Source organism: Lactuca serriola, chromosome 6 (assembly GCF_051521515.1).
Source record: "Lactuca serriola cultivar US96UC23 chromosome 6, Lser_US96UC23_V15, whole genome shotgun sequence".
Taxonomy (NCBI): Eukaryota; Viridiplantae; Streptophyta; class Magnoliopsida; order Asterales; family Asteraceae; genus Lactuca; species Lactuca serriola.
In genome coordinates this window covers 24,037,858-24,098,805 of record NC_136413.1, presented here as the reverse complement: position 1 = coordinate 24,098,805, position 60,948 = coordinate 24,037,858, and the positions used below count along the sequence as shown (strand labels likewise).

Sequence of the window (60,948 nt, the reverse complement as noted above, 5' to 3'; positions counted from 1 at the left end):
GGGTACATATATATATATATATATATATATATATATATATATATATATATATATATAATGTATTATTAATATATCTCTAAAATGTGGACAAAGCCACTTCCACAAGTTTACAATTGTAATGCCCGTAGATCCGGACTAGTCAATTTAGAGGCAATAAGGATCGAAAACGACTTTTCGATAAAAGATTATTTAGAATAAATAATTTGAAACAAGTTGTAGTATATGTCACAAGGTTTCCATACATATAAAGAACGCCGAAATCCGAGTTATAACGAAGAAGTTATGACCCGTTGAAGTTTCGCGACGGAACCGGCACGACACCGGGAAGCGTAAATAGTGAATTTACGATAGAGCGAGTTTAAGCCTTAGCGATATAAACGAAAGTCGTAGAGTATGTTAAACTAAGAACATCGATAAGAACGCCCAAATCTGACTTCGTATGAAGAAGTTATGATTTTTCGAAGTTTCGGATTAGCAGTGTACAACCCGAAATTTGAATATTAGATCGAGTGATTTTTAGCTGACACGACCTAAACGAGAATCGAAGATCTCGTTAAGAGTAGCTTAACGAGAAAAAGATGGGCGAAAACGGACGTCGGATGAAGAAGTTATGAGGATTTAACGGACCAATCCTATCCCGGCCTGTTAATAATATAAAATTTAAAATTGAGTCAAAATTAGCCGACGAAGTCTAAACAAAAGTTGTAGAGTACGTCCCCACCTTCACGTGGATATAAAGAACGTCGAAAACGGAGCTCGTATGCGAAAGTTACGATTTTTAGAAGTTGAGGGTGAGATTTGCGAAACTGATGCATGGATTGATGATGTGGCCTAGCTCCCAGCCGTCCGATGAACCCGCTTCGGATGAGTGACACGCCACCCTCGCATTACTCCCAACGTCCGAGCTTGGGTGCGCGCCGCGTACAGCTGCCCTCTGCGGTTTCGAGACGTCCACGATGACCCAGCCCCTTCGCAACATGTGTTGTACGACCGAGGTTACGCCCCGCGTCCGAGGACCTGTACGCCCAGCGTACGTCCAAGGACCAACCTATAAAAGGGCTGCCATATTTTCTCACAAATTCACTCCAACTTTCTCACTCTACTTTCTCTCACTACCCCCTAACCCCCTCCTAAGCCTAGGTAAACCCCCTAGCACCCTAAGGAAGCCCCGAGGCTCCCGGAGTCCCGAGAAAAAGTGTCTTTCGGTTTCGAAACGCTGCTCCAAATAAAGTTCCGGTTTTCGATAAAATTCGTTGTAAGTGAGTTACGCTTACGCAATTTTTAATATAGCTTCCAAATAATTATAGTAATGTTATTAGGTCCTTAAAATAATTATTTGGGCTATTATTATGAGTTATATTGAGTGTTATTTAACGCTTATATAATAATAATAATAATAATAATAATAATAATAATAGTCAGACTATTAATTTGTCGCGGTTATCGTTAGACTAAACCCTAGTGGTATTGATACTAGGTTTTATCGAAGGAAATTGTTTTTAGAGTATCAAAGCTCTGTCCGAGTGCTGAGTCACCACCTTTCAGGTGAGTGCATGGTTCCCTTCAACTTACACATAGATATGAAGTATTTACTACGTGCTATGTGTGCATATTGTCTGTTTACTTGCTGTCTATGCTCGGTGAAAGATTTCATACATGTTTTAAATGATTTAAACTATATATGTATTTTATATCTACGAAAATGTTGGGGTAAAACATGGGTAGATATAATAGATGAAGTATGAGTTAGACGATGAGTTGAGGGGTGATATAGACTATGAGGTATGGGTGAGAGGTGTACGATGTGAGAAGCCTTTTTCCCAAACGATGTCCCCGTCATTCAGCAGAGTATGGATGGCAAACACGGACTATTCTAGACAGTCCAGTGGAACACTAGCAGGCTCGCAACCTGTAGGTGTTGTGAACGATGTGTTCACTCGGTGTACTCTAAACCTTGGTGATCATGCAGACTTGATGCCTAGACCCTGGTGATCATGCAGACTTGGTGCCAAAACCCTGGCGACTATGCAGACTTAGTGCCAAAAAAAGGACTCTGATTTTTATTATTTCAAATGCAGACCTCACATAATAGCCATTGGACTTATTGAGGCACATTCTTACCCTTATCTCACATGATTGTGACATATGCTCATAATTTACTTACATGATTGATGATGTTGTGAGCCGCAATCATAATTAGGATAGCAGGAATTAGAAGGTCAAAAAAGTCAAGTGCATACTCTAAGACCAATGAATATAATTCCCAGCACAAATTCAGAATGGTGTTAAAAGAAACAATGTTACTTGCACTTGGTACCAACTTTTATCAAAAGTACAAACAGCTGCAGATGAATTTAATGACAAAATTAATATTTTTTCTTCTAATTTTCTCAAAAGCATTTCCATACTAATTAAAACCTGCTTTTCAAAATATAAGTTTCATAGAGCATTCTAGTGGTAATTCTTGATGGGTGTGATGTTGATGACCATGCACATTGTACCTGTATATGTGGTATCAGATTGGTCAGCTTGAAAAACCCCAGGAACTTTGTTCTTACAATAAATTAGAAAGGTAAAAACAATATCTATTTTTATTCCATTATATGTTAATTTAGAAATCATGATAGATACTTGTACATAATTACCTCATTTAGCATGTAGTTTTTGTTGACATTTGAGGAGAATTGAATTTACTTTCACCCACTCCCGAAAGAAATTAAACGTAATTAATTATTGCATTACTAGGAGAAAAGAATAAAAAAACTCTCACCAAAAATGAAACACCACTAATAAACTAACCTGGATTGAGTTTGTAGGTATACAAATCATCCAAGGCATAAGACACAAAGCTAAAATAGCAAAATGACCTATTGATATTCTAATAACAGAAGAATCAGACTAATCGAATTACAAGTAGCAATGATGAAGCACCCAAGGTTTTAGGTGTAAATCACAATGAAAATTGCATCCATGATCACCCTCGTCTTGATAACATCTTAGTCATTATCAATCACCTATATCAACCAAACAAAGGATATATGAGATTTTATCATCCAGATTGAACATTTTAAGAGAGAATATTAACAAATCTACATACAAACAGTTTTTATCATCCAAGGTTTCTTTTCTGTAAAAAGATTCAAGACAAAGAAATTTAAATCAATCATAAGTTGAAACAATTTCATTAGACATTTCATCAAATGGTTCATATGCAAGTAAAATAAACATGGGAAAGAAGCCATAACTGATAAATCAAACCAAAATCAGCAGCATTTCATCAAAATCAACAATATCTCATCAAAATCAAACCATATTTCAAACCAAATAAATAATTTCAGCAACATAACCATGAATTCAACAATTTTTAGAACCAACTACAACCATTTCAACAAGTTTTAATTATAGTATCTAAATAAATATTAATACATATAATTCCTTACAATAATCTGACAATGCTAGACTATGATCTACACTCACACCATCAATCATACCCATAAAGGTGGTACAACTATATTTTATAAGAATAAATAATCTACTATAGAAAAGGCTAAATGTGATTGTTTTTTATAAATGATTTCATAAATTTTTGTTTATTCTTATGAAGTATAATTTTTTTCTACTTTTTGTTTAGAAAAAAAAAAACAATTATCTATCAAATATAATAAACATAAAAACAAACAATAATTCAAAGGTGACATAGGAAAGTTTGGGTTTGAGTAGTTGAAAGTTAGGGTTTGAGTTGTTGCACATAGTCACATTATTTTTCATATATAATTAGAAAAAAATGACGCGACTTTATTTTATATGGATGATTATAGGGGTTTGATGGTAATTTTACCTAATTGTAGGTCAACAAACAAGAAAATTTCTCAACTGAAAAACCACTAGGATTTGTGGTTTAACACCTTCCATTTTCAACCTTAAAATCATCACCCCTATTTCTATTTTTTCTTTGAAATTAACCATAATCAAATAAATCCTTTTCAGCCTTTTATTCTTTTATTATCATCTGCATGATACATAACAAATAGCATGCCCAAATATAAAAACAGATACATCAATCACACATTTAGCAGTTGCTAATAATGGTTAGATCAGTATGTGTTGAATAATTAAGAATTTTCCATACTTCAGAGTTAAGACATATATATGAGTAGTAATATTAAACATGTAATGTCCATTTAAGTGGGAAATTGGTTATTTAATATAAAAATGTTTGAAGGAATAAGTGATTGACTATTCAGTGATTCACTAAAAAAAAAGGTAAACACTATTTCTTGACGCTTGTCCACAAACCGGTTCTACGATCAAACATCTTGAAGGTAAATTTCAATTTTACCCCTTATGTCTTTGTAATTATTTCCTTAAGAGAAAAAAAAAAAAGAATATGATGCACAGTTTTAACTTTTAATAGAGAGGACTGTTTTATTAGTTATATCGCATTCTTATCTTAACATCACCACAAGAGTACATCGACTTCCAATGATTCAATAAGACAACGAAACAATGTTTTAGATTCTCTCACTGAATTGATGTTATAATCTGTTATTTCCTTTTCATTCGTCTCCTTATCCTTAAATTGACCATTTGCTTAAAAAATTTAACGAAAATGACGCCATTAGAACAAAAAGAGTACTATTACTAAATTATTTAAGTGAATTAAACATATAAAAATAAATTAAATGAAAAGGAATAGAACCCCAACCCAGTGGTTCACCCACCTTAGAACATCTCTATCAAAAACTAGTCATAATCAGAAAGAAAAAAAGACTCGCACTTTGGTCCAAAGATTCTTCCATTTCTCTAAATCCCAAGTCCCATCTTCCTTGTATATCTTTCTTATCTATTTTTGTTTTTTAAGATATTTCACACACACACATACATATATATAAATAAATATTAAAGAGTATTATGCTCAATATAAATAGTTTGATTTTTGGTGTTAATACACAAATTGTACTAAATCAAAACACTTTAGAAATCGTACTACAACTAACCAAAACATGTTCCAGTTTTTCAGTTATAACTCCTTAACCTCCATCTTCTTCCTCTGTCTCATGCCTTCTCTCTTTCCCGCCAGAACCCTTCCCGGCACTCTGTTCCCCGCTGACCTCTCTCCGAACGCTACCTGGAACAACTTCGTTAACTTCATCGACGCCGGCAAGGGTGCCAACTTCTCCGGCATGTCTGAGCTCAAGAAGTACTTCCATCGATTTGGATACCTCCAAATCCCAGACAACGTCGTAGATAACTTCACAGACATATTCGATGATAGTTTCGAATCCGCCGTCGTTAACTACCAGAGGAACCTCGGATTGATGGTGACTGGAAAGCTCGACGCCGGGACTGTGACACAGATCATGTCGCCGCGCTGCGGCGTAAGTGATGTAAGGAAAGGGTCGACGGACAAAATCCACGTCACTAAACACTATGCGTATTTTTACGGTGAGCCGCGGTGGGGGAGATCAGCTCAGGTGTCGCTAACATACGCTTTTTCCCGTAATCATATGATCGATTACCTTAGTTCCTCCGACGTGCAAGATGCTTTTCGGCGTTCGTTCTCACGGTGGTCGTCTGTGATACCGGTGAACTTTACGGAAGCGGACGATTACTCGTCGGCAGACATAAAAATCGGATTTTACAAAGGTGATCATGGCGACGGAGAGCCGTTCGACGGTGTTTTAGGAGTGTTGGCTCACGCTTTTTCGCCGGAAAACGGTCGGCTCCATTTAGATGAAGCTGAGACATGGGCCGTTGATTTTAAATCAACTAAATCAAAGGTGGCCGTTGATTTAGAATCAGTTGCAACGCATGAAATTGGGCACATACTCGGATTGGCCCACACTTCGGTCAAAGACGCTATCATGTACCCGAGCTTGAGTCCGAGAACTAAGAAGGTGGACCTTAAGATTGATGACGTGGAAGGGGTCCAGGCGCTATACGGGTCAAACCCGAATTTTAGATATAGTTCATTGATGGAATCCGATCTTTCTTCGGGTTGGGTGATTACAAGCTCAATTAAATGGTCGACTTACTTGATGGTACTTGTAGGGTGTTTATGGTGACACATTTGTCTTATTTTTTATTTTTTGTAATTTAGTATAATTTTTTAAATATTTTATCAATTTTTCTAGAACGGGCTTTCTCAAGTCCTCATACTTTTGATTGTTTTTTATTTTTAATGTAAAAAGTTACAGATTTTGAATTGCTTTTGATAATACGTTTTCGTCTCATAAAATTAAAATGTTTTTTTTGTCAATTTTTATGTTAACACTATATGAATGTTTGTTTTATAAAAATAACATAAAGGTAAATATTATCTTTAGCCGTCCATATCTAACATGGGAGAAACAAGTTATAATATTTGCGGAAAAAACATAATGTTAATGCTTAAAACAAGAAACATCACTAATGAATTACAAAACCTAAAAATAATGATGATATTAATGTTGTTTACAATAGGTTCGTATTTTATTTTATCGAATACTATTTAATAAAACGTGATAAATATTTATGCACGTCATCAAACAAATAAAGTAATGTTTATCTTGTCTCCTCAAAGTTGCAATTTTTATTTTAGATAACTAAATTTAAAATGATGTATATACAAAATCTATAGATTACACATAGATCACACAATTAACTATTATTATGTGTATATCATTATATCTGATGTATGACAAACCAACTCAACTAAGTAATTCATTCAAACATTCTCATTGATCATATATATGTGTTTTCAAGTGAGTTTATGTAACGCCCGTATATTCGGGTTTGTCCATTTATAGATAATAAGCATACAAATGACTTTTGATAGAAGATTATTTAGGATAAATTACCTCAACCAAAGTTATAATGTATGTGACAAGGATTTTATATATATAAAGAACGTTCAAATCCGACTTCATATGAAGATGTTATGCTTCTTCGAAGTTTCGCGATTAAACCAGCACGACTTTGTGTATCGTAAAAAGTGAATTTTTGATAAATTGTTTTTTAGCCTAAGAGGCCGAGAGTGTGCATGTAAAGAACACCTAAATCTGACTTCGAAAGAAGAAATTGTGATTTTTCTAAGTTTCAGCGCAGTAGTATATGAGGCATAAACCGAAATAGAGATCGGTTGATTGTTAGGAAAAAACAATCTAAACGATAGTTGAAGATCTCATTCATATGGTTCCATCGATATAAAGACAGTTGAAAACAAATATCATATGAGAAAGTTATAAAATTTTAACAGACTTTAACAGTCTAAGTCTGAAAAAAAATATATCTTTAAAAGTAAATTCAAAATTAGGCGATGAGTCTAAATAAAAGTTGTAGATCTCATCGTTAGCTATGCATTGATATAAAAAAAACGTCGAAAATGGAGTTCGTATGAAGAAGATATCAATTTTTGAAAAATCAAAAATCCACACACGTACACACGAGGGGCACGACGCGCAGTAGGCTGCTGAAATAAGGAAGCGGACAAATTTGGACCTAATACGTGTCGCAAAACGAGAGGATTGGCATGGCTAGAGTGTGTGACACACATATGGGCTATATATATATATATATATATATATATATATATATATAATATATATATATATATATATATATATATATATATATATATATATTTGTTGCATTCTCTTTCACACTACCCACACTTTCTCTCTCGATTTCCTTCGATTTTTAGGCTTCGACGAAGCCCTGCGATCTATGAAGTAGTAGTAACTATCAAGCAGAAGCCCTGCAGTGTCAGATAGCCGGTGAATAAAAGCTCCTGGATTAAAATTCTGCTCGCATAATTACCAACTTTTCGCTAAATCATCTGTAAGTTAAGCTACATTATATCGTTTTCAGTGTAACATATATTTATGATCATAAATTGTTATTATGAACCTATAAATAAGATATATCAATAATTCCATGTCGTTATACTGATTGATATACTTTTGAGAGTGATGTCTAGGTTGGATTTAGTGAGGTATTTAAAGTGAGATTTCCAAACAATATACTTTAATACCAAACGGACCCTGCCTCCGATATAATCTTACATGGTTATTCATTATTTAGATCTTGAAGTAGACTTTGGGATTGTTAAGAAATCCAAATCCGTAAAATAATAGCTCCATGAAGTATTAAATTAGACTAAGACTTAGCGCTATGTACATCTAAGTCTGTTGGAAAGATATATAAGGCGAAGCTCTACCCAATTCACCAATCGCTAAACACTTTGTCAAGTGAGTGTATAGTCCCTTTCATGAATATGATTTAATGAGTATTAATTAAAATATTAAATATCTTCTAGAAGTCGTATGTTAATTATGTACTTATTGTCTAGATTATATGTTAGGATATATACTGTGCTATGTGCGAACGAGATATGGTTCTATTTAATGTTAGGATTAAATAGATAACATCATATAATAGTATTAAAAGTTACATTGCTAAGAAGATAAAAGAATAATTATACATAATGCTCTGTATGGATTATAAACACACTAGAATTAGGTTAGTGTCACCCAAGAATAGAGATGATATTAAGGTTGGTTACAAACACTATAATCTAGTCTAGGGATAAACTTAGACTTATGGAAGATACCTAGCTCAATTGAGTTTGATATTAGGTAGTCTCATTATGAGAATGTGCACCTAGGAATGGGGAGTAAAGTTCTGTTCCATGAAACTATCAGGTGTCGATGTATGGTAGCTTCGTATGGGATGATTAGAAATGGTGGGTCCCGATCAGGCAACTATTAACGGTGTGTCTAGTCACCCCACAAAGTAGGTGACAACACTTGATCATTCTAGACGGCCTTGTGAATTACGTTGCTAGTGTGAGATCATTACTCACAGACGCAGATGAATTGCAAAACCATAATCATCAAATACTCTGACGGCCCATAAGCCTTTACAACTTACATCGGTAAAGGAAGCTGTCACACCCCGAAACCGAAGGCGGAAACGTTCCGGGGCGGAGGACGTCATGTAGTATCGCAACCAATGTACATAGTAAGCGTAGTAAACACAACCATTACATTACATAGAAATATTTACATTGTCTAAAAACAAAGTGTTACAAGTGTTATATATATATATATATATATATATATATATATATATATATATATATCATATGAAAAAAAGCTAAGACGTGTCTTCTACACGCTCCATCTTCTCCAAAAGATCGCGGAGTACCTGTCTAATGTGAACCTGAGAATACAAGTAGTTTGAAAATCAGCATAAAGCTGGTGAGTTCATAAGCGGTTTATTTTCGTAAAAGAACAAGTTTCCTTTGGTTTTTCTGAAAAATTCGTTATCCAAGAAAATCCCATATTTTCTTATAAGTAAAGTTTAGTTACCCATTTGTTACACAATTTGGTTAAGAGCAGTTATGTTATCCCATGAAAAACCCTTGTTTTCCTAAAAGTCGTGGTTAGTTCTTGGTTCGGAATGCAATGTACTAGTATCTACCATACTTGTAGTATTAGTTAGGTATTCTGATAGCCTGGTTATCCTACACTTGAATGTCGAATATCTACTTTACTTACCCGTAATTTTGAATCTTTGGAGACACTCAAAGACGTACATTAGCTGTATATTCGATGTTCTGGTGACTTCCAAAGGCGTACTTTAGACGTATTTCCGAAGCTCTGTCGACATCCAAAGGTGTATATATTCGAAACTCTGTCGATATCCAAAGTCGTACTTTCGAATTATTTCCGAAACTCTAGTGGCACTCAAAGACGTACACTAGCTGTAATTTCGAAGTTATGTGCCATCCAAAAGCGTGCACTGGCTGTACTTTCGTGGTTCTGTTACTATCCGAGGGCGTATCTTATTAGTAATAATCCTAATTTATGATTAGCATGAATCCTTCGTAAAATATAAAATATAACATAAATCATAACATTTTATAAAGAGATTTACAATTAATCTGAAAGCTAACTCTACAATTCGAACTATTGGTTAATACGGTTTTCGATATTAAAAACATACAGAATATGAACATTTGAACTGAAATAATAAGTTTGAGTACAAGATTTCCTTGTACTTTTGCTTGTATCCCCCCCCCCCCTGAAAAAATTTGAAAAACACGGAAAAAGGAGTAGGGGTATGAACTCACCAATCGAGGAATGTGTCGCTTTGGATGCTAAACGTCAGTTCGGGGCTTGAAAACGCGCGAGGTTCCTATGTAATATGAAGAGATACACATTTGTATCTAATTATACGTTGAACCACTAATCAAATATGAATAAACACTTCGAGACGCGAAAACACTTCAATTCAAGTGTTTGGAGTGACCCGAGTGGCATCTTTGAATGTGTATGGCCTAGATATGGAGTTTGCTCTTCAAGAGTAAACTCCTAAGGGAGTTTACGGCCCTAATGACCATATCCCCATGAGTTTACGGCCATAAACTCATGGGTGGTGTTCTTGGGTGCTTAATGGCCTTATAGCTCTTGAGGGATGGTGCTAGGTTTAGTTCTAAGGCTATGGAAGGGGACTAGATCAACTTATGGACCATTTGAGGAGTTTACGGCAATAAACTAGGGGTTTACGGCTGTAAACTCTCATGTACCCATTCTTATTGTGTTTTGGTGGTTCTAGGTTAATCACATGTGATTCTAACTCATTTTACAAGTCATAGGATGAAGTTAAGGCACCATTTGACCAAGTTATAGGATTTTACGGCCCAGGAACCTTTCCTTGGGGGGGTTTACGGCCGTGAACTCCTAAGGGAGTGTTTTTCTTGATGATTAAGGCCCCTAACACAATGGTGGTTTGTTCTAGACTTTATTCTAAGGCTTAGGAGGTGTTTAAGGGGCATCTTAACACCTTAAAAGGAGTTTATGGTCTATGAATGAGGGTTTACGGTCCAAGCATGTTCTTGTACATGCAAGTCCTTAAGCCATATCTACGCACTAGAAGGGGGTTGGAAGGGTTTTGGGGATTCAAAACCCCTTTAAGGGAGTTTACGGTTTTGGAGATGTTCCTAAACCGTAAACACAAGTTTTTGATGGTTTTGGGTAGTTTAAACATAGATTTGCATGCTAAACAAGCTTAGAGACATGCTAGGATAGATTACTTACCAATTTGGAGCTTGAAATGGATGATTTTGGCTCAAACTCGAGTTTTAGAGAGAGAGAGAGAGTAGAGAGAGAAAGTTGTGAGGTGGTGGTAAAAAGCTAAATTGAAGTTCACTCATCCTTTATATAATGCTTGAGTTTGTGGCCCGGTGGAAATCTACCCGATACTAACGTTAAACGAGGCTTTTGGTCGTACCCGATTTAATTGTTTGTAACCCGGCGAAATAAAACTAAAATTTTTCCAAATAATAATTTGGGGCGTTTTCACGTTTTTCTAACGGGTTTGGATACTCACGAGGTCATAATAAAAGTCTTAAATTAAATGACCTAATCCAAAATGTTAACGGAAAAATTGCAAGACAAACAGTTTTATTGACGAGAACGGGATACCGTGACGGAAAATTTTTCGGATTATCACAGAAGCCCCTAGCTAGCTGTGTAGTCAATTTTTAACGGTTCATCAGGCGAGATATATAAACTAGTGCATGTTATAGCAAATAAGGTATTTAACATAAATTATGATATATATATATATATATATATATATATATATATATATATATATATATATATATCAGAATTTATGTTAAATACCTTATTTGCTATAACATGCACTAGTTTATTTTAGGATTAGATGCCTAATTCGCTTTTATGTGTCAAATGAATATTAATATACCATGCCTTAGATTGCCTTCTAGGTTGCTATTATTAGATTTAAGGTCTGTCGCCAACCTAATATTAGGAAATTTTATGTGTTCAGATTTCTAAACGTACGTTTAATTACGGTATTAGAGCTGACATATAACTTTTTGGAGTAATAAGGAGGATTTTGCGTCTAAATCTTTCTTATCTATATTCTCGTCTCGGTACATTGAACGTCTGATTGGGTATATAGAATAGAATGCGTTAACCATCACAAGGAGTGGTGTAGTTTTCAAAATTGAACGAGGTCCAACATGTCAGAACGTTGGAATGGGAGTTGCTCAAATCCCGATGACTGAAACCCGCACCATGATGAAAACAAAGAATAACCGGAATGCTCATGGGTAGACGTGACCAAAAAAACCGGTTCACAAACCGAACCGGTCAGTGAACTGGAAACCGGTTTACCTCCGAACCGGTTCAGCCTTGAACCGAACCCCCGATGAACCGAACTGCCGGACCGAACCAATTCGCTATTTTGACCGTTAGGACCGGTTTCGAACCGGTTTTTTGATCCGGTTTTGCATATGACCGTTTTTTTGTCTTATTCTAACGGCTATATAGTCGTTTATGGCTGTCAGACACTCGATTTTTGGTCCCTTTTGGTCATATTCCCCAATATTTGATAGTATAAATAGCTATTAGATGTTTTGGGTTAACCAAACCTCAAAAAACCTCTCTTACTTCAAAAAACGTTCTTAATTCAAACAATGGATTCGGCTTCCGTTGATATTGGAGATTCATCAAACAATCCTACCGTTGTTAGCATCAAAGAAACAAATAGAAATCCGGCTATTTGGTGCAACTATGATTTGTGTGTAATGTCGAACGGTACAAAAAGAGTGCGATGCAAGAAATGTGGTGTTTTTTTTAATGAAGAAGGGAATTCGACATTGAAAACTCATATGACAAAAAGATGCCCCGCGGTGAAATTTAGGTCGGGACATAATCAAACAACAATGGCGAATGATGCAACATTGTAGAGTTATGATTTGAGTAAAGTTCGGGATAGGATAGCGAAGTTCGTGATTCAAGAATGTTTGCCTTTTGACCACTTCAACAACAAACGATTGACTTCACTCATCCAAGATACTCTCCAACCACGATATTGTCATGTGAGTCGTACTTCTATTAGACGTGATTGTATTGAAATGTGGAAACTTGCAAAAAATGAATTGATTTTAGGATTTCAATCTTTAGAAACCGGTGTGAATTTAACTTGTGATGTTTGGACGGCTCCTCACGGTTCACCGGATGCGTACCTTTGTGTTACCGCTCATTGGATTAATCCAACTAATTGAGTAATGATGAAGCGTACGATTACGTTTGAATTGTTTGAGGGTAGAAATTTATTTAAAATTTTAGATTGTGTGATCAAAACTTATAAATTTGAAGGAAAGATTTTTTCTATATCTTTTGATAATGCTTCAAACAACACCGTTGCGGTTGGACAACTAAAACTAAAATATAAACCAATTTGCGATGATGTTTTTTTTCATAGTCGATGTGTTACACATATCATTAATTTGGTTGTGCAAGATGGACTAACTAGCATTGAAACTATAAAAGATGGTTTCAAAGACATGCTAAAAGATATTTTTAGTTCTAGTAACGCTCGATATCATAATTATATGCAATTTTGTGTCGATGCGAATGCCCTCTTTTTAGGTCCGAATTGGGAAAATAATACCCGATGGAACTCCACTTGCAAAATGTTTGGATGTGTCTTACGTCAAAAAGATACTTTAAAAATGTTCCATGACAATCTTGCGGACCGTAATAAGGTTACGGCTTATCCGGAATCAAGTTGGGATACTATCAAACTTGTTATGGACATGCTTGATGTTTTTTTAAAAAAACAACTACTTTTTATCGGGTGTTTATTATCTTACAAGTTGTTTGGTTTTAAACCAAATTTTTTTAATGTGTGCGAAAATAAATGAGTTTGAAATGAGGAGCACAATGTTTGCTAATATGATGAAACCGATGAAAGCAAAGTTAAAAAAATATTTTCAAGAAATGTCTCCCATTATTACTTGTTCCGCCGACTCTAAATGTTGGGGGGGGGGGGGGGGGGGTTGAGACTTTAATTGAAAATATTTGTTACGATTTGGGTTTAATGGATGATGACATGGATTATGCATCAAAGGAAGTTTCAAAATTTAACAAAGTTTTTCAAAATTTGTTTGAAGTTTATTTAACAAAATATGGTTCAACAAGCATTCATGACATGATGCAAAATACGGGGGCATCGGGATTCACTTCTCACCAAAATAACGAAACAATTAGGCTTTATAATACTTTGAGGAATGAAAATTCCAAACGAGCTCGGTCTAACACCCCAAGTAGCGAGCTCGGGAGGTACATTGGTTCCAATTTCTTGTCTCAAATGAGTATTCAAGAGTTTGAAAATTTTGATATCTTGGCTTGGTGGAAAGGAAAGGAAACCCAATTTCCGATTCTAGCCGCTATGACCCGTGATCTACTAAGCTCCCAAGCTTCTACGGTAGCTTCGGAATCGACTTTTTCTGTTAGTGGCAGGGTAATATCACCAAGAAGAACAAAACTAACCCCTTTGTCGGTGGAAGTGTGCATTTGCTTGAAATGCTACCTTGACGGCGTGGAAAGGATACAAGACATTGAAGTACTAGAAGGCACATCGTTGCATGCCGAAGCACGAGTACATGAGGAAGAAGTAGCGATGGGAATGTCGGTGCCACTCACCCTAGAAGAGATCGAGTATGAGAGAGGATTACGCAACGACACGGCGGATAACGAATAAAAAAACAAAAATTTTTTTTTTGGATGTTTTGTGTTTTTATGTTTGAAGATGTATTAGTTTGACAATTTGGATGTTTTGTGTTTTTATGTTTGAAGTTGTATTATGTATTTCCAATATAAAAAACAAAAAAAAATGAATAAAAAGTTTGAAAATTGCTCCAAAAAATGTGTTGATTCAAGTTGAACAATTTTTTACATACATTATGTTTTTCTACATATACACAAACATAAAATTTAAAACCAAAAAAAAAGTTAATACATGAAAACATATGTATATTATTAAACAAGAAAAAAAAAAAAACCTTATGGCAAAATGGTCCATATGGACGTGCAGTATGTGTGTATATATGTAAGGCTTATAAGCCTTCCCAATCCCCCAATTCCCCAATCCACCTACTGTGAAGACAAATTTTTTTTTTGGTTTATAACACTCTAGTGCAATATAATCTAAACAAACAAAAACCCATTCCTATTTTACACTTATTAGCCCAAAAACAAAAAAAATAAAAATTAGAAAAGCTTATTTGCGTCGAACCGGTTTTGAACCGGAATATTTGAACCGGTTTCTATTAAACCGAACCGGTTTACATATGTTCAGATATTTTTGGGGTTGAACTGGTTTTGAACCGAACCGGCTTGGGGGTGAACCGGTTTTGATTACGTTGACCGGAACCGAACCGGTCCGGTTCAAAAAAAAAACCGATTTTTGCATGCCTACTCATGGATGTGGTCTTATTTTAAACTCATACTTACATCAAGTTAGGGGCCCAAGTGGTTGTCCAGGCCCTCTATGCTCTAGGCCAGGCTTGATCCACTCTTTGCACTGAGCTAATAGGCTGGATCTGGACCCGTAAAACAGATTTTGAATACAGTTTGTTTTAATTTCCAGTCCCCTCACAACTGACAAGGAGACAATCTGGAGGGGGACAAAAAAATTGCTAAAATTGGAGCATCCTCTTCACGCTCTTCCATCCATTACCTCATAATCCCCGTCGCCCAACGCCAGATACAAAACCCTAGATTTATTTTTCATTTTTTTTCCAGTGATTTGTATCAATGGATTTGTCAAAGCTCCCTGATGCACAACGCCAAGAGCTTGAACAGCTACAAAAACAGTTTCAGGAACACCAAGCTCAACAACAGAAACAACAACAAGAATCTGCCGCTGCTGCCGCCGCTGCTGCTGCCGTGCAACAACAGCCACCGGCCTACGATCAATCGCAGGTTCAACAATTATATGATCCATCGCAGGCTTACGATCAATCGTATTATTATAATTATAATTACCAAGACCCGTCACAACAACAACAGCAATACGATGCTTCTTATTACCAGAATTATTATCCGAATGCGTATCAGCAACATCATCCGTATACGCATCCAGAGACGTTGGTGGCTACGGCTGTGCCGAGTGAGCAACAACAAAATGCTGGGTCGGTATCTGGATCATTAGGGCCAGGGCAAGTGCAGGATCCTTATGTTCATCCGGGTAATCAGGTAAATTTGGGTGGGACGCAAGGCTACCCTGTTCCTCCAGGTCTTAATGCTGCTGCTGCCGCTGCTGTGGCAGCCTTGTCGCAGCTGACGCAGTTTGCTGGTACCATGGGTGCTGCTGAGAGAGCAAGTGGAGGAGGGTATGCCCCTCCTCCCCCAATGGCCGGTGGGGGACATTACGGTCAGGGGCATTTCCGTCCTCCGGTATGTATGTTACCTCATGTTCAAAAATGTTGAGGATTTTGAAACAAAACTTTGATATATTGTTCTGTTTGGTTATCTTCATTCATGATTATTCTCTTGGGCATTGGCTTTTATGGCGTCTGTAGTGGCAGTAGTTCTTCCATTTAAATGAAGATATTACACTGGCAATTCTGGGTGCTTGTAGACTACTACGAGGTTGCACTTCACACACATAAACAAGACCTTGCCTTAATGATAATTGATAAAGAAATTTAGCTAATCGAGTGATAGTTAGGTACATTCAATCTGTGTAGCATGTAACTGGAATTTAATGATGATTTCTTTGTCTAATAACCGGAGCCTTTAGATTTTAGAATATTGAGAGATGCTTCTAAAAGCAATTTGAATGAGTTTTTTATGCTCTGTTTGGACTTGCGTAACTCAACTGTTGAGGTTTTTGTTATAGAGTTATATATGGATTGGAGAGCAAAGTTTAAGGTTCCATGCTGACAAATGATGCATCTGAGGATGTGATGTGGGACTCCGGTTGGTTCTTCCACTGTTAGTCTCTTTCTGGGCAGCTAAGTGCAACAAGATAGTTACACTGAGGAGGAAATGGAATGAATATATTTGTTCAAAGGTAACAAACGCATATAATGTATATATATAGGAAATTGAGAAGAGGAAGCTGTTGTTCCAAAACATCAAGTAGGTTGGCATGATGCTGGAGAATCGGACTGATGGACAACAGACAGTTGCATCAGTATGCATGCACATTGAGACGTGTTTTCTTTTTCCCATAACTCTATTGAAGAAAACACTGCTCATTGCTCAAGCTGGTCATATGTGATTCTCAAAACCTATGTGATGGCTCATGGCTCATACTCATACTTTACAAATTACAACTTAAACCTCCATCATTATCATCTCTCCATTATGTGCTAGGAATAGGATGTTTCTTGAAATATTTACTTTCAACTTTCAATCAACTCAACATAACTGACCTAGTTTATTCCATGAAATTAATAATCATATGTGGGGTATATAATTTATTGTCTTGCATTTTGTACGTGCTCTCTTTTAAAAGAATCTCATCTCTCTAATTTTCAGGTTGGTGATCATCCTCCTCCTCCTTTCTACAGGGGTGGCGGTAGAAGAGGTGGAGGTCCGTTTAGAGGCGGCGGGCGTGGCTTCCGGCCGCCAAACATTAGCGGCTATGGTCCTCCACCTTTTCAAGGAAGCGGAAGGGGACGTGGTGGTGGTGGTCGTGGAAGGGGTAGGGGTAGGGGAGGCATTGGCAGGCATGACCAGCCATTCCCACCACCATCTTCTCACCCTGTGGAGGGTGAAAAAGCGTCGGAAGGCGAAGGAGAAGCTTCGTTGAAGATTGCATGGTGTGAATTGTGTAGGGTTGACTGCACGAGTAAGGAAATCCTGGAGACACACAAGAGCGGGAAACGCCACCAAAAGAATCTCCAAATGAAAGGTGCATACGGACCCGTTGGTGTTGGTGTTGGTGTTGAACAAACAGAAAAAGTGGAGATGAAGGAGAATGAAGCTGCAACGAAAGCAGACGATGAGCGGGAGAAGAAGCCCGGGGGGTTGAAACGGAAGGTGAAAAGTGGCGGTGGTCGCGGTGGTAAGAGGCAGAGACAGCAAGGGGTAGGAAAGCCGAAAGTGGTGATACCGTTGATGTGTGACTTGTGTAATGTAAAGTGTGATACACAGGAAGTGTTTGAGCGGCATGTTGGTGGTAAGAAACACATTGCAAAACTGAAAAGGTTCCAAGGACACCAGGCTATGTATGGTCCCACTGCGGTTCAGGCTCTTTACCCTCCTAACCCTCTTTCACAGGCACTGGCACAGGCTCAGCCAGCTTATGCTGGTGTTGGTGCACCACCTTCTGATCAGATCCAGATGACTTCTTATGTGGCACCCCAGAACCCTAACCCACAGCTTGCTGATGCCCCTCTTCAATTTGCCACCCAAAATGCTAATGCTAATGCTAATGCTGTATCAGAAGAACCTCCTCAACCTGCTGGACCTCAGTAGTTAGTTGCTTCTGCTGATATTGGTGTCAAGTGTCAAGTAGCAGGTAAATCTTAGTCTCAAGATTTTTACTTCTAAATCTAGATATAGAGAGGTAAGACTTTCTTTCTTTTTTTAGTTTGCTACTTGCTATATTATTGTTTCCCCTAAGCAATAAATATAATGAATGGAATTGTTTGCAGTGAAGGTATAATTTTTAGTTCTAAATCTGGATACATCGTAATTGTTAATACTAATTTAATCCACTTGTCAGTTGTCACCATTTGATACGGTAGAAGGATGAGTAGGAATAAAATGTAGGAGAATATTTAATTTCTCTTTTATGTTTTCTAAAATTTATATGAATTTGATTTTATATTTATGATTAGTTAGTATCATTTAAATTACAGTTAGTTGATTAAAACAAAGTGGAAATTGATAAACCTAAAATGTGCAGAGGGATTAAAATTGACAAGTAGAAGTTGAACTTTTTGGAGTAATGAATGGTATAACTCCATATTTGGAGGATTACTACTATTCTTTTCCAAAATGGAGTAACTCGCGTGATAAAAAAAAAAAAAAAGGAGTTATGACTTTGGAGCAGTGTTGGAGATTTGGTAAAATGTAATCGCATTTATATATAATAATTTTTATATTAAAAGTTGGCCCATTGCCACCATTATGGTGCTTGAGTGAAACTTTAACATCAAACCACTCGTTTTCGCATAATAATACATAACTTTAACAAGATATGTAAGGATTTATTAGCTATTGTGAGAGCTTCTCAAATGGAGCATCTCAAATGGGAACTTATTTTAAAGCTTATTAGACCAATTAGTATACAAAGCACAAATGGGTCCATGGTAAAGGTGGCCATGGAAAACCACCATGCACACTACCCGGAGGATTCGTGGTATATATAACGGAGACTCGGAGAGCAACGACCAATTGAATTTGATTTGCAATTTACTGCTTCAAACATTTTTTTTACCTAAATAAAAATCATTATAAACCTACTATATAAATACCACAAGATGTCTTCTTATATCTCATATAATTCTTCTCTCACAATCAAACATTTGTGTTTCTTGATCTTTCAAAAACCATGGCTCCCACCGAAAATGCGGAATTGATCGAAAAAGCAAGAATGGAAGTTAGCAGTAACATGGATGTCGTAGCATGGTTGTCGGTTATACTTTTATGTTTTGTCATTTTATCCCTTCATATTTTAGTTATATTTCATTTTACTTTCTTGAACATATTTTAGTTTTAATTATTTATATTAAATATTGACAAAACTGTAAAATTGGTCCATGTGGTATTAAAAAAACTTTCGATAGAGGTCCAAAAACTTTCTCACTTGCATAGAAGGTTCGAAATCAAAATTTTTCTTTGGTTTTAGTCCTTGGTAAACTTGAAATGATATTTTTACCCTTTTTGAATTTCTTTTATGTTTTTTTTTCTTTTATTTTAATACTTTTTTAATTAAAAAATAAAAATAAAAATAAAAAATAAACGTACCCCACCCCAATGGTCTCTCTCTCTCTCTCTCTCTCTCTCTCTCTCTCTCTCTCTCTCTCTCTCTCTCTCTCTCTCTCTCTCTCTCTCTCTCTCTCTCTCTCTCTCTCTCTCTCGTCAACAAAAACACATACATACATAATTCTTTAAAACAACTCTATCCAAACCATTGAAGCCCTAAAATTGAAACCAATATCATTCCATGGGAATCAACATCTAGTTTTGATTGAAATCACGATGGAGTTCAAGGTCCAAACATACTGTAATGGCAAGCCAAACCATCACTCCATCAGAGCGAGAAGTTTTGGGTATCTTCGACTCCATCATGAGCTTTATCTACGAAGTCACATGTAACAATGACCTAATTCCAATTTAGTTATAGTTTTGGAGCCCTAAAACAAACACCTTCGTTTTCTCATGGGAGGAGCAGCAGATGGTGATGAGTGAGGTATCGATGGTTGGGTGGGTTGTTAAATCAGAGACACCTCCTTCTTTCTCTTTGACTTTCTTTCTCTTTCCTTTCTCATTTCTGTCAAGTAACACCAATCATTATGTCTCTATCTTATGTCATCCACTAAATAATCTATGTATTTGAGGAATTTTGGCCAAACGAGTCTCTTTTGATTTGGGAGACATACTCGAGGTCTTGCAGAAGTGTGTTTTCTTCGAAATCATCATCATCTTCTTTAGAATTTGGAGATTATAGGAAGTAGTGAGAGTTACAGGTATGGGTGTATGTTTTGAGTTGTGTGTGTATGTGTGTGTGAGAGAGAGAAAAAAAAGGGTAAATTACTCCAATCGTCCCTCGTGCATATGCCCATAAGCACGTTTAGTCCCTATTTTTAAAAATTAACTCGGACCGTCCCTAGGTTTGTTTTTTCTTGCATGCTTAGTCCCTCTGCACATAAAAAGACTTTTTTGCCCTTATTTATTTATTTTATATTTATTAATTATTCATTGATTTGTTTATTATAAAAAATAATTATTATTGCATTTAAAAAAGAAACGGGTCAGTACATTTGATAACTCATTTCCTCATCTCCTTCTTCTTCTTTAGACCACCCACATCGATGGACTTCGATGCTCCGACAACTCCTGGACATCGTCGGTTTCAAACAGAGGAGATTGATTCCAAGAAACCGACCAATTTCAATCTCTATTTTACCTCGTCTCATGTTTCCCCTCTTCGGTTTCAAACAGCGGACCACTACTTCAGATTTAGGTTTTCGAACAAAGGAAACCCTAGGCAGCGCACAGATGACGATGGCGACGGCAACACACATGTGACGATCTGTAAACGATGACGATGGTGAATCTCGATCTGAAACCCTATGCGGTGGTTTAAAACCTCAGGTGGCGAATCGAACGTAGCCACATATTCTCCACAGATTACATGGATCGATTGAGAACAAGTAACCTAATCAGGTGAATTAAACCACCATCAGCAGCAACAATTTTAATGCTGCCTTCCTCCTTCTCCGCTTATCTTCTTCCCGTCTCACTCTCTCTTTCTCAATTTCTAAAACCATATGAGTTTCAAATTTCAGATTTAGAAACTGGAGATGAAAGGTGCAATTAGGGATGGCTGGAGATGATGATAGGAGTAGGATCAACAAAAGGAAGAGGGGAGCAGATCGAGTGGGGTTATGTAAGGGTGGTGGTGAGGGGTAGTGTGAGTGTAAAACAAAGATTGTTTTCGACAAACGTGGTGGCAGCAGGCTGGAGATGGTGATGAACGCAAAGAGAGGGTTCGTCGGAGAGATTATTCATCGACGATGACTTAAGAAAAAGTCATTTTAAGGTTTTCTCAAGATTTAAGAAGAGGATGACGAAGAGAAATCTGGGAAGAGTGGGGTGGGATTGGGTTTGGGTATTAAGTGGGTCCATATATATATTTTTTATAATTAATAATAATAATAATAATAATAAAACATTAAATTAATTGAAAAAGAAATATAAAAAGGGCATTATGGTCATTTTCAGATCTGACATGGACTAAAATCGAAACAAAATCGTATATCAGGGATGAAGCATGTAGGATTTAAACAAGCGAGGGACGATCCGAGTTAATTTTTAAAAATAGGGACTAAACGTGCATTTGTGCATATGCACGAGGGACGACCGGTGTAATTTACCCAAAAAAAAAGATATGAGGCGTTACTAGTGGAGTGATAGGGTTGGTAGGACTAGTTCCTTTTTATCCTTTTAAATTAAAAACGTATTAACATAAATATAGAAAAAAAAAAAGGGTAAAATCATCCTTTCAAATGGTCCAGAGACTAAAAACATGGAAAAATCTTGAGTTTGGACCTTTTATGTAAATATGAAAGTTTTTGGACCCCATCAACTCGGAAGGTCCCTACTATTTGTTTTGTTATGCGATTGATCTCTATTATTTGTTTTTGTTACGCGCTTGGTCTCTGTCTTATTTAAAAAGACTATTATTTAAATAGGAAAAAATTGTGGAATATGTAAGATAAGATGAAGGGGTGGGGTTGGGGGTGTGTTTATTTAAATAAATTAAAAAATCAATGGCAAAATAGTTTTTTTAGGTAAAACAAAGAACAAGCGTTTAACAAAAATAAACAGTAGGAACCTTCCGAGTTAAAAAAATAAGTTAGAAACCAAACGCGCAAATTACCCTAAACCATAGGGACCATTCATGTAATTTACTTACTATTTGATGACATTTAATCTATGAAATATAAAATTAAAATAATTATATATTTTTTTTCAATCTTTTTTATGATTATTCCGTAATAGTCTTCTCGTATTAACTTCTTCGAATGCTATATTGTAATATACTAGGTTACAACCCGTAAAACCACGAGTAAAATATTTATAAAATTTTATTAAACTAATAAAATATAAGGTTTTTTAGACTTTTATATTATTGATTATATAAAATTAATATTTTTTTTATTCAAAAGATTTTTATTCAAAAGATCTTTTAATTAGATCATATGATATAGATTTTTAGTTATTAATAAAACTCATTTAGAATATATTTTTATTCAAAAGATCTTTTACATTAATTTATTAGAAAAATAGATTATTACTATAATAAATTTATTTGATTAATACAAAATTATGAAAATTGATGCACTAAAAATAATAAGAATGGATGGACTAATTTAACTAACTACAAAATATATTATCAGTTTGATAATTTTTTCTATTACAAACTTTTTTTTTTCATCACCTCACAAAAACTTATAAAATAGATTAAAACTTTTACTGTACTTGTTGCATAACCGTATAGATACACAAGTCAAGTATACACATGGTCAAATATAGGTAAATCGAAGCCTCAAAGATGGAAATTTTGCAATACCCATGAATATCAAATAAAATTAAGTTGAAGCGAACCATACCAAATAGCTTTTGTGGTGCTTGAAAATATTCATAGGAAATAATTAGCATAAGGTATAAACTTGAAATATTAAAACTTGTTACAAATTATTTTTGGAAACGTTTGAATTTACAGAATGATAAACATTAAAATGATGACTGCAAAATCTATTATTTAAAAGAAAATAATTCTCTTTTCCACTGTGTTTTGTACAACGTTATACTTCAAAATTTTCCAGTCTACTAAACCTTAGGGTACCCTGTATCAATGATTCTCTCCTCCACTATGTTTCGTAAAAAGATTGTCTTTGTGATGATACAATTCCCATTCCAATCAGAAACAAATGCATATTGTTAAGCCTTATGGTTCATTGGCATCAGAACATAGAAAACAAAGTGCTCCAGTAATTCAAATCAAAACATGGATGAAGTCTTTTGTAAAACATTCAAAGAATGACAAAATCATATTGTTGTGTACTAAAGCAAGGTAATCCCAACAGAAAAAATCTTTTGGTGTTTTAAACCGGCAAAATGAATAATAACATCATCCCCAGGATTTCATTGCTTTGTACTTATTACATAGTTTAGTATTTGTCGGTCTCCATTAAACATCTATCTGAATCTCTATAATATCAACTGTGAAAAATCAAAAATTACCTCCATGACTCAGTCAAGCAAATGATCGAATAGTTGGTGAGCAAATGATAATGCAAGACTAACTGCCAATAGTAAGAAATTTATGCAATCTAAGTATCACGAATTTCATTGCTTTTTACTTATTACATAGTTTAGTATTTGTCGGTCCCTATTAAACATCTATATGAATCTCTAAAACTATATTAACTGTGAAAAATCAAAAATTACCTCCATGACTCAGTCAAGCAAATGATTGAATAGTTGATGGGCAAATGATTTTTACAGGTGTAAAAGCAGCAGTCATGATTTTTATAGACTGAAAATCAACTACTTTTTCCATGGCCTTCATGGAAGGATTCAAGACCCACGCATCTGTAAGAAATGAATGCACACCTAAAATTCCTGAAAGAGATGGACAAAGAGATAGACTGAGGATGGAGAGAGAAAGACAGTAGTGGCATCGACATTATTTAGATCTAGGCTTTAATGGGTTTCTTGAAAAATTGATACAAAGAATGAGGGAAATGGAAATAGATACAAAGAATTACTGATATATATCAACTTCATATTTGGAAATTCCAAAGAATTAGGGAAAAGGGGAGAGACAGAGCATAGAAAAAGAGACGGTGGACATAATGGCAGAGACAATATACGCAAATTCGTTCGTTAAAGTTACTGATTTATCGGCTTCAGTTTAGAATGTTGAGCGTTATTTGCAGAATAGATTAGCATCATATTTGTTCTGATCTTCAGTTTCAAAACCAAAATCTCGATGAAATAGTTTGGGGTATATTCGGTATTTCTTATTGAAACTTTTAGGCGGGAAAATTTGGCAGGGAGGGGCTATGGAGTTGTCACGTGGACACAATGGTACTGTTTTATTAACATAGAAGATGAAGATGATTTCTTTTGAAACAATGTATTGTAATATTTTAAATAAAATTAAAATACAATGTGTGTTTAAAAAAATCGTTAAATAAAAGGGTTTTATAGAGTATTTTAAATAGATATAGATAAATTAGTTAAATTTTTTATTAAATAAAACTATTGAAATAGGTTAATCATTGAATGAATTATTTAATTATTGGTTAAAGTTATTGAAATAATGATGTGACAATAGTTTTAAGTCTTATATAACTTAACTATTGACTATTGAAGATGTTCTCATAATTAGATCAATGTTCATTAGATCTTTACCGGTATATTATGTTATATGTACTAGGTGTGAGACCCGTATATTATACGGGTTGATTTAAAAAATGATTAAACTTAAAATATTAAAAGAAAATATTTTTTAATATACAACTTTAAAATAAGAAAGAAAGAAACATATTTATTACAATTTAATATCATATATATGATATTTAATATTTTACATATATAACTATATGAACTTTAATTAAAAATTAAAATAAACCAAAAATTGACAAGTGGATAATATTTATTTCAAAATTACCACAAAATGACAAGTGTCAAAACTAATGAGAAATTGACAAGGGGCAAAAAAACCTTCATTTATTAAGGAGGATGTTGTTTTCACATGTATATATTGAACATATTAAATAAGCTTAAGAAAACTTTTGATTTTTATTTTATTTTATTTTATTATTTTATTTTTTGTAAAATGGGTTTGATTTCCCTAGAGGCCCAAAAGAGGTTTGTTTGGCCACGATGTAAACAATTAAGCTCGCTACCCGGTATTAAATTGAGCTACCACTTGCGAGTCGCCGTGACCAAAAAAACCAGTTCACAAACCGAACCGGTCAGTGAACCGGAAACCGGTTTACCTCCGAACCGGTTCATCCTTGAACCGAACCCCCGATGAACCGAACTGCCGGACCGAACCAATTCGCTATTTTGACCGTTAGGACCGGTTTAATAAGAACCGGTTTTTTGATCCGGTTTTGCATATTACCGTTTTTTTGTCTTATTCTAACGGCTATATAGTCGTTTATGGCTGTTAGACACTCGATTTTTGGTCCCTTTTGGCCATATTCCCCAATATTTGATAGTATAAATAGCTATTAGATGTTTTGGATTAACCAAATCTCAAAAAACCTCTCTTACTTCAAAAAACGCTCTTAATTCAAACAATGGATTCGGCTTCCGTTGGTATTGGAGATTCATCAAACAATCCTACCGTTGTTAGCATCAAAGAAACAAATAGAAATCCAGCTATTTGGTGCAACTATGATTTGTGTGTAATGTCGAACGGTACAAAAAGAGCGCGATGCAAGAAATGTGGTGCTTTTTTTAATGAAGAAGGGAATTCGACATTGAAAACTCATATGACAAAAAGATGCCCCGCGGTGAAATTTGGGTCGGGACATAATCAAACAACAATGGCGAATGATGCAACATTGTGGAGTTATGATTTGAGTAAAGTTCGGGATAGGATGGCGAAGTTCGTGACTCAAGAATGTTTGCCTTTTGACCACTTCGACAACAAACGATTGACTTCACTCATCCAAGATACTCTCCAACCACGATATTGCCATGTGAGTCGTACTTCTATTAGACGTGATTGTATTGAAATATGGAAACTTGCAAAAAATGAATTGATTTTAGGATTTCAATCTTTAGAAACCGGTGTGAATTTAACTTGTGATATTTGGACGGCTCTTCGTGTTACCGCTCATTGGATTAATCCAACTAATTGGGTAATGATGAAGCGTACGATTACGTTTGAATTGTTTGAGTACCCGCACACCGGTAGAAATTTATTTAAAATTTTAGATTGTGTGATCAAAACTTATAAACTTGAAGGAAAGATTTTTTCTATATCTTTTGATAATGGTTCAAACAACACCGTCGCGGTTGGACAACTAAAACTAAAATATAAACCAATTTGCGATGGTGTTTTTTTTCATAGTCGATGTGTTGCACATATCATTAATTTGGTTGTGCAAGATGGACTAACTAGCATTGAAACTATAAAAGATGGTTTCAAAGACATGCTAAAAGATATTTTTAGTTCTAGTAACGCTCGATATCATAATTATATGCAATTTTTTGTCGATGCGAATGCCCTCTTTTTAGGTCCGAATTGGAAAAATAATACCCGATGAAACTCCACTTGCAAAATGTTTGAATGTGCCTTACGTCAAAAAGATACTTTAAAAATGTTCCATGACAACCTTGCGGATCGTAATAAGGTTACGACTTATCCGGAATCAAGTTGGGATACTAACAAACTTGTTACGGACATGTTTGATGTTTTTAAAAAAAACTACTTTTTATAGGGGGTTTATTATCCTACAAGTTGTTTAGTTTTAAACCAAATTTTTTTAATGTATGCGAAAATAAATGAGTTTGAAATTAGGAGCACAATGTTTGCTAATATGATGAAACCGCTTTTGAACTGAACCAATTTGTAGGTGAACCGATTTTGACTATGTTGAACAGAACCGAACCGGTCCGGTTCAGAAAAAAAAACCGGTTTTTGCATGCCTACTTGCGACACCTTGACTTTAGGATAGGTAGTATTCGGATTTCTTTTTTTTTTTTTAAACTAGGTGAACATTTAAAATAATTAGAATACAAATAATAACATGTATTTAAATATAGCAGTGGAAATCAAGGTTGTTAAAATTCTGATTTCGATCTTAAGATCTTACGATTTTAAGATCCTACAAGTAAAAAACGATCATCGATCACATTGCAGTATTGCACTATGATCCCGATCTCACCTCATTAGTTTTAGTATATAGTCGAGTCTTAAAATTTTGTCTATTTAATTTAAAATCGAGCATCCTAAGTTGCAAGAAGTTTTGTAAAACATCACCATTTCATGAATAAATATCAAATTAAGTATAGCACATTCGTAATAATCTCTTTGTGATCTTATGCATTTGTACATGACCAAAATGATCTGTTTTTCTAATTGAGACGTTTATTTTTTAATTTTTACGGTGTGTAGCAAAAAAGTTATGATTCATGCTAAAAAGTTAAAGTTGACCTCATTATCCATGTATTGCATATAAATTTGAATATAAATTAATTCATTTTGATAGAATCTTTCGATCCCGATCCAATCTTACGATACGATCTTACAAAACATAAAACGATCTTAAGTAAGACATCTTAACAAATTTAGTGGAAATACTCAAAACAAAGTGATAAAAATTATAATGTTATGATTATAAATATTTAAGTGGGCAGTCCAAGTGCTACCAATACAGACATTAATTGTTGGGCCAAACGGAGTACCCACCATACCAAAATTCAAAATTGTTATGTTATCTTTACATCTTCATTATATTAATACAATACTATTTTTATATACTTATCACTTTATATGATTAAATTAATATTTATATTTAATTTTCCAATGAAAACGATAAGCAGTTAAGAATATGGGATTTTAATAAAAAAAAACCTTACATAAATTCAAAGGAAAAAAATTTACATAATTGCATAAAAAGTAACGGAATATAGATTTTTTTAGATCCTCTTATATTTTGGTGTGTAGTAAAGGATAAAAAAAAAAAAATAATAATAATAATAAGTAAATTTGTAGTATTTATAGGTAAATTGGTTAAAAAATTAAATTAAAATTTGATTTTTGCCTTTGCCATTCAATGTTTCCTTTCCTTGGAAAACTTTCCCCTCTTCTCCTATTTGTCATTGCTCAATGTTGCTATGGCTACAGAAAGCCGTTGTTGGACCATGCCAACTAGGAGATGTTGTATATGTAAGGGATGGTCCACATGTAGGGGATGGTGTACATGTCGTGGGTTTTATGCTACCTTCTCACCATGCTACTCGCGTGGTATGCATACCGAGAGGTTTTATCTTCAAAGGTAGTACATGCAAATACCAAATGTCAATTTTCTCTTACATAACTGTAACGTCTCAATTTTCAACATAAAATTTTCATTTTTATTTATTCAAATATATCAGAGTATAATTACATTATGCGGAAAATATTATGGAAATGTGCATGTATACAGTCGGACCATACCCTTCTCACGAATCAATGAAGTACCTGAAAAAAAAAGATTTATAATCAACTGGATAAGTACGAAGGTTAGTGAGTTCCCCAAAACATTATATACCACAATACATATACAATACATACACATAATAGCTCACCACTTTTCGCCGATCCACCAATAATACATATAATGGCCTTCATCATAAAGTTGGTCCACCCCTTGGCCTTCAGCACGATGCTGGTCCACCCTCAACCCCCACATAATATATTAACACATATAGACAAACAATCCAACATAACATGCAACTAACTAAACTATTCTAATTACCTAATTGCATACTATATGGTAACTACATCCTAACATGTTGAGGATACATATTAGAGTATACGATATAGTGAGGAAACCCACCAGGACAATTACTCAGACGACTATCAACTATCCTTCAGATGATCCAACTGGAAGGTAACACATCTATCAAGTATTAACTTATAATACTATAACTTATTAATACCTATGACAGTCTGGTAGAAGTTAGATCCTTCACTAATTACAAAGATACATTCATGGCTATCAAATCAGCCAAGTAGGACAGTTAGGATGCAGGACCGTTTTGACATATAATTTTTCTGAAATCCAATAACCAAGTCAACGTGCTCATATATTTAACAAGAATTAATGACTAATCTGGTACTTATAGGTTCCTAATAACAAATATAAATATAATTAGAAGTTATCCTAAAAGCCTAGTAAGCATAGCTTAACTTACAGAGATTTCTAGCGAAAACCTGAAAAGTAGCGGGTAGAACTCCGAAACTGAAAGCTTCATTTCACCAGGCAATCTGGTACTCCAGAGCCTCGCTACTAGCTTCTAAAAACTCCCAAACTTGGGCCTCAAGAGCGTGGGAAAATTTGAGAGAGTGGAAGATGTATAAGAAAGTTATAAGGAAAGAATGAGATTTTCGACCTATATACAGCAATTCAGGGGGGGGGGGGGGTGTAACGCCCGCGTTTCCAGGCTAGGCATTTTCGTTGATGTAATAGTCTAGGTTAACCTTTGTAACCCGTTTTGAAATAATAGAAGTATATTATTTGAGTATTATGTGTTTTGTGCTTAATTGCTTAATTATGTGATTTGATTAATTAAGAATAAAATGAGTGTCAAAATTTAAGTGTAAAATAAACTTGATATCTTTGGATAATGTTGTAGTAGTTGAAACGAGGTTTCCGAATATATAAAGAGCGCCAGAATCTGACTTCCAGGCTAGGCATTTTCGTTGATGTAATAGTCTAGGTTAACCTTTGTAACCCGTTTTGAAATAATAGAAGTATATTATTTGAGTATTATGTGTTTTGTGCTTAATTGCTTAATTATGTGATTTGATTAATTAAGAATAAAATGAGCGTCAAAATTTAAGTGTAAAATAAACTTGATATCTTTGGATAATGTTGTAGTAGTTGAAACGAGGTTTCCGAATATATAAAGAGTGCCAGAATCTGACTTCGTAGGAGGAAGTTATGATTTTCTGAAGTTTCGACTTAGCGGTATGCAGCCCAAAATACTCGCTTTGAGATCGAGCGGTTTTTAGTCGAATCAATCTAAACGAGGATCGAAGATCTCGTTGTTGGTATCGAAGCGATAAAAAGTTAGGCGAGAACGGACGTCAAACGAAGAAGTTATGAATTTATAATGAAGTTTTTCTGTCCCGGCCTACTAAAAATAATTAATAAAAATAAATTCAAAATTAGCCGACGGAGTCTAAACGAGAGTTGTAGAGCGTAGTCTCACCTACGCGTGGATATAAAGAACGTCGAAAACGGAGTTCGTATGAAGAAGATATGAATTTTCGAAGTTTATTAAATAATTTGTATTTAAATTTAATCTTTAATTCGGATGTATATTCGAAGGAGTCACCGATCTGATCCGAAGTACGCCCAGCGTACTGCGAAGCATGACGCACCTCGCACTCGAGTTCTTCGGATGACGCATGCCATGACGATTCGGACGCGTACGCCTCGCATACTGTTGTACGCCCAGCGTACTCCGAGGCTCCAGCCTCCTATAAATAGGATGCGAGGGTTCCGGGTATTTTTGCTCATTTCTTCTCCTTTTTGTGCCGAAGCTCTGCGCGTAAACCCCCGAAGCCATCCCGACACCCCGGATCTCATATCCAAATTAAGAAGGAAGTTTCACGCTCCCGGGATCCCGAGAAGTGCGATTCCCGAGCCGAAGCTCTGCCCGCGAGAAGTTCGATTTTTGTAGAGATCTTCCAGATATGCTGAGGATTACTACTTTTGTAAGCCGTAGTGTTGTCCGATCATCTTCTGATCAAGTGAGTGTATACTACCTTTCATAAACACGATAATAATACAAGTATGGTTTGAGTGTATTAAGTATATTGTTGTTTATATGCGTGAGTGTGTGGTTACTTTCTTCTAACGCATAATTATAAAGTATTTTCTACGAAATACGTGTTATGTGTATATTTTGTGTTATATGTGTGAATGTATATTCACTCTCTTCTATCTCATGGATCTGATTTGTTTTCTATGAAATACGTGTTATTTGTGTGCCTCATCTGTTATGTGGAATATATTGATTAAAGCATGCTATGCAGGTTTTTAAACTATGTATAAAAATGTATATTTTTATCTACTAATATGTTGGGTAGAACATGGGTAGATAGTTGGTGTGTAATAAACAGATGAGAGGCGTCGTTGCTGTTTTGATTCAGTCATCTAGCGGAGTTTAGATGACGACCACAGACTTTTCTAGACAGTCATGTGGAACACTAGCAGGCTCGCCACCTGTAGGTGTTAATGAACTTGGGTGTTTATTCGTTGTACTCCATCCCCCTCATGGTTGCCTTATTTGACTTATATTGCTGAGGAACCCCCGAAGCATGTGTTGTCGCCCCGATGAAATATTCTTAGACTAGGTCCCTTATGTCAGTTGTCTTAGGGATGTAAACTGAGAATGACGGGAATGGGTAATTGGGTTATTGTTGGTTGGTGGAATTAAATATGATTATATATTGTGGGTTGAAAACCCTATATGCTCACCAGGCTCCCAAGCCTGACCCACTCAGTTTTATTTGTATTATAGGAAGTGGCGCAAGGGCATAGGATGGATGAACCATCAAGTTGTTTTGTTTACAAGTCTGTATATGTTTATATTTGTTGAATGACTTGTAATGTTATCATTTATGCTTTATGGTCTGTATCGGAACATGACATCCCGAGTTTTGATTATATAATGAAAATACATTTCTTTTATGAAATGCTTTGGTAAACATTGTTTTATCACGTTTTGTTTTTGGGAACAAATTCCGCAACTCTTTCAAATCAAAAAGATTTACTCTGAAATTATTTTAAAAGCATAAATGAAAATCGGTCTTTTATGGCCGAGATTTTGGGGATGTCACAGGGGGGCACCAGGCGTGTCGCATCTGGTGACATGGTCGTCTCCCTTGCTGCCACATGTCGCATTCTGCCTGGTCCACACTCCCTGCTTCTAGAAGGTGTGTGCCGCACAACCGACCTACACATCTTGTTTCTTGAAAAACTTCAGAAAACCGTATATTTATAATACGAGCTTCGTTTTTGACGTACTTTATATCCACTCATAGCTATCGATGAGTACTACAACTTTCATTTTGACTATGTCAGCTAGTTATCACTTTATCTTTTAAAGTTATATTTTTAAAGGGCTTAGACTGTTAAAACCCATATAAAAATCACAACTATTTCATTCGAATTCCGTTCTCGACTATCTTTATATAGACAAAATTGTATTCACGGGATCTTCAACTCTCGTTTGCATTGTTTTGGCTGATACTCAAACAATCTTAGTTTCAATTTCAGTGTTGCGCATTGTTATACCGAAACTTCGAAAAATCATAACTTCCTCATACGAAGTCAGATTTGGACGTTCTCTGTATGCATGTTATCTCTTTTTTATTACTACAACTTTCTTTTAGACTATTTAGGCTAATAAGCAACCTATCTTCGATTCATATTTTACGACGCACTTTGTCGTACAGAGCTGAACGCAAAACTTTAAACAATTATAACTTCTTATACAAAGTCAGATACGAGCGTTCTATATATCTATGAAAATCGTATTGATGTTTTGTACATGTTTATGACAATTCCTTTGGCTAAAAAGTAATGATAATATATTTCTACTTCGAATTTGTTAAACAAACATTTATATTAAATCCTACTGAAGGGTGAAAATGGGATGTTACAATAAGTAAGCATTTACATGCAGGTTCCCATAACAATATGGTCTCAAATATTTCAACTCTTAACGCAGCTTGGATTAACATGAAATCTTCCAAAACTCATAGAAAAATTTTCATTTTTAAATAACTAAACCATTCATTCCATTTCATAAAAAGATCATCATAGTGTCAAAAATAGTTCCAAAATAGCATCAGAGTATCATAAACAAAAGTGTCAAATCTCCAGTGGGTGCAATGTAATCATGACGGGACCTTCCCTTTGCTACAAGAAGTACTTAAAACATTTAAACTTAAAACCATAAACACAAAGCTTAGTGAGCTCCTCAAAATATGTAACATCCCACAAACTATAAGGTAAACATTTCATTTTTAATTCATTTTAAAGCATCCAGTAACCATGTCTAAACAACCAAAAGTGTATCATAGTACAAATCCCCAAATCACATAATACAGAAAACATGGGCAAATATGGTGTGATCAAGCCTGACCCTCCCCTTTTAAACTGGAAGTACCTGAAACTTAAACTGAAAACCGTAAGCACAAAGCTTAGTGAGCTCCCTCAAAATACCATATACCATATATACATAAAATTCAAGCAAATTTGGATGCTTTCAATCCCCTTCGGTCTATTTCAACCGGATACAGTCAAGCATATCTAGGTGCTTGCAATCCCCTTCAGTCTATTTAAATCGGATACAATCAAGCATATCTGGTAAGGGTGTGCAAAAAAACCGCAAAACCGAAAAACCGAGCCGATCCGGCCAACATGAAACTGAAAAAAACCGAAACCGAAAAAACCGGGTACCTACGGGTCGGTTTCGGTTTGGATATTTAGATATCCGTGGATACCCGAACCGAACCGTCTTTTATATATATATATATATATATATATATATATATATATATATATATATATATATATATATATATGTATGAGATTCGGTTATATTAATATATTGATTGTAATTTAAACATCAAAGAACTCCTTCACTGTAATTTCGAATACACTGTGTTTTGTTATGCGTAAATCCAGAAAATCTAGAAGTGTAGTTGGTTTTATGATATCAAATTAAGTATCCTTCGTAACCAAAGAATTAGTTTGAGACCACATGCAAATAAACAAGTATTAATAAATATTATATATCAATATATCAAAGAATTGATGATTGGTTTTAAAGAGTTGGTTTATTAGCAAACATGGATTTTTTTTCTTAATTTTGTGAGTTTTTTATTTTTAGAAAAGAATTGTTTAAAATGGAGTTTGTAGTTTTGATTGATTATTATTTTTATATTTAACGGATACCCGTGAACCGAAGCGTGGTTACCCGCCTTTATACGGTTCGGTTCGGTTTTTTTAGCAATTCGGTTTGGTTACGGATAGTGCTAGCAAGGTACCCGTCCCGTTGTCACGGTTTATAATTTTTTTACTATCCGATCCGAACCGCCCCGTGAACACCCCTAATATATGGGTGCTTGCAATCCCCTTCGGTTTATTTCAACCGGATACATTCAATCATATATAGGTGCTTGCAATCCCATTCGATCTATTTCAACCGATATTGGGTCTATTTCACCCCTACCACTACCACATAATATCATAACAAAAGAATCACAGAGTCATCAAGCAAATACATGCATAACTAACAATTGTAACGAAGACAATCATCATACCCCATCATAAATTAGTGGGCCGACATTGGTGCCTTCGAACCATGAATACAGTGAAAGAAACTCACCTCAGACTGAAGTTATCAAATCACACTTGAGCTGCTGACTCGCAAAGCCTATCACTCTAAATCACAAGTAAAATAAAACCTAGTTAGAAATTAGGTCAATAGCCCACCATGAGGGTCCCAACCTTAAATCCTATCTTTAAGGGAAAAAGTTACTTAATCCTAGCCTTATTGGGCCTAACCCATAGACCTGGCAATCCGTGTCTGCATGTCGTGTATTCGTGTCAGACACGAATTTGGTAAATACGAACACGACACGAATTATAAAACGTGTTTGGGGTATCAAACACGAACACGACACGTAAAAATTTGTGTGACACGTGACACGACACGAATAGACACGTTTTTTAGCCGTGTTACACAAAAACACGAATAGACACGTTTTTAATGACTTTTTTTTAAGCTAGGGCTATAAACTATTTATTGAATTTTACGAAATTGGTCCCTTATATATTATAAATACAAAATTTTACCCTAAAGTATATATGTGTATATATGTGTTTGTACGTGTCACGTGTCAACACGAATTTGTATCGTGTCTTATACGTGTCTAAACAAGTAAATTCATGTTTGACACGTGTAAGACACGAAACATGAATTTAAAATACGTGTCAAACACGAATAAACACGAATTTCTAAAACACATACACAGAAAACTCGTATCGTGTTCGTGTCGTATTAATCGTGTCGTGTATCAAGTTGCCAGGTCTACTAACCCACTAAGGCTCACAAGATATGCCATGTCAAAAATGGGTCCAAGTCTAAAAGCCCATCACAAAAAAACTCATGACCCAACAAGTGCCCAAGTCCTTAAGCCCCAAAACGGACCGAAATAAAGCCCTAGTCTTCCCTCTAATGAGTATGCTCAGTGTACCTCGGAGTACACCCGACATACTCAAAACCCTCGCAGCATCGGGACCTTCGGCACGTACGCACAATGTACATATGCGTATGCCCTGCATACGCCCCAGATGACCAACTTCCATTTTTGAGGTTTTAATCGGTTAAGACATAACGTCCAACTTCAGATCTAGGCTCCATAAAACATAGTAAGCCATAAGTTGCCAACTTTATGCTTGTGCATGACTTAATGGGACCCAAAACCTGTTTTATCCATCTAAACTTATAATATGAACATCAACTTAAGCATGATTCATCAAAACCCATCGAGATGATATTTTTATGGTTCCTAGTAACTCTATAATGGATAAACTTTCCAACATTATCCATTAGAACGGTCCAACCAACTAAGATCTAGTCTTTAAGTCTCAAAGGGACCAAAAATGCATCTTTTCCAACTTAATCCATTAAGTCCAAGTCTCAAGCTTCTAGATCTGAATCAATATGATGTTTAGATGGATAAAGTTTCCAACTTTATCCAAAACAAGGTCAAAAACTTTCAAGAATTAAACTTTATGCACTAAAGTGACCAAAAGCTCATAACACCCCAAAACTAGCTAGATTTAACAAATGCATCATCACTATTCAAGCTTTATACCTCTAGAAGAAAGATCAAGGTGAACAAAGTTTGGATCTTCAAGCTCCAATGCAACCAACACTTCTACAATGAGTTCCTTCTTCTCCAAGGTGCACCAAGAACAATCCAAAGCACTTAAAAACACCTTATTTTTGCTCACAAGACTCAAACTAGGGTTAGGGTTTCAAGAGAGTGTGTTGGAGAGGTGGAGACTGAGAATGGAATGGGTTTACGGGAGTTAATGAGCTTAAATAGGGATCAAACCACGGAAATAGGGTTTAGGCACCGATCGTGTACGCCCAGCGTACTAGGGATGCCCTAGTACGCGCAACGTACATGTTGAGTACTCCCAACGTACATGTTGAGTACGCCTAATGTATGCCGCTCAACCCAAAACCGCCCTAACTTCAAACGATCATAACTTCTTCGTTTCGACTCCGTTTTCGACGATCTTTATATCCACAGAAAGGTGTTGAGACGCTCTACACGGATGGTCCCTATAGTTTGGGTAATTTGTGCGTTTGGTACCTAACTTATTTTTTAATTTGGATAATCCCTACTGTTTATTTTTGTTGTGCATTTGGTCCCTAACTTACCTCAAAAGACTATTGTGCCCTTTTTTAATTTATTTTTTAAATAATTTTCTTATTTATGTATTTATTTTTTTTATATATTTTACAAATTAATAGACCGCACATCAACGTCTTCACTATCCCTTCTTTTTAGGTCTCTGACAAACCAACCCCACAACACACTGTCTCTTCATTGAATTTTCCACCACCACAATGTAACATCCGGGTTCCCAGGTATTATAATTTGTTCTTTTATTTTTTGGGTGTTGTGGGGAGACTCGACGAGTTTAGATGGCATCTAAACTCGCCGAGTATGGTCGCGGATTCGTATGCGAGGTCACAGCTGGACTCGGCGAGTTCATGAGTGGACTCGGCGAGTCCACATTGTTTAATAAAACCTTAATTTCCAGGGTTTGAGACCTATTTAAAGGGTCTTAGGGCCGTCATTTGCGGCCGCCAACCCCCAGAGACAAACCCTAAGAGATCTAGAGCGTTTGTGAGGAAGGAGAGGCCATTCTTGATCCTTTTGTGGGTGTTTTTGCAAGAAGGAAGTGACCAAGGCAAGAGGAAGCTGAAGGAGGTGCGATTTTGGTGGTTTTTGAGTTCATAGAGATTGTATTGAGGTATTTTTCTCGAACTTTCTTCAGTTTTGGTGTTGATTCTTAGTGTTAGGGTTTTCTAACCCTTTTTGAGGTTGATTAAATGGAGCCTTTGGTCCCTTCTCGAGTTTGTGTTCTGGATCTGGACCCAAAGAGGTCCAGAGGCCTTAACCCTTGGAGCTTTATGAGTCATTTTGGGAGCCATGAGCTTGGGATGTCATTTTTGGGGCTAAATCACCATTTTGGACCATTTAGATGTTATATGAGTGCCAAGGTTCGAACTTTACGTGATTATCATGCTTGGGGGGCCAGATCTATGAATATATGGAACAGATCTGACCTCAGGAGTCGTATGGAGTTTGTGCATGGCTTGAACTCGCCGAGTCTCAAGAACAGACTCGGCAAGTAGTATGAAGGTTTCCCGTAAATCACTTTGTGAGTGGACTTGTCGAGTTGGGGAATAACTCGGTGATTCAGGGTGAGTCAGGGGGATTGGAGTTCAAGGCGGAACTCGCCGAGTTGTTCTTGAGACTCGACAAGTTGAGTCAGGGTGGCCCCGCGATTCATGCCAGGTGGATCTCGTCGAGTCAGGGGAAGTACTCGACGTGCCAAGTGAGGGACTTAGAGAGTCAGTGGACACGTGTAGACTCGCCGAGTCGCCCTAGTGCACTCGACGAGCCGGGTCAAAGTTTGACCGTTGACCTTGTTGACTTTTAGGGTTGAGTACAGTTATATTTATGAGAGTATTTACTTTATGTGATTAGGCGGAGACTAGATCACATTTCTACCGACTCAGACACTTACCGAGACACCGAGGTGAGTCTTCTCACTATACGTTACCTAGAGTGGTATTATGCGATGACCAGAGGGTCTTATGTGTTATGTATGAGATTATGTGCTATGTGATATATGTATGTTGTATGATGATATAGACCGGACCGGAGGGTCCAACGAGCTATGACCGGACTAGAGGGTCCAACGAGCTATGGGACTGGAGGGTCCCGCTGAGACACATCGACCGGAAGGTCGCATTATAGCCTCGAGTGGCATATGTGTTGTATGCGGTATTTTGGGGAACTCGCTAAGCATTTATGCTTATAGTTGTTGTGATATGTGTTTCAGGTACCAGTGATGAGCGTGAGAAGGCACCGACATGATTCGTACACACACTTATGGAGTTTATGATGAGATTCTGGGGAGATGATTTGTGATGATAACATCTGATACAATATGTTTTGACATTATGTTATGAGAAAATGTATGTTTTAAAAATAAAAATTTGTTTTGAAAATTTACGTTGTTACACACAACCCAATAGAAGGGTTGTGGGGTTGGTTCGTCATAGTTGAAGGACCGAGAAAAGAAGGGATAATGAAGATGTTGATGTCATTAAAGATGGAAATGAAAAAGAAGTTGAGGAGAATGAGAGATGGGATGGTGGCTGGTGGGACCGAGCTTAAATTTCTCGAATGTGGTTTTAGGTTTAGGGTGAAAAGATACAAATATATGGGGTCTATTAATTTTTTTAAAATATATAAAAAAAAAAATACATAATAAGAAAATTAATTAAAAAAGGGCACAATAGTCTTTTGAGGTAAGATGGGGACCAAACGCACAACGAAAACAAACAATATGGATCATCCAAGTTAAAAAATAAGTTAAGGACCAAACGCAAAAATTACCCAAACTACATGGACCATTTGTCTAATTTACTCTTACCTCTTCGGTTTGTTCAAATTTGGGTAACTATATTTTTTTGTACACATCAAGGTAACGAACTTTTTGAAAGTGTTCACATATGACCATTATGATCGGTTACAGCCGATCATAATGGTCATATGTGAACACTTCCAAAAAGTTCGTTACCTAGATGTGTACAAAAAAGATAGTTACCCAGATGTGAACAAACCGAAAAGTTAATTACTTTATAAAGTCCATTTCCCTTTTTATTATGGGTCGCTACGTGCTATGTAACTTGAGTTACGCCCTCCGTAGTTTATTAAAACCTCGATCCTTGATTCCCTCCTAAGCGTTGCTTATGTGACTATCATACGCCCCGCGTAGGAGTAAACCTCACAATTATGAGGCTTAATAAAATAGAAAGAAATTTTACTTGAAATAATCGAGCGTTACATTCAGAATTCTCATCTCGATAAAACTGCGGAGGGATGTCAGTGTGTGTGTGTGTGTGTGTATATATATATATATATATATATATATATATATATATATATATATATATATATATATTTGTATTATTGTTAGTTCGCCCATTAGAGTTAGGGCTTTGTGTATTCAGCCTTTGTGGCCTGTTTGTGTGGGTCCCATATTTTTTAATAAAACTTTAAATTAAATAGAAAAAGACATAAAAAATTTATGGTATTTTAGTTTTTTCAGTTTTTTAAAAGACCAAAAGCACGCAAACTAGTTCAAAATGACCATTAATCCAAAAGTTTTTTTTTGTTTCGACAAAATCCACAAAAAAAAATTTATACCACACGGACAATTTCATGCCCCTTAAAAGTATTTGATAGCTAACAAAAAACATCGCACCAAGCAGTTTACAATGGATGTCAAGGGTCTTATTTTTTATTTTGCTTCGAGCCTTCAATGGTATTGAACCGGTCCCGGATGTAGTCATAGTGTTACCATCTCTTTAATAAATATATATAGATGTAACAAAGAAGGTATATATAACATTAACGGAGGTTATCGATTTTGTTGTTGTATATATAACTTATAAATATACAATACATACTTGATAGAAGTAAAAAGGGAATAAATGAAAGAATAGAAAAAAATATAGAATAGAATAGAATAGAATAGAATCTACTAGGCATCCGATGGGGCAATCCAATGTCTTCCGTTGACAAAGCTCTTCACAAGAAACCTATGGGCAGAATCGTAATTCAACTCGCGGGCCCACGATACTCCACGGACTGCTGCAGACCCAGGGCCCCAGCATCTGTACACTCCGAAAAACGCAGTCCTGCCATGTGCCAATTGCCAAACAACAACACCCAATAAACCAACCACTATATTTTGATGGCCCACGCATATGGCCCCACGTTATATGTATGAAGATTCGTATGTTGTTTTTAATCCAATTAAGGAATGATGGTTAGGTATGTTGCAAAAACTGATTAGTTTAAGGTTACTTAAAACAATATATATAACTCCAGATAATTGATGAAATTAAGTAAAGATTGAATCATGAATGTTACGTACTTGCTTTTGTTGCTTTTATGGTCCCAATCGTCCCAGCCACCGTGGGCAACTATGTCATCGAAATGTGTGTATGAGTAAACGATCCGAGAGTATTGACCCATGGCTCGACCCACGTACAATGGTCCTGTACCCGTCACATTACACCCCACAAAAGCAAAACCGCTTTTATCATCCGGTGTTCTTCTATCATGTGCAGCTATCGATCCAAATCTCTTTGCTATCGAATGTAGCTCGCAGTCCTGATTCAGTTAATCACCCACCCTCAGTTATAATTAACCAAAGCCTACCTTATTATTAATATTATTACATAAAGGACTTTTAACCATTTTATTAACATTTAAAAATACACTATATATTTTATATGTTCTTAGTAATTTGTAAATCATCTTTTGCTCCTTTGAAAAATTAATTACACCCTCTCTCTTTTCAAGTTTTGTTTTGGATAGATAAGTCTTGCATTGCATATATTTGCATATGACACCACAACCACAAGAAGACATCCACACAAGACAAGACAGATTAAGCGGCCTTTTCCACCAGACACTTTCAGTTAACCCCCTCGTCTTTTGAAATTGTTTGTATTTAACCTCATCGATCGACACAAAACATCAACTTTTTCCAAGAAGAGAATTGAGTAGATTTAGAAGAGGAGTACGTAAGCTTACTTTGTACATGGAGCGACCATTGCCGAAAATGAAGTCTATGGAGCCTTCGATGTAACACTCCTTGAAATAATGACGACCAGCGTCGTCGCATAAAGTGTCCTGTGCCCCGTAAAATCCACAACCGGAGAAATATGCTTTGTCACCGGATATTCGAAACGCCACCGCTTGCCACCCATGCATGCCGGGCATTGGAGCCGGTGCCGTGTTCTACATCACACCATTTTTGCAGCATAATTAATTAATGATCAGTACTTGAACACAGAAAGTACTACAGGACCACACGTACGTCAATGCTCATGAATTATCGATCGAGTTGTACCTTGAAACTAATATTACGGGCAGAGAAATAGTTAGCGTAGACGATGACCGAAGCTGTTTGGTAAGTACGCAGTTGCTGCCCGTCTGCCCCACGGTCACTTGCCCTGTCATGCCATTCTATCACCGTCGTCTCCCTACCCTCCCCTTGAAAAGTTATGTATGGTTTACTCTCCGGAACCACCACCTTCTCTCTGTTCCACCGCCACCCATGCACAAACATATATCAAAACGTCACTATATAATTAAATATATCGTATGCAAATTTTAACACATTAGAAATATATACTACAGATCTAGACTCATGTGTTGAATTCAAAATATTGCACTTCATGCATCATAATTTTACAGTTTCTTGTCAACTTTGAATGTACGTACACGTAAACACCGGCTGAGATATGAATGAGGATATTCTTCCGGTTATTTGATGATACGGAGTCGACAGCTTCTTGAACCGTCGTGTAGTCACCGGAACCATTGACGTCAACGGTGATATTACGATGGCCGCAGGGCCCTACCCACTTCTGCTTCGGCCTAGAGGTCGAGTTCGATGATGACGTGGTAGCGAAGAAAAAGCAGCAGAGCAAGAACAAGTACGAAACGTAGGCAGCCATTAAAGCAACAGAATGAATCACGGGAGCTAGTTTGTTAAAAGGGCCTGTTGTATTTATAGCAAACAATGTGTTGTACTAAACGGAGTAAATGTTGTACACAGAACCAGGGAATTTGTGTGGATACTGGAGTAGAGGATAATAAAACCGGTGTACTGTGCAGTAATAAGTTCAATGATTTGCAACGGTCATCTGGTGAGATCACTAGTGGCTCGGTTCAGCTCGCTCGGCTCGGCTTGAATTAAGAGGTTGAGTGTAATTTCAATATAATATATCCTAAGAAATGTTAAAATAGTTTCATGGCTCAGACTAAATTTGAATGTATAAGGATAGTGTCTAAAAGTAAATTTAAACATAAAATATAGAATTATTAGTACGGATAACGACTTAAAAAGTTAATATAACTTTTAATCTGTATATGTAATTGATCATTAAATTTTTTTTCTTTTAAATTTATCCTTTTAACTTGTTAAATTATACATATTCAGTCCTTATGATCGGATATTTTAGGTATGCCGGAAAAAATTATTTAATAGGGTAATATATTTTTCACTTTACATATTTTTAGTCCTTAATTTAATTTTATTTTTTGCACATTTAGTTCTTAATTTTTTTTTGTTGCAAAATAAATCCTTGTTTTCGTCACATTTAGTATTTACGACCGGGTTATTTAGGTTTTTCTCACGACATCCTACGTAGGACAATCATTAGTAAAGTATTCAGGGTTTTTGATGCCTATGGACACCGCAGCCTCGGCTGCTTGTGTAACATCCTGAAATTTAGAGCCAAAAATTTCATTTTAAATAAATAATTATAAAAAACCAGTAGTATGAAACATCAATAGTGTCAACTCATTATATAATAAAAAAACAAATATTTCAAATAACCCAAAATATGTCATAGAAAAGTAATATCAAAGTACAACTCTCAAAGATCTCATAATGCGGAAATCATAGTGTGATGTGTTGCGATCATGACGACTCCTTTCCTTTTGAAGAATAACTACCTGAAACCAAAACTGAAAACTGTAAGCACGAAGCTTAATGAGTTCCCCCATCATACCACATATCATACAATAAACATACTGTCAGATATATCTGGATACCCGATCTACCCTACTGAGCATACCTGAGTGCTCAACCTACCCATGTCAGGCATATTGGGGTGCCCGAACTACCCTCCGGTTTATCTCAACCGGTTACGGGGGTCTATTTCACCCCTACCACTACCACATAATAACATATCATAACTATACTGTCATGCATATCTTGGTGCCCGACCTACCCTCTGGTTTATCTCAAACGGTTACAGGGTCTAATCCACCCCTCCTACCACTATCACATAATATCATAGCATAACTATATTGTCAGGCATATCTTGGTGCCCGACCTACCCTCCGGTTTATCTTAACCGGTTACGGAGTATAATTCATCCCTCCTACCACTATCACATAATATCATAGCATACTAGCACATAAAACATAATAGATAGTGGCATTTCAGACAAGTATCACAAAGACAATCATCTCTACTATAATAAGCTACTAGTGGGCCGACATTAGTGCCTTCGACCCACTTCTAAAGGAAGGTAACTCACCTCACATTGCTGAAGCTTCCTGCAAGGAATCCGTAGTCGCTGCCCTGACAATTCCTTAAGCTACCAATACCAAAATATCACCCAATTAGCAATTGGGTCCCCAAACCATGATCCATAATCCATTATTGGGGTAAAATGACCATTTTACCCCTGGCCCAACAAGATCCATAACTAAGGCCCAAAACTCCAAAATCCATAAAGCCCACTAATGGCCCAGTTTTCCAAATTGGGCCCAAACCCTTGCATAGGCCTTACCCCTAAGCCCAATAACTTATTCCCAATCCAAACATACATCCTTAACTGGTCCAACAAAATCCATGAACTTACAAGCCCATAAGAAAGTCTGAACCCGAAATGGCCCACAAGGCCCAAATCCATTATGGATCTAACCCAAGAAGTCCTAATGTCTAAAAGGGCCTACAAAACTGAATGGTCAACCCTAGTCAACTCCTGGTCCAAGGTCCAAAGCCCAAAAGTCAGCAATCCAAGAAAGCCCAACCTGGTCGAGTACACCCTGGGTACTCATCTGGTACGCTAAGCGTACACCTGTTGGGGCTAGTACATGCCGCGTACTAGGTGGGTACGCCTAACGTACTCCCTTATAATCCAAAATTCTCCAATAAGCACTTTTTTTAAATGCAATAAGCACTTAATCACATCATCCCTTGCTCCAATTCTCCAGTCTGACTCCTTAAGGTGACTTCTCATGTAAAGTTAACAACTTTACAAACATGCATATGTCACAACCCAAAACCATGAACGGCGGAAACGTTCTAGGGCGGAGGTCATCATGTACAGTATCACAACAATGAAAAGTAGTAAACAAGCAACAACATCATCCATTGCATTAATAATAAAATTTTAATACAAGTGTGTTCTGTCAAATTATAATAGAAACTAAAGAATAAATCAAAATGAAAGATACGTCTTGAACGAGCACCATCTTCCCTGAACCTTGCATCGGTACCTGTCTATGGTTGACCTGAGGATACAAGTTATTTTGAAAGCGAATATCAGCTATAAAGCTGGTGAGATCATAAGTATTTTAGTGTCTTAATTTGTATGTAAGTATTTGTATGTATGTGAACTGTAAGTATTAAAAATGTATCTGAACTGTAAGTATTGAAAATGTTTTGTATGATCCTAGGAAGCCCTATGTTTCCTACTAACCGTATCCTTCTACCAAGGCATCTAGTATCTGTGTGTGTGGCTCTTGTAAGAGTGTGTATTTTCCCAAATCTGACTATCATTAACCAAAAATATAGTTTCTACATTACCGTGCATCGTGTGAATGTTCACGAAGTGAATGTAATGGGAAAATGATATAGTACTATGGTGTAGTGTCGAACTACAACCGTACTAATTACCTTAAGTCTAGGGTAATCTCGTAAGTACTGTAGTATTTGTAATAAGTGACTACCTTTGTACTCCTATTGCCTTATTTGAGGGATAAGGCCTAATGTGATGGCTAGATCCCAGGCTAAACGCTCCCCTGTCAAAGGGATTTTGGGACCTTTACACGACGCCTGCCTGTATGCAAGCCGTGAACATCCACATTACTATGATCATGTATACCCGATATAACTACCACAATGCGTTGTGATTCATCGGTATAGTTAGATCATGAACTTGTTCTATGCTATAGCACCTAGTGATGTCTGTCCTATCAAAGTATATGTAACCGCACTCATGTAAACGTATATATGTAAATGTACTCATGTAAGCGTAATCATGTAAAACATATCTATGTAATAGTATAGTAATGTACTGTAATGTTCTGCGTGTGCTAGTATAGCACCTGGTTCCTGGTACGTAAATCTTATTTGTGTATTTTCCATTTTTAGCCTTGGACTCGACGAGTCATAGGTCCGACTCGTCGAGTAGATACGGGACCCCGGGACACGTTTAAGTTGGTGACTCGAGGAGTCCATATTCCGGACTCGGCGAGTCACCGCTGTTGGATGAAACCCTAAGTTTCAGGGGTTTGCACCCTATTTAAACAACATATCCGCCCCAAGCCAGCCCCCATTCACCCCAGAGCTTCCAACCCTCGTTCTAAGCTATTCATTGAGAGTTTGAAGCAATTGTTGTGTGTTCTTGAAGGTTTTGAGGCAAAAGGAAAGTAGATCAAGAGGAAGGGAAGGAATCCAAGCATCTTTGTGCTCTCTTAGCAGTTCCTTTGAGGTATAACCCGTTTTCCCCCTGTTTCTATGCTTATTACTGTTGGGTTTTAGCCATAAGAACTTTCCTATGTGCGCATGCAAAACCCTATTGCTTGGATCTAGGCTTTCTATCAAACATGCTTTTGAATCCAAGACTTCTAATGGCTAATTAGGTTAAACAATAACATTAATACAGATCTAGAATCATACCTTTGAGTTCCTTGTTAATCTTCTTGTCTTGGAGCTTCTAGAGTCACAATTGTCACTCCTCTAATGGTTTACAAACACCAATAGCAAGCAAGATGATTTAGGAGAGAGGAGAGGGGATGGAATTCGACCAGAAGTTCCTTGCTTTAGGTTCTGAAAGGTTGTCCACGAATTCCACACCCCAAGGGCCTATTTATACCTTTAGACTCCTTAAGAGTTTCACCCTAAACCCTAATTGGATAATCTTCACTTAAGGCTATCCAAATCCACTCCATAGATATCCTTATGGACTATTTTGAGCTATCCTAAAGCTCTTAGAAACCGTCCAAAGTCCATCCTAATGGATTTATAGTCTAAAGTCTAACTATCAAACAATTGACAGTTTATACCCTCTTATTTAATTAATCTCTTTAAGTCACCAAATTAATACCAATTAATCTATGACTTATATTAATCAAATAGCTAAATATTATTCCTTATAATATTTACTCTCTCTTAACAAATCATCCTTCAAGTTGCTATGGTGAAGGCAACCCAAAAGGACCATGCACCACCGAATATAGTTATAGCCTTAGACACTATTCCAACAGTCTCCCACTTGGATAAGTCTAGTAACTATACAAGTATAATACGGTTTGCAATCGTAGCTCTCAAAGACGCTGTCAACTCTGATCTAATCAATCTTGTCCTTTAGATAAGGGATCGTACAGTCCTCTGTTAGATATCATGCTGACAATCCTATGGAATGGTTAGTCTAGCATTTAGATTTCTCGATCTTCGATTTATTTGACATAGAACTTAATCGAACACATCAATTCAGTTCTGACCGGGCCCGGCACATAAGTCAAATCAAATCATCGAGTGGCCAAGATATCTCTTCTACCCTCTTAGGATAAAATTTACAGATAAACTTCGACTTATATGCATTTACTTATTCATTAACCAACTATACACAACAATGCGTTTTATAACATCAAGTTACTGATGCGTTTTCGCATTATCAATGCACAATCAAATAACAAATAATAAACCATATATCTAGGTTTTAAGACCATATGATATTATCGTCTTGCGATCACCTTTTATATCGTATTCCATAAAGTGATTCCAGCAAGCGCGGGTTTATTCCAATGCTCAAAACCAGTTCGTAAGCACTCATGAACGTTGCAGCAACTCTTGCTATGTCTAACACTATTTAGACACTCTACACACCAATTCACGACAATCTTCATTCATATCTACTCCCAACATATGAACGATTGTGGACCATTTGAATAATTCGATTATTCCTAATAAACTCAATTATTCTGGAAGTCAAAACATGCAAAGTGAAACAATAGTTAAACAACTAACATGTGATAGTAACTTTACTCATAAATAAAACTTCTTTATTTAATCATCAAATGTTAATTACATTTATCTATTATACGTTTCTAATACAATCTAATCTATGCTAATATCATCCTTCAGCCCAATACTCCTAGCATGCTGTAAGTGCTTAACCCTACTCAGTCCCTTCGTAAGCGGATCTGCTGGGTTATCTTCTGATGATATCCTCTTCACTACGAGTTGTCCTTCTTCTACACGATGTCTAATGAAGTGATATTTTCTGTCGATATGTCGAGATCTACCATGATCCCTCGGTTCCTTGGTCAAGGCAACCGCACCTTCGTTATCACAGAAAATCTCCATGGGCTCCTTTATGGCCGGTACAACTCCAAGATCACCGATGAAGTTCTTCAGCCATATCGCCTCCTTTGACGCTTCGCTCGCTGCGATGTACTCTGATTCGCACGTTGAATCAGCTACGGTTTCCTGCTTGGAACTTTTCCATGTCACTGCTCCTCCATTTAGGGTAAAGACCCAGCCCGACTGCGAACGGTAGTTGTCCCTGTCGGTTTGAAAGCTGGCGTCACTATACCCTCGCACCTTCAAGTCATCACTCCCTCCAAGGACTAAGAACCATTCTTTCGTTCTCCGAAGGTACTTAAGGATGTTCTTCACTGCAATCCAATGTGCTTTGCCAGGGTTCCCTTGATATCTGCTAACCATGCTCAAAGCGAAGGCTACATCAGGGCGAGTACAAGTCATAGCGTACATGATTGAGCCAACTGCGGAAGCGTATGGTACTTGGCTCATTTCTGCTATCTCGGCTTCGGTACTCGGACTTTGAGTCTTACTCAACTTGGCATTTCCTTGTATCGGTAGTTCTCCCTTCTTTGAGTTTTCCATACTAAAACGTTTTAGTACCTTCTCCAAGTAAGTATTCTGACTAAGTCCAATTAGTCTCTTACTTCTTTCTCTTACTATCCTTATTCCCAATATGTAAGAAGCCTCTCCGAGGTCCTTCATAGCGAAGCACTTCCCGAGCCAGGACTTAATCTCCTGCAGAGTCGGGATGTCGTTTCCTATGAGTAATATGTCATCGACATATAGAACGAGGAAGCTTACTATACTCCCACTGGCTTTGACATACACACAAGATTCGTCTTCGCTTCGTACAAATCCAAACTCTTTGACTTTCTCATTGAAGCAAAGATTCCATCTGCGAGACGCTTGCTTAAGTCCATAAATGGACTTCTCAAGCTTACACACTCTATTCGGATGCTTCGGATCCACAAACCCCTCTGGCTGAGCCATGTAAACATCCTCAGCCAACTTTCCGTTAAGGAAAGCGGTCTTGACATCCATTTGCCAAATCTCATAATCATGAAATGCGGCAATTGCTAGCATCACTCTAATAGATTTAATCTTCGCAACTGGCGAGAAGGTCTCATCATAGTCAACTCCGGGAGTTTGAGTAAAGCCCTTCGCAACCAATCGCGCTTTGTATGTGTGTACGTTCCCATCCACGTCGGTCTTCTTCTTGAAGATCCACTTGCACCCTACGGTCTTACGTTCGGGCACGTAATCAACCAAATTCCAAACTTGGTTATCGTACATGGATTGGATCTCGCTATCCATCGCCTCTTTCCATTTCGCAGACTCCGGGCCTGCCATGGCTTCCTTATAGCTATTAGGTTCATCAAGATTTATTAGTGTACCATCACTAATATACGTGTCCCCTTCGGTAGTAATATGAAAACCATAAAACTGGGGTTGAACTCTAAATCTATCGGAACGTCTAAGAGGTAAGGATTCGTCAATCGGTTCAACCGGAGTTTCCTCCTCGGGTTGAACGCCAGCGGTAGAGGTTCCTTCATCTATCGATTCTTGAATCTCTTCAAGTTCGATTTGCCTCCCACTGTCTCCTTGGCTTATGAGTTCTCGCTCTCGGAAAACTCCTCTCCTCGCAACAAAGATAACATTATCTTTCGGTCTATAGAAGAGATATCCAAAGGAAGTTTGCGGGTAGCCGATGAAAATACATCGCTCACTTCGAGGTTCAAGCTTGTCGTGAGTATCTCGTCTTACGAAAGCCTCGCAACCCCAAACCTTGATATGTGCCAACGAGGGAACTTTCCCCGTCCACATCTCGTGAGGAGTTTTGGCAACCTTCTTGGTAGGGACTCGGTTAAGGATATGGGCGGCAGTCTCTAAGGCATACCCCCAAAAGAAGATAGGTAGTGAAGCACGACTCATCATAGAGCGAACCATATCCAATAAGGTTCGATTACGCCTTTCTGCCACACCATTCAATTGCGGTGTCCTAGGAGGCGTCAATTGCGAAACTATTCCACACTCCTTGAGATAATCGTGGAATTCAAGACTTAGGTACTCTCCTCCTCGATCGGATCGAAGCATCTTGATTTTCCTGCCCAATTGATTCTCCACTTCATTTTTGAACTCTTTGAACTTTTCAAAGGTTTCTGAATTTTGCTTGATTAAGTAGATATACCCATATCTACTATAATCATCGGTAAAGGTCACATAGAAGCGGTTCCCATCCTTCGTGGTTGATCTAAAAGGTCCACATACATCGGTATGTATTAGGTCTAATAGTCCCTCACCCCTTTCACAAGTGCTCGTGAAGGGTGACTTAGTCATCTTTCCAAGTAAACAAGATTCGCATGTGTCATCTTTCCTAAGGTCGAATGACTCCAACACTCCATCCTTTTGGAGTTGGGCTATGCGTTTCTTGTTGACATGTCCAAGACGACAATGCCACAAAGATGCTTTATCCATACTAGTGGAAGAATCAATATTCAAAACATCATTTCCTAAGTTATCAACAATCATAACAGTTTCATATATTCCATTACATGGTATAGCTTCAAAGTAAAAGACACCATTTAGATAAGCCAAAATAGAACCATTCTCATTATTAAAGGAAAATCTAAAACCTTGTCTATACAAACCATGAAATGAAATGATGTTTCTAGCCATTTCTGGCGAATAGCAACAATTGTTCAAATTTAAAACTAAACTATTCTTAAGCACCAAAGAATACACTCCAATCTTGGTCACAGGCGACGATCTTCTGTTCCCCATGATTAGATTGATCCTTCCTTGCTCCACATCCCTACTTCCTTTTAGTCCCTGCACATTAGAACAAATGTGATAACCACAACCGGTGTCAAGAACCCAAGAAATAGCATGATTAGAATCGTTAGATTTTATTGCATATATACCTGCGAAAGATGGCTTGATCTTTCCTTCCTTGATGGCTTGCAGGTAGTCCGGGCAGCTTCGCTTCCAATGTCCTATCTTGTGGCAGTGGTGGCACTCTGCCTCCTTCGGGTTAGAGCAGGGCTTAGAGGGATCAACTTTTGTTCCACTAGAAGAGGAACCATCTCGGGCTTTCACCTTTCGATAGTTATTTGAAGAAGCTTTCCTCTTCTTTCCCTTCCCTTGACCAATTGCCAAGACAGGAGCAGCAGACGGATTGGGAGTTGGTGCAACAGACTTGTCCTTGAAATTGCTCTCAGCAACCCTCAAGAGACCTTGGAGCTTACTTAGAGTGACCTCCTCTTTGTTCATGTGGTAGGTCATCCTAAATTGATTGTACATCGGAGGCAAAGAGTGAAGCACCATGTCGATCGCCAAGTCTTCGCCGAAGTCAACGTTTAACTTGCGAAGGCGGTCGACATACCTTTGCATCTTTTGCAAGTGCACGGTAAGAGATTCTCCATGACCCATCTTGGCGGAAATCATGTTGGTGAAGATCTCGTAACGCTCTTGTCTCGCGTTTTGGTGGTACCTCTCCAGCAAGTCTTGATGCATCTCGTATGGATACATGTCCTCGTAGGACTTTTGGAATTCTGAGTTCATGGTGGCGATCATGATGCAATGTACTTTCGTCGCATCTCGCTCATGGGTTTCAAAGGCGGTGATCTCAGCGGGAGTAGCAATTTCGGGGTTGATTTTCTCGAGCTTCTCGTCGAGGACATACTCTTTATCCTCATAGCGAGCAATGGTGCGAATGTATCTTATCCATTCGCCAAAGTTTGTTCCATCGAAGGTGACCTTTTGGCAAAGGCTCATCAACGTGAAAGAACCAGCAGCAGCGTTGTTTGCGTTTGACATCTATAGAAAGGACAAAGATAGATTAGAACAAGAATCCCTAATTATCACCCAATAAGAAAAATTAGGGCTAGGATCCAACAATAACATTTACATACTAGAAAAGGGATGCCGTAATCCAACATGCAAATAAATTGAAGGTAAGTGAATGACGATTCACTAATTCTCCATCACAAAACTTAAACTTTTAGTCCTAAGTGTTTTTGAGAATTCCTAGGTTCGGATGAGATTCATTGAACTATTCAATGGCATGTTTAAATCTCGATATGCCCCTCTTGTTTGTGACTGGGATGCCGAGGATCACAAAGCGGGTGTGAATTACCATGCAAATTTACATGGTGCCTTCATTGTTACGATCACCTATTCGATGTGCCGGTAAACCACACACGCTCCACCGAACTATGATAAACAATGAATCACCCTCCGCCACCTTCGCTTAGAACCAATTAGTGTGCCGGTAAACCACACACGCTCCACTAACATCTTAGCAAGGTGCAAAGTGTAATTTCATGGAATTGCATCAATTCACTTTTCCTAAAGTAACTAAGATTGGGAAATTTGAAAAAGATTTAGTTACTTCGTATTTCTTATTATACTTTTAATGAGAGGATGAGGCTGCCCTATCCTACCCGTTCGGCTAACGACCCTCCACCAATCAAGCAAGCGGTGGGTGTGAGTGTACACCCATTAAGCGCCATTTTATAGGCCGCAACCTTATACCCACCTTATAGATCGGCTTCGTGAATGAGGCCTACTAGCGGTAAGACTAGCATTTAGTTATACATATATATATTATTCTAATAATGTCATATAAGTATAGGGTTGTATTTAAACTTTTCAAAATCTAGGGTTTGAAATTTAAGTTGTCTAAATTAAAGCTTTTAATCACAAATTTAAATTTCAAAACTATAGGGTAGGTTTTAAACATTTAAAAACATGGAGGATCAAATAACAAATAATTTCAATTAACAATTAATATCTTAATTATCTTTATTTGATTTATCTTTGATTTCTTTGAAGATAATTACCAAAAATAATTAAAACAATTAATTAATTATCATATAAAGAAACTAAATATTTAATTAGTTGATAATTACCTTTAACTAGATCAATATAACACTTATATTTATCAAAAAAACGGATTCATATTGATCTAATTAGTTTATGGTAAGTATGGATAAGATAAACACAAAGAAATCCCGAATCTGGCCTTTCCTGACGCTTGGACTCGCCGAGTACACAAATGGACTCGCCGAGTCAGGCCTACTCGCCGAGTCCACTTTGGAACTCGACGAGTCAGTGACTCAAAAACCAAAAAATCGAATTTTGCAGGTTTGTTTCAGTTATACAAGCAACAATATGTAGAAAACCAATCTAGGCTCTGATACCACTGTTGGGTTTTAGCCATAAGAACTTTCCTATGTGCGCATGCAAAACCCTATTGCTTGGATCTAGGCTTTCTATCAAACATGCTTTTGAATCCAAGACTTCTAATGGCTAATTAGGTTAAACAATAACATTAATACAGATCTAGAATCATACCTTTGAGTTCCTTGTTGATCTTCTTGTCTTGGAGCTTCTAGAGTCACAATTGTCACTCCTCTAATGGTTTACAAACACCAATAGCAAGCAAGATGATTTAGGAGAGAGGAGAGGGGATGGAATTCGACCAGAAGTTCCTTGCTTTAGGTTCTGAAAGGTTGTCCACGAATTCCACACCCCAAGGGCCTATTTATACCTTTAGACTCCTTAAGGGTTTCACCCTAAACCCTAATTGGATAATCTTCACTTAAGGCTATCCAAATCCACTCCATAGATATCCTTATGGACTATTTTGAGCTATCCTAAAGCTCTTAGAAACCGTCCAAAGTCCATCCTAATGGATTTATAGTCTAAAGTCTAACTATCAAACAATTGACAGTTTATACCCTCTTATTTAATTAATCTCTTTAAGTCACCAAATTAATACCAATTAATCTATGACTTATATTAATCAAATAGCTAAATATTATTCCTTATAATATTTACTCTCTCTTAACAAATCATCCTTCAAGTTGCTATGGTGAAGGCAACCCAAAAGGACCATGCACCACCGAATATAGTTATAGCCTTAGACACTATTCCAACAATTACTTCATTTAAGTCATTCTTGAGCCAATCCCTAAGCTTGTATGTGCAAATTATTTCGTAATAAGCTGATTGGCCCTTAGATCTAGGCATGGTTGAGCTCCAGGAGCTCAGATCTGTTGCCTTTATGGACCCTCATTGCATGAAGACCCTAGATCTACCCTTTTGGGTGCATTTTGAACCCTATAACCCTTATTGGTGAATATCTACACGTAAAGTTGGAAACTTTACGTGTGATTCATGCTCTAGGAACCCAGATCTGTGAATGGCATGGACTGGAATCGAGCAAATCCGTGTAGTTAATGGTTGCATGGCAACGACTCGGCGAGTCGTTCATCTGACTCGGCGAGTCAGTTCGCGAGTCTCCGAGTTTGTCCCCTTTTCGTAGCGTCAAGTGAGAAGTGAGTCACGGGGTGTGACTCAGTGAGTCGGAAGCTGAACTCATCTATGGAGGAACTTGGCGAGTCAATGCCCTGACTCGGCGAGTTCAAGGCAATCTCCTTAGATCAAGAACGGACTCGGCTTGCTGTTCATACAACTCGGCGAGTCGCAACATAAGTGTTCTTCGGATGAAGATGAACTCGGCGAGCTGTTCATACAACTCGGCGAGTCTTAGCATGAGTGTTCTTCGGATGAAGACGAACTCGGCGAGTTGTTCATACAACTCGGCGAGTAGGATGAAGGACTTGGACATCAGTTGGAAGGAGAACTCGTCGAGTCAACGCCTAACTCGACGAGTAGAGGGAGATAGTCCCCGAGATATCTGGTCGGTAGGGCCGAAGGGGTAGTCATACCCAGCCATGTTAGATAGATTCTGATATTATGTTACATGCTATGTAGTAGTGGTAGAGGGGAGAAATAGTTCCCCAGTATCCGGTCGAGAGGACCGAAGGGGAGGCTAGCACCCAGATATGCTAGGCAGTATCCGGTCGAGAGGACCGAAGGGGAGGCCAGCACCCAGATATGCTAGGCAATATCCGGTCGAGAGGGCCGAAGGGGTAGGTCGGGCACCCAGATATGCCTGACAATATGTGTATGTTATGAGATTATATGGTATGTGGTACAGTGGGGGAACTCACTAAGCTTCGTGCTTACGGTTTTCAGTTTTGGTTTCAGGTACCTCCTCAGCTAGGGGAAAGGAGCCGGCGCGGTAGTAGCATGTCACACACACACACACTCTCTTGTTTCCGCAGTTACGAGTTTATTCTGGGATTAATACTCTGATATTTGATTGATCGAATGTTGTGGTTTTCAATTTGGTTTTCGATGTGAAATGGTTTAATCAAACAATGTTTTAACTATTAATGCTGTAATGTAATGTTTTATAACGAAATTTTTGGACATGAAAATTGGGTCGTTACAATTTCGTATTAGAGCCATGGTTTGAGGGATTCGGACACACCTTCGGGGGTGTCTGAACTCAAATCAAGGGATTAAAAGATCTTTTAAAAGAAAATGTTTTCTAAAAGTTAAGAAAAGAGTTTTGAGAAAGAACGAAGTGTGTGATGTGCGCAACCGGCTGAGCTCAAGTAAGTATTCCCCAAAGTACCCATACAAGTTTATGTTATGTTAATCAGTTTTTGTAGAACAGCATGCTAGTATAGGACTAAGGATCTAGGAGCGATGCCTTATGTGCCTGCTTTATGTGTTCCGGTTATATGAGAATTGCATGCTAGTTATTGAGTAGACAGCAAGTAGGATAGCCTGATTAGGTTATGCCTGATAGTATGAGTTTAGCACTGTGTGCTAGTTCAGTTTCTCTCTATGAGAGCAGAGTTGCTTGAGGTTGTTTCCCTTGTATGAATGTTGCTTGCTTTGTGCTATGTGGGACTCTGAATAATGCGAATTAGTCATTAGGCGAATACGTCACGTCACATGTGATTAGGGTTGAATAATCTTAGAGTACCGGATTTGATCTTACTGCGCAGCTCTTGTTTGAGTCCAACCGTTGTAGGGACGAGTCGGGTACTCGAAGGATTATCAAAGCCTCGTCACGTGTGATGGTATTCGGGTAATGACTAATTGACATTACAAGGAGGCCTGCAGCAGCTGAGGACTGGATAGAGTAGAATCAGAGATTTCCCTAGGGCGAGCCTAGGATGAGTATAGTAGTGATCAGCCATAGTGAAAGGGATCTGGTGGAGTCGAGGCAGTCCTTGAATAAGGTACGAATAGATGTGGAAGGTAGTATGGGCCCGTACTACTGAAAGCAGAGGATCCGTACCTGAACCAAGGAAGGCCAAGATAAGACCAGGGATCTTGTAAGTAGTTGTGATCCATCAGGAAGTATCAGTATCACTAATGATTGTTGTGATGTATTGCAGAATGGTGGTACTTCGATCGAGGCCGGTTGATGGCAGTTCAGGAGAGGGGTCAGGTTCGGGATCAGGTTCCGAACAGGTAGATGAGGGGTTACGTGAGTTCATCGCGTCAGAGATCACCAGGGGTATCCTTGAGTCGACTCCCATTATCTTCGGGTCGATCAAGGAAGGGATCATCGAGTTGATGGAGGATCGCCTCAGGGCATTCAGGAGCGACATGGCATCTGGCCAGTCGGGTCCTCGCACACTGTCCTTTAAGGACTTCAGGGGCAGTGCTGCGCCAGATTTCCATGGGGTGAAAGACCCCATTGCTGCCAGGCGATGGATTGCAGACATCGAGTCTGCACAGTTGACTAGCTTCTGCCCCGAGGGGTCGAAGGTGAGGTATGCAGCAGGGTGTTTACGGGACCGAGCTTGGGATTGGTGGGAGTCAGTGGGTGACTCGTTGGGAGCCTCAGCTATCGAGGCTATGACCTGGTCGGACTTTGTGACCAGGTTCAGGGCAGAGTTTGCGCCGGCTGTCGAGCTTCAGCAGCTGGCCAGGGAGTTTCTAGACATGAGACAGACGACGGAGACTGTGGCAGAGATCACCGCCAAGTTCCAGGAGAGGGCTTTGTTGGTGCCCCAGTATGTTGGTGACGAGGATATGAGGTGGACCCGTTATCATGATATGCTACGAGCTGACATCCGGGAGCATGTTAGCTTTTCGGCTTGCCCTACCCTGGACTCCATGATTACCAGGGCGAGGGAGAGGGAGATAGATTTGGAACACATCCGAAAATGGAAGGCAGAAGAGGTTCAGTCAGGAGGGGCTTCGGGGAAGAGGCCCAAGGGATCAGATGCGGGGCCGAAAGGCCAACAGGGACGGGGACGCTGCAGGAAATGTGGCAAGACGCACAAGGGGGCGTGCAGGTTAGGATCATCAGGCTGCTACAAGTGCGGCAAGTCTGGGCACTTTAGCAGGAATTGCACTGCTCCGGCAGCACTTATTCAGAAGTCTGAGTTGCTGTGTTTCCACTGCAACCAGAGGGGCCACAAGAAGGCCAATTGCCCCCAGTTGACAGTTTCAGCGCCAGTAAAGGCGCTAGCTCCAGCAACCCTGCGGATCACGGATGGCCGGCCGGGCAAGACAGAGGCTCCAATGGTGAGGAGCCGAGCATTTCAGCTGACTACCGAGGAGGCACGCGCAGCACCCGATGTGGTGACGGGTATGATTCTTTCCCTCTCTTTTATTTTTATGATGTTATGATATTGATATGTGCTCCGTATGTATATGTATGCATTAGGATCGTTCCATGTGAACGGTATCCCAGTTCAGGTGCTATTCGACTTGGGTGCATCTCGATCATTTGTGTCCCTTGCACTTAGCAAGAAGTTTCATGAGTCCTCGGGCATGTTGGATTGCCCTTTGGAGGTAGAGATTTCTGATGATCAATCGGTGCGGGCATCGATGGTATTTCGAGATTGCGTACTGCGTTTGTTTGAGGAGCGTTACTTGGTAGACTTGGTTCCCATTCCGCTATGTGGGAACAAGGTGATTATAGGCATGGATTGGTTGAGCCCTAATGGGGCAGTGATAGATTGCGCGCAGCAGCTAGTGCAGGTCAGGACCCCAGGTGGGGGAGAGTTAGTGATTCATGGCGAGAGGCCACATGGCGGACCCACTGTATGTTCAGCAGCGAGGGCTAGGCGCTAACTTCAGCAGGGATGCGCAGGATATGTTGGGTATGTGATGGATACTCGGGAGGCGGGTAAGGCGACAGTGAGCGAGGTTTCAGTGGTTCGAGATTTTGCAGATGTTTTCCCGGAGGAGCTTCCTGGGATACCTCCGGAGCGACAGGTGGAGTTCAGGATTGACCTTGTTCCTGGTGCGGCTCCGATAGCCAAGGCGTCGTATCGGTTGGCTCCTCCCGAGATGCAGGAGTTGTCTACGCAGCTGCAGGAGCTGCTAGACAAGGGATTTATTCGTCCGAGCAGTTCACCCTGGGGAGCCCCGATTCTGTTTGTGAAGAAGAAGGACGGGTTGCACCGGATGTGTATAGATTACCGGGAGCTGAACAAGGTAACGGTGAAGAACCGTTACCCACTTCCGAGGATTGATGACCTCTTTGACCAGCTTCAGGGAGCATCTTGGTTCTCCAAGATTGATTTGCGTTCGGGTTATCATCAGATGAGGGTCATGGAGGAGGATACGCAGAAGACCGCGTTTCGGACGTGCTATGGCCATTATGAGTTCGTGGTGATGCCGTTTGGTCTCACCAATGCTCCTGCCGCGTTCATGGACCTCATGAACCGCGTATGTAGACCGATGTTGGATCGGTCTTTGATAGTCTTTATTGATGACATTTTGGTTTATTCCAAGACTCAGGAGGAGCATGAGGAGCATCTGAGAGAGGTATTGGAGACCCTGAGGAGGGAGAGCTTGTATGCCAAGTTCTCCAAGTGTGAGTTTTGGTTGCGCGAGGTGCAATTTCTCGGACACCTTGTCAACCAGAACGAGATTCTGGTCGATCCGGCCAAGGTTGAGGCCGTGATGAGATGGGAGGTTCCGAAGTCTCCATTTTAGATTCGGAGTTTCCTAGGATTAGCAGGCTACTATTGGAGATTTATTCAGGATTTCTCCAAGATAGTCGTACCCCTGACGCGGCTGACAAAGAAAGTCGTGGTCTTTCGATGGGGACCCGAGCAGCAGGCTACATTTGAGACACTGAGACAGAGACTGTGCGAGGCGCCGATCTTAGCCCTGCCAGAGGGCGTAGAGGATTTTGTGGTATACTGCGACGCATCCATTTCAGGGTTGGGCGCGGTACTGATGCAGAGGGGGCATGTCATTGCCTATGCTTCGAGGCAGATCAAGCCTCACGAGGCGAACTACCCAACACATGATCTGGAATTGGGGCGGTGGTATTTTCCCTCAAGATTTGGCGACATTACCTCTACGAGGTTCGATGTACCATCTACACGGACCACAAGAGTTTGAGGTACCTCATGGATCAGCCGAATCTGAACATGAGGCAGCGTCGGTGGTTGGACGTGGTGAAGGATTATGATTGTGAGATCCTTTACCACCCGGGGAAGGCCAACGTGGTGGCCGATGCGATTAGCTGCAAGGCAGCGCCGATCAGGGATATATGCATGAGGATGTCCGTAGTGACTCCCTTGTTGGAGCAGATTCGGGAGGCCCAACAGGAGGCTATCAAAGAGGAACATCGGAAGAGTGAGCGTGTGGTGGGTCAGGTTTCCTCTTTTGATTATGATAGCCGAGGACTATTGACACTACACCGTAGGGTGTGGGTGCCGTATCACGGATGCGTGCGCCAGATTTTGATGGAGGAGGTGCACAAGTCCCGATTCTCTATTCATCCCGGGGCGACGAAGATGTATAGGGATCTTCGTCTAGATTATTGGTGGCCCTGCATGAAGCGGGATGTGGCATGGTACGTTGAGCGGTGCTTGACCTGCAGGAAGGTCAAGGCCGAACATCAGAGGTCGCATGGCAAGATGCAGCCGTTGGATATTCCACTGTGGAAATGGGAAGATATCACGATGGATTTTATCACGAAGCTTCCCAGGACCGCGCGTGGAGTGGATTCGATTTGGGTCATCGTGGATCGATTGACCAAGAGTGCTCACTTTATCCCGATTCAGGAGAGCATATCGGCCGAGAAATTGGCCGACATCTATATCAGGGAGATCGTGGCGCGACACGGGGTGCCAGTATCGGTTATCTCGGACAGGGATGTGCGTTTTACTTCCAGATTTTGGAAGAGATTTCATGACGAGTTGGGCACTCGTTTGCATTTTAGCACCGCCTTTCTCCCGCAGACGGATGGTCAGAGCGAGCGGACCATCCAAACTCTGGAGGATATGTTGCGGGCGTACGTGCTAGACTTCGGTGGTAGCTAGGATACTTATCTTCTCTTGGCCGAGTTCTCCTACAACAACAGCTACCACGCGAGTATTGACCATCCCCCATTCGAGATGTTGTACGGTCGGAGGTACAGGACCCCGATATGCTGGGGTAAAGTAGGCCAGAGAGTCATGGGGAGCACCGAAGTGGTGCTCAAGACGATCGAGAGGATCCAGCAGGTTCGGAGCAGGCTTCAGACTGCTCAGAGTCGGCAGAAAAGTTACGCCGACAAGCGCCGATCCGACCTGGAGGTTCCAGGTTGGGGATATGGTTCTCCTGAAGGTGTCGCCTTGGAAGGGCGTCATTCGATTCAGGAAGCGGGGCAAGTTGGGCCCGAGGTTTATTGGGCCGTTTAGGGTTGTAGCCCGGGTGGGCAAGGTGGCGTATAGGCTGGATCTGCCAGCCGAGCTCAGCCAGATCCACAACACTTTCCATGTTTCTCAGCTGCGGAAGTGCCTAGTGGACAACTCAGCAGTAGTGCCGTTAGATGATATTCAGGTTGATGACAGCCTGAATTACATTGAGCGCCCAGTCGCAATCCTCGACAGGAAGTCGAAGGATTTGAGCAACAAGAGGGTGGAGCTAGTGAAGGTGCAATGGCAGCACCGCAAGGGTTCGGAATGGACTTGGGAGCCAGTGGACAAGATGATGGAGAATTACCCCGAGCTATTTCAGGATCGAGCAGCAGACTTCGAGGACGAAGTCTAAAATAAGTGGGGGAGATTTGTAGCACCTGGTTCTTGGTACGTAAATCTTATTTGTGTATTTTCCATTTTTAGCCTTGGACTCGACGAGTCATAGGTCTGACTCGTCGAGTAGATACGGGACCCCAGGACACATTTAAGTTGGTGACTCGGGGAGTCCATATTCCGGACTCGGCGAGTCACCGCTGTTGGATGAAACCCTAAGTTTCAGGGGTTTGCACCCTATTTAAACAACATATCCGCCCCAAGCCAGCCCCCATTCACCCCCCAGAGCTTCCAACCCTCGTTCTAAGCTATTCATTGAGA

General features: G+C 38.4%; 3 protein-coding genes across 3 annotated transcripts; 2 read left to right on the top strand and 1 right to left on the bottom strand.

Moving 5' to 3' along the window:
- Nucleotides 1–4,910: 4,910 nt before the first annotated feature.
- LOC145059362 (Matrixin family protein) lies at nucleotides 4,911–6,218 on the top strand. Its single transcript, XM_079007218.1, has one exon. It carries the CDS (start codon nucleotides 5,004–5,006, stop codon nucleotides 6,063–6,065), a length of 1,062 nt encoding a protein of 353 aa, XP_078863344.1. The 5' UTR covers nucleotides 4,911–5,003; the 3' UTR covers nucleotides 6,066–6,218.
- A 9,238-nt stretch (nucleotides 6,219–15,456) lies between these two features.
- Nucleotides 15,457–18,473, top strand: LOC145057879 (uncharacterized). Its single transcript, XM_079005795.1, has 2 exons — nucleotides 15,457–16,259; nucleotides 17,349–18,473. The coding sequence occupies exons 1-2, from the start codon at nucleotides 15,618–15,620 to the stop codon at nucleotides 18,288–18,290; spliced, it is 1,584 nt and encodes a 527-aa protein (XP_078861921.1). The 5' UTR covers nucleotides 15,457–15,617; the 3' UTR covers nucleotides 18,291–18,473.
- A 21,554-nt stretch (nucleotides 18,474–40,027) lies between these two features.
- On the bottom strand, nucleotides 40,028–42,213 carry PME5 (Pectin lyase-like superfamily protein). Its single transcript, XM_079006802.1, has 5 exons — nucleotides 41,920–42,213; nucleotides 41,546–41,735; nucleotides 41,227–41,433; nucleotides 40,562–40,800; nucleotides 40,028–40,322 (listed from the first exon to the last, which is right to left on the bottom strand). The coding sequence occupies exons 1-5, from the start codon at nucleotides 42,153–42,155 to the stop codon at nucleotides 40,166–40,168; spliced, it is 1,029 nt and encodes a 342-aa protein (XP_078862928.1). The 5' UTR covers nucleotides 42,156–42,213; the 3' UTR covers nucleotides 40,028–40,165.
- Nucleotides 42,214–60,948: the final 18,735 nt, after the last annotated feature.

Excerpts from the sequence above, each read along its gene's own strand:
- LOC145059362 (XM_079007218.1), top strand. The coding sequence starts at position 5,004 with ATGTTCCAGTTTTTCAGTTATAACTCCTTAACCTCCATCTTCTTCCTC.
- LOC145057879 (XM_079005795.1), top strand. The coding sequence starts at position 15,618 with ATGGATTTGTCAAAGCTCCCTGATGCACAACGCCAAGAGCTTGAACAG. Across the intron at positions 16,260-17,348 it reads AGGGGCATTTCCGTCCTCCG|GTTGGTGATCATCCTCCTCC; the intron begins GTATGTATGTTA and ends TCTAATTTTCAG.
- PME5 (XM_079006802.1), bottom strand. The coding sequence starts at position 42,155 with ATGGCTGCCTACGTTTCGTACTTGTTCTTGCTCTGCTGCTTTTTCTTC. Across the intron at positions 41,434-41,545 it reads CCCGTAATATTAGTTTCAAG|AACACGGCACCGGCTCCAAT; the intron begins GTACAACTCGAT and ends GGTGTGATGTAG. Across the intron at positions 40,801-41,226 it reads ATGGTCGCTCCATGTACAAA|GACTGCGAGCTACATTCGAT; the intron begins GTAAGCTTACGT and ends TAACTGAATCAG.